This window comes from Lolium rigidum, chromosome 2 (assembly GCF_022539505.1).
Source record: "Lolium rigidum isolate FL_2022 chromosome 2, APGP_CSIRO_Lrig_0.1, whole genome shotgun sequence".
NCBI classification, from domain to species: Eukaryota; Viridiplantae; Streptophyta; class Magnoliopsida; order Poales; family Poaceae; genus Lolium; species Lolium rigidum.
The window spans coordinates 5540683-5611024 of record NC_061509.1 but is presented as its reverse complement, the minus strand read 5'-3'; the positions used below and the strand labels follow the sequence as shown (position 1 = coordinate 5611024).

Below are 70342 nucleotides of genomic sequence, written 5' to 3'. Positions count from 1 at the left end.
GGAGCATAGGTCCAGGTTCTTCTCTCTGGCTCTGGGTGTGGTGAGGTCTTGGGTTGTTCTATCCCCTCCTTGTGGTCATGGAGACAGACATGAGGGTGACATGCCCAGTGCTCGTCGATCTGGAGACAAGAGGCACATGAGTGAGCGTGCGGTGCTCACTGCGTTGGAAGCTCTCGTTCAGCGGAAGACATCAAGCGCCGGCGCCTTCAGCCGCCGCTTTTTTTTTTGGCCAAGGGGGCCTCTCCGCACCTCGGAGGATCCAGCTCCGGGGAGTATCTACTTCCTACAAGCCCAAGTGTTGAAGGGGAAGATCTTTGATCTTGGCGTGGTGATCCATCCTGCGACGAACCAAGTGGCGTAGTCCCCGGTGTCGCCGCCAGCGACCATGGCCCAAGATCTAGTCGACACGGTGGAGAAGAAGGACCCAATTGCTTTCTTTTTTATCTTTCTGGGTTCCTTTTTGTAAGATTTCTGGACTCTTGTGCTATTTTTTTCAAAGCCAAGGTTCTTTTTGTAATGTTCCCACCGATTAATGAAGCTTCCAGATCCTCCGTGGCCTTATGTGTTAAAAAAAAAAGAGTCGGCTTTATTGATCCTTCTCGAACCCTCCGCGCCCGTCGGATCCTTGGCGTAGCTCGCGAGGTGGAGACAAGCACGAGACGTACCCATCAAACAGACGGAACCGTCACGGCACGGTATTCCTTCCCCACCGTCCCGAGCGGCCATAAATAGCTGCCCCCTCATCGCTTACGATCCACCACCACCGCTCCAAGCAACGGACCCAAAAATCCCCCAACCAATCTCGTCCCCGATCGCCTCGACGCTCGTCGAATCATCCTCCCCCGCCGCATCAAGGTACCGCGCCTCCTTCCCTGCCCCCGCCCCGTCCAGATCTACGTTTTTGATGCGCTTCCCGTCTCATCGTTGGGTAGTTGGAGATGTAGTTCTGTCGGATTTGGTCGGGTTCTGCTCGTAGATGTTCGATCTCAAGTTGCGGTGGCCGGGATTTGGCGGTCGACCTGTTCGTAGTTGTTAGATCGGTGACGCTGTACCCGATTCGTAGGGATTTTACATGTAGATCTCCTGCTGTTTCCGCAAATTCGTCGAGTGCGTATGTGTTGTTTAGATCTGTTCGTGTAGGTTGACATCCTGATGCCGTGTGGTCTCATAGGTTGATCTATGCACGTTCCAGAGGCCAATTCTATAATCCCTGCTTGTTTTGTTAGCCCATGAGCCATAGTTTTGTTGTCAATTGATATATTGCTCTTGATTGGATCGTTATCATTGTAACATGGCTTCTTAAACCGGATGAGCTAGGTTTGTAGCTTGCATGTCTGTAGATTAGGTGATATATGCATGCTCGTCAGCTTGACATAGCTGATATATTCGGATTTTTTGTTGTTAGATATACAAATAGAAACCTGTTGTGTGTGGACTGTCTTCTTTATCATATTTATCCTGCTCTTGTTTGATGATTTTTTATAGCTTCACTCTCTATAGCTAGATGATTTTTCAGATTTTTGTGGTTAGATATGAATAGAAACCTGTTGATGTTGACTTTTTTTCATCAATTTATCCTGCTCTTGTTTGTTGATTCTACATAGCTTGATGCTTATTTAAATACCAATATTAGATGTTTGATTCTGTTCGTTGGTCTGTTTCTTGAGGCTTACCATTCTATTTGGTTATTATTCTCTGCAGATGCAGATCTTTGTGAAGACCCTCACCGGCAAGACCATCACCCTGGAGGTGGAGTCCTCAGATACCATCGACAATGTTAAGGCTAAAATCCAGGACAAGGAGGGCATCCCTCCGGACCAGCAGCGCCTCATCTTTGCTGGCAAGCAGCTAGAGGACGGCAGGACCCTTGCTGACTACAACATCCAGAAGGAGTCCACCCTTCACCTTGTCCTCCGTCTTCGGGGTGGCATGCAGATCTTCGTCAAGACCCTCACTGGCAAGACCATCACCCTTGAGGTGGAGTCCTCTGACACCATTGACAACGTCAAGGCCAAGATCCAGGACAAGGAGGGCATTCCCCCGGACCAGCAGCGCCTCATCTTTGCCGGCAAGCAGCTGGAGGATGGCAGGACCCTCGCCGACTACAACATCCAGAAGGAGTCCACCCTCCACCTTGTACTCCGCCTTCGGGGTGGCATGCAGATCTTTGTCAAGACGTTGACTGGCAAGACTATTACCCTGGAGGTGGAGTCCTCTGACACCATTGACAACGTGAAGGCCAAAATCCAGGACAAGGAGGGCATTCCCCCGGACCAGCAGCGCCTCATCTTCGCGGGAAAGCAGCTGGAGGATGGCCGTACCCTCGCCGACTACAACATCCAGAAGGAGTCCACCCTCCACCTTGTCCTCCGCCTGCGTGGTGGCATGCAGATCTTCGTCAAGACCCTCACTGGCAAGACCATCACCCTGGAGGTGGAGTCCTCTGATACCATTGACAACGTGAAGGCCAAGATCCAGGACAAGGAGGGCATTCCCCCAGACCAGCAGCGCCTCATCTTCGCTGGCAAGCAGCTGGAGGATGGCCGTACCCTCGCCGACTACAACATCCAGAAGGAGTCCACCCTCCACCTGGTGCTCCGCCTGCGTGGTGGTATGCAGATCTTTGTCAAGACCCTGACTGGGAAGACCATCACTCTGGAGGTTGAGAGCTCGGATACCATTGACAACGTGAAGGCCAAGATCCAGGACAAGGAGGGGATCCCCCCGGACCAGCAGCGCCTGATCTTTGCTGGCAAGCAGCTGGAGGATGGCCGTACCCTCGCCGACTACAACATCCAGAAGGAGTCCACCCTCCACCTGGTGCTCCGCCTGCGTGGTGGTATGCAGATCTTTGTCAAGACCCTGACTGGGAAGACCATCACTCTGGAGGTTGAGAGCTCGGATACCATTGACAACGTGAAGGCCAAGATCCAGGACAAGGAGGGGATCCCCCCGGACCAGCAGCGCCTGATCTTTGCTGGCAAGCAGCTGGAGGGTGGCCGCACCCTCGCCGACTACAACATCCAGAAGGAGTCCACCCTCCACCTGGTGCTCCGCCTTCGCGGTGGTCAGTAAGTGTCTTGTGTTGTCCGGTGGGCTGTCATTGTAGCCCTAGAAGTGAAGTGTCTGTCCCGTACTCTCGTTTGTGTCAAGTCTATTGTGCCTGGTTTAATGGACCATCAGCTCCCTATGTGTTGGTTTCGTGATAACAGTTTGCTGGTACAGCAGTTCGTGGTAAATTGATAATGAATAAATGAACTTTGGAGTAATCTGCCATGATCATTTTACTGTCGATTTGATATATTGTTTTAGTTTGTGAATGGTCGTTTCTGCCTCTTCTGAAATCCATATTCCCTGTTTCTTTTCAGTATCATGGGAAAATCGTTTTGGAACTGAGCTCTTATTTTATAAGAAATGTAGTGCTGACAGTGTGATGAACACTTTTGTCAGAGCTTCACGGCAGTAAAAAAAGAATTCGATCCTGATAAAAGGATTAGGCTCCCTTTCATTGTGTGGCAATGAAAAGAGGAATGTTTGTTAAAACTTCCGTTTAAAATGATGTGGTAAAAAGCAATGTGTGACTTAAGGACATGATGGATTGTGGATTTTGCTATCCATTTTTCATGTTGTAACGAAAATGCTCTTGGTTTGGCAGTCGGTTCTATTCCTCCAGAACTAAATTTCCGTTGGGTGGTAGAAAGCAATGTGCGGCTTGAAAGACATGATAGATTGTGGATTTCGCTATCCATTTTCGAACGCTTATTTCGTGCTCCTGAGAAATTCAAAACCATAAAACTGTAACACCCACGAATAGGGAGAGATCAGCAGCTAAACAACAAACATGCACAACTTATTCAGCTTGCAGCATCACACGCACCCTGAACGCAAGAATTCAGTCAGGTGGTCCAAGTTCTCGCTCAATGACCTGCTTTCCCCCATGGCTCGCTACCTTCCACCCTCATCGCCTTGCCCTTTTTGCCATCCATGGCCTCTCCACACTGTTGCGGATCTCCATCCCGATGCCCCACTCGGAGCCCGAGTACCGGCAGTTCGTTCAGGTGTCCGTTACTTGTGTACAGTTTGCAGGAAATTGTACCCACTTTTTCTGTTTGGTTGAGTGGGTTGAGTAAGTGTTTAATATTTGTGTTTGGTTCTGAGGAATGAAATATGGCTAGGGTGATATGGTCACCTAGCCTGCGCAGAAGAGCTTCACTCAAACACAGGTTGCTCTAGAAGTCTGGAGTCAGGGCTCAGGATACATATATACAAACCAGGAGAGAAGCAGACCAGCAGAACAACAACTGGAAAAAGAGACAAATAGAACGGCGATACACCAGAGAGAAGAAAAAAAAGCTACACCTCTCCTCCACCTGAGACACACAAAGGCTATAATAGTATAACGAGCGCTGCTATACGTACGATAAATTGTGTACGATACTTGTCCGATCTTACGTGGCTGCGACCAGCTAGAGACTTCGTCACGCGATGCAATGGAAACGTGGGCCTGGGCCGGAGCAGTCTCATGTTTTAGTAGGCCCCACCTGTTAAGTAAAACAACTTTTTTCTTTACTTTGTCCCTTTTGTTATTTTCCGACGAACAAAACCATCCCTAGTCGTGTCTTCCAAACCATCCCCTAAGGGATTAGGGGCGTGCCGGAAAAAACATTCCCAACCGTGTACTCCAAAGCACCTTTTTGTCCAGCGCGACCCGATACGGTGTCCGGCGCCTGAGCCCGTCCGCGCTACACAGGGACACTCCGGGGACGCCGGACACACCGAAAAGCGAGGCGGGGAGTGGCGGGACCGATGCGTCAGCGGAACATTGAATTTTAACCTAACCGTCACCCACCTCGCGACAGAAGTTATTGGCGCGCAGCGACGGTGCAGTTCCCGTAGAGGCGTAGCGAAGCGTCTCGTCGCGCCTAGCTCTGCGTGCCGGCGTTAATGAGTGCCACCGCTTCCCCGCCTCCCTTCGGCCAATAAAAAGGGTTGCCTCTCATCGTCCCTCTCACACACAAACTCTAGCGCCTCTCTCTCCAACCCTAGCCGCCACCATCTCAAGAGTCGACGCCATGGCTGGTAGAGGTGCAGGCCGAGCTCGCGATCGTGGTCGTGGCCGCGGCAGAGCTGCACGCTCGCCGTCGCCTGCGACGTCGTCGTCTTCATCGTCGGACATGCAGGACGAGGAGGGATGCTGATCGGGACAACAAGCGCCTCCGCCTCGAGTGGGCGCGCCAGTTCCCGGAGGACGTCGCCGCGATGGAGGCCTTCTACGAGAAGAAGGAAGGGGAGAAGGCGGCGGCGAAGGCGGCGAAGAAGGCGGATCGCGAGGAGCGGAAGGCGAAGTCGCCGGCGAGGAAGAAGGAGAGGAAGGAGAATGCCGCGAGGAAGGCGGAGGAGAAGAAAAACAGCACCGGCCCGTCGACGATCGTCCTCTCCCCCTCCTCCTTCTTCGAGTGGACATCCACTCCGGTGTCGTCGACGACTCCGGCTCGTCGGATTTCGATTGGGATTCCAAGTAGTTTAGGGTAGTTTCGAAATAAATGTGGTTGTAGCGTCGAAGTTTGCAATATATTTCGTATTTCTAGTTAATTTTTTTATGTTTTGTTTGATCTATTCCGTACGCAAATATGATCAAAATGTTGTTTCCGCCGCGCTACGCGCTGCATAATGGAGCGTCCGGCGAAGAAACTTTTTAGCGACGTGCTGCATAATAGATCAAACGCAGCGCGCGGTAAGCGTTTACAGCGCGATCGCAGCGATATGTAGCACGCCAAATTTTAGTGCTCCTATGCTCTAAGATCTGGAGTCAGGGCAGGATTTATGTTTGATTTAGGCTGGGCCAGAGACTTTCGGGCGTGGGTCAGTAATTAGCGTTCAGTTGGCCTAAAAAAACGTTTTGGAGGAACTATCGTACAGGAGTCGTACGTAAAACGTCGTGTGTGAGGCAATTCCGTAGTATAACACGTATCGCCGAGCAGAAAACATGATGGCGGCACGAACCATCAGCCCAGCCGCTCTCCATCAGAAGCACACAACAGCCAGTAAATACGCCCATGGGACCACGCAGCAGCCACCTAGAATCGAGCAGATGATCAGATGACGTCATTGCTGGTGAAGGAAGATATCAACTTGTAGAGGATCCCCGAGGTCGCAAGGTGCAGAAACAAAACCAGCTAATTGGGATAAGAGCATCTCCGGCCGCGTCTCCCAAAGCGTCCCCAAAGAGATTTGGAGCGCGCCGGGCCAAAAATGCGTTCCAGCCGCGTCCCCAAAGCCCATTTTTGTCCGGCGCCCCGAGCCCGTCCCCGTCCCACAGGGGATGCTACGGGCACGCCGGACACAACGAAAAGCGAGGCGAGCCGACGCGGGCCCGACGCGGGCCCGACGCGTCAGCGGCTCGGAAGCTCAGCCACCGCCTACGTAGCGACGGTGCAGTTGCCGGGAAGCGGAACCGTCGCATTGGCAACCACGTCGACGACGCGGCAACCGCCGGAATGGAGTCGGGACTCCTCGGAAGAGCAACCGCTGGTCTTTTCGACTTCTGCGCCGCCGATCATCCGCGCTCAATAAGACCCGTACGTCGGCGCTTTTGGATCTTCACCGGCGAGCATCCGACACCTCCGGCGACGATGAGCTACATCTCCGAGCTTCCGTCCGACACCTCCAGCCGAGGGAAAGCCCGCCGGATGGCGCCATTGGTGGGAGAAAGCTCCGACGCCCGGCGACGACGACGATTCCCTCCCGCCACTTGACAGCGCGGAGGAATGGCCGGGCGTGGAGGAGGACGCGGAGGAAGAAGGGTCGAGAGGAGGCGGCGGTGGCCCGTGCGAAGGCGGAGGCGGACGCGAAGGCCAATACCGCCAAGGCCAAGGCCAAGGCGCAGCCGGCGAGCACCGGCGACAACGAGGAGGACTCCGACGCGTCGGCCGACACCGCCTCTTCGGAAGAGGTGACGAGCAGGAAGCGCCACCGTGACGACGACGACGAGGCGGGGCCATCATCGAAGAAGAAGAAGTAGTTTAAAATAATTTGTATGTAATTTAATTATGTTTTTTCGAAGTTTTATATGTATTTTTTTTATGTTGAACCGATTTGAATATTAGTAAAGAGTTTTATTTTATCTATTTAAATTATTTTTAATGTTTGGGAGCGGCGTTTGGGGGACGCGACTGGGGAGCGACGTCCCCCAAAAGCGGCACGAACAAAACACGTCCCCCAAACGCTCGATCCGGCGCGGTTTGGGGGACGCGACTGGAGATGCTCTAAGTCCTGTCAAAACAAGAGACTCCGTTATGCTTCGTTTGTATCCTTACATGTTGTGTCCATTTTTATTTAAGGAGCAAAACTATTTCACTATTGCACTTCTGTGTCTAGGTTGATATCTGAACTCCTCTTTATTTCAAGATTATATCGTGAGTACTTCGCATTCTTGTAGGTTTACCGCTACAAAGAAGGTCATTATGTTTAACAAAATCCAGCACCCGATCTGACACAAATTACTCTAGCTTATGTTATGGTGCCAACATATAATTCAGTTAGCTCTAAAACCAGGCATTGTTGTAATATTTCGATAAATTGATCCAGAGTCAAAAGATTTCGATGAATTGATCCTGAGTGATCTTCAAGTTGAGTGATTTTTAGAACATTTAGGTTTTCAGTATTGATGCACAGTATGTAAATGCTTGATATGATAGTTAGAACATTCAAGTCGAGTGATTTTTAACATTCAGGTTTTCAAGGAGTTGTAGGCCTTGATTTTGCTTATGCAATGGATTGCTCTTTAGCAATAAGAACTTGTGATTTCAGTTTAGCACAATCACTAATAACCATGCAAAACATGGAGAAGGCAAATAATCAGTGGCTGCCTCAGTTCCCTTTCTACAACACTACCTGTCATCGTTTATGGAGGCAAACGAGAAGATGATGGACAACAAGGGTAAGGGTCTGCTCTACCCGAGCCAAAGTGTAAGACCTATCCCTAATGAGGAGTCCACTTGGCGACCACCTCCTGTTGGGTCGCTGTTGGCGAGCGTGGACGCGGGATGGGATGCCTTTAGCAAGAAGGCAGGGCTTGGCACCGTGGTGCGTGATGAAAAGGGAGGTGTTGTCAAATCGTCCTGGAGTCATATACAGTACTATGCGAGTGCGGAAGAAGCTGAAGCCAGGGCATGCTTAGAGGGACTGAAACATCTCATTGACATCCAGAGGTTCCCAGGCACCGTCGAGACCGACTGTCAGCGTGTTGTCCAGGAGGTTTACTCCCTAGTCCCTGACCGATCAGCTTCATGGAGCATCTACTCGGAAATCCAGGATTTATTACGTACTAATCCTATGCTGGGGCTGAAGAAGATTGGTAGAAGTAGTAATCAGGTGGCCCATGGCCTGGCACAACTAGGGAAGCGTGAGTCTAGTGGGGTATTAAGCGAGTCAGTTCCGATTTGCTTGCCGGCACTGATTGCTAATGATTGTAAAAACTGTGTTTTATGATCAATAAAGCTCACGTTTACCCTAAAAAAAAAACCATGCAAAACAGAAAATAAATTCAGAGTTCTTGTTTAGAGAAAAGACATGGCAACTGAAAATAAACATATTCATGGATGGTACAGAAGATTTCAAAGATATAGTGCGTGGCTACTGGCTAGTCAGTAGTCACTATAGTGCGTAACTGCGTTGTTTCTTACAAGATAGAATGATCTATTAGAAACAATGCATTGTTTACATATACTCCCTCCGTCCCAAAATGTAAGGCGTCTAAGCTTTGATCAAAAGTCAACATATTTTAAGTTTGACCAAATTTATAAGTAAAAATATAAACATTCACAATACCAAATCAATATCAATAGATTCACCAGAAAGTATAGTTTCTCAAAACATCCATTTAATGTTGAAGATATTTATATTTTTACGTATAAATTTGGTCGAACTTAAAAATTGTTGACTTTTGACCAAAGCTTAGGCGCCTTACATTTTGGGATGGAGGGAGTATCTATTTTGCAAGACAAAACACTAACCTATGTTCTCTGTTCTAAGCTTTAATGTATATGCTTTACTGATATTGCAGTAACATTTTGTGAGTCGGCAGTTGTAGAAACTATTTGTGCAGTGCCATGATCCTGTTTGTTAAAAGAATTTATGTTATAATTCAGATAAAAATGACAGTATTAAGTTGTCTTTCAGAAGAAAAACAAACTCAACATGTTTGAATTTCGAGCTGTTCAAGACAAGACAAACAAACTAAACACCCTTTGAGGGATCTTTTTCAGGGTAAGTAGCTAGCCGGTTATAGTTTAGTCAAGTTTAACTCATTCAAATGAGTATACCAATATGCGAGACAGATGTCATACAAAGCTTAAACAGCATATGAGGGTCCCTTTGCTGTCCCCATATTGAACAAAGTAGCTGTCATTCTGTAAGTGACTTGTTTAAAAAGCCTTGTCTCCTGTAATTGGATTACCATGGGTCTTCTTATTCAGTCCACATCCTCTTATCAAAGATTCAATTTGTACTTCATCCCTCACTTAGTTCGCTTTACATTTATATACTTTGTTGATGGGAGTAGTTTTGTTTCGCTGATGGGTGTTGTTTTGCCAGCATAAACATATACAAATGATTGAGACAAGGCATGCATTCCTTTGTTTACATCTTTTGATATTATATACGTATATCCCATTTCTTCTTATTATTACTAATACTTCCTCCGTCCATAAAAGGATGTCATAGATTTGTCTATATTTGGATGTATGTTCTTTGGCCTACAAATCTAAGACACTACATAAAAAGCTTGCTGACATGAAATTATTTGTCATATCGACCACCACGACAATGCAAAGCGCGTCTTACCTTCTAGTGTTAAGCCTAGTGAAGCAGTTAATCTTACGTCGATACCTGAAATGGGGACTCCTCGTAAACAGCACTGCATGCTTGACAATTATTCGAACAAAAGCATATTACACAGGTAAAGATTCCTCCTTCAAAATTCCCCCCATTTCCATTCTCCATGAGCGGTCTACAAGTGGGTATAGTTCTCTGTAAAACATTTTAGTTAGACATTTCAACAGCCTCAATTCAAGGACATGATTTAAAAGTTAAATGGTTTCAGCTGAATGCCCAAACGGAAGTATGGAACAACCAACATATAGCTCAATATAATATTCAATAGTGAGTCCAATGGTACTGAGTTCTAAATTACCTTAGGTCATGACTTACAACCAGTATCGTGTGGTCTTTCTTTAGGGCCTTCAGGAGATTCACAACATCAGCCCGAGCTTTCCAATCTGACAGTGAAGATACAAACTTTGTAACCACGTCTAAGACAAGCATATAGTAATTTAATATACTATTTGGCACCACATAGTAAATGTAAATCCTATCACGTCTGAGGTGTTGCCATCGATGATATGATGCACAAGCAGAATTACATTGAGTGGCTGCTCTCACTGATGAGCATCTAGATGGGCTCGGAAATGAACCAACACATAGGAAAGAAAATAATCTGCAAGTATTAGTTTATGAGCATTCAAGAACATACCAAGACCAGCAAGAGGCTCATCAAGCAACAATAAATCAGGAGTCTGAACCTAGAAGATTAGAAATAAGGGAAAAGATTATCCATCTTAACTTTTGAAAAAGGAAAACGATCAACTCGTGATAAATTTATGGAAATAATACCAGTTGAATTGCCAAAGCAAGTCGTCGCTTGAACCCACCACTGAGAGACTGTGGATTTTTATCCAATGAAATGGCACTCATACCAACCTAGCATAAAACAAAGTATCTTCAGGAAACAATTGTGTAGTGTCTCGAGCAACAAGTTCACTCCACAATGAAAAGAAATGATAATATTATTCAATTAGGTATAAACAAATGTATGAGAGATAATCAATACAGAGTTAATGGCATTTTGGAGTTTTGAAGTGAGTTGCTTCCTCAAAAGACTGTCTGCCTTTTGCCTCGGCCATCCAAAAGTAACTTCTTCAAGTATAGTATCTGATAAGAAGTACCTACAAGTATATATGTATATTATGTTATTTTGCTATGAAACTTCTCAAGCACTCAACAGATCATAGAAATTCATGTTAATTTCTAAAAAAAAAGTGAAAGTAGTAGTTCAATGTTCAAACCTCTCAGGAAACTGAAAAACAATACCGACTCTTTGAGAAGCTAATAATTCTGACGGACCCATCGGATTTCCACTATCATCATACTTCTGAATGCAAATTGAACCAGATGTAGGTTTTGATAGACCGGCCAAAAGCTGAGAAATAAAGCTATCAACTTAGGATGAACGATGCAGAGGAATTTAAAAAATGTCATGCAGTCGTCCAGTGCAAACCTGTAAGAGAGTAGTCTTTCCACTCCCACTCCGTCCAAATATCAAGCCAAAACTGCATGAATTGGTTTCTAATAAATACAAAAGTCATTCTTGAAACACAAGTATTTCATTACAAAACACATGCCTACCTTTTCTCCTGGAGAGAAAGACTAGTTTGATTCAACAAGTTTTGCTCGGTTCCAGGAGGTCGGTAGCTGACTTTTCTAACCTAAAAGAAATGAAGTTTAATATATGTCAATGCAATGTACGGATTGCAGGGAAGTTAGATGACCAGTAGTATTTCTGGCAGCAGCAGTTCCCCAATCGCGATGTTTAGCATTTTTTGAGTCGCAAACAACTTGTAATGAATTAATAATCGGCATCAGAATTTTAATCCAGCTGTCATTTATGTCCTGTTAATAAGTAGTAGTGTATATGTTTGCTCCAATCCAAATTGGCAAGGATTAAAGCAGTGGATCATATACTGTTGTACACAGAATTTTTATAAACACAATAGCAATTCAGGGTACTTCAGTAATGCATTATCCTTAGTGCGGAATGCTACCAACGTCGTACCTAGCTTTTGTGCAGAAAGGTTTAAAATCCCAATCTAGAAGATCCATATAAAGCCTTAGTCGGAACAAATGATACAAGCCCCAGATTTTCAGCAATATGTGTGGCAAGAGTTCAGAAAGGATTCCTCAATTTGGTGATGACTGAGAGTTAAACAAGTAAACTCACACATCCCAACCAGTCTATGAGATCCAAACCTAATGAACTTTACCTGCAGAAAACAAGTTCCCCGGCTTTATCAAGCCTAGCACTAATACTAAATTGTCATTTCCAGATTGAATTGGTGTCGTGTGCCTGTAGATAAACCGATTGTCCAAACAGAACTGGGGAAAATTCCTCATACCAAAAGAGAGGTAAAGAGAGACAAGTCTGCACCTCCAATTGGGAGTACCCAGCTGAAATCCGTTCTGCTCTACAGCTCCAAGAAAACCTCCTGCACATCATCGACACCCGCCAAAGCATAAGAGAAGGAAAAAAAATATGGGAGGGAGCACACGAGGTTCAGTTATAAGAATGACATGCCTGGTCATGCTGACCGGAGAAGACAACACCGCGGGAGGACACGCCGCGACTGCGGCCGCGGCGAGCATAGCTTCGCGGCGGTGTGGAGCTTCCGAGGAAGCAGAGAGCGGATCTGCGAAGGGTACGAGGGGACTGGAAGTGAGAGGAGAGCTCCGGCAGGTCGAGGACGAGGAGACGGCGTGGCTACGGTCGTCGGAGAGGCTGAGAAGCGTGGGGAAAAACCGGTGGGCGTGGAGGGCCGTCTTGGGCCCTACTATTATTTGGGCCAAAACTGGTGTAAAGTACTGTCCCGAATAAAAATCAGCCCATCCGAAAATGCAGAATCTTTTTTTTCCCTGAAACTCTGAAACTGATACCGAGGAGATCTCCAACAGGAGATTTTTTTAAAATAATACTCTTTTTCCTTTATTTTCAGAAATATTACTAGATTTTTATATTTTCCAAGAATAATACACCATTGGGGATTGGGGTAGTGTTCCCCGATTACGATTTATCGGACAAGGCTAGCTCGACTAGTCGAGATTCGGTGGGCTAGTATGTGCAATATAGCAGGCGGAAAACGTATCGGGAAAAGCTAACCCGATTAGTACTTATTGGGGAAGCCTTTCCCGACCGCCCCATATTCCATGTACTAATCAGAAAAAAATCCAATTAGTACCTATTGGGGAAGTCTTCCCCGATAACTCCTTTTTTTTTAGTAATACTGTCTAGCCTGCTCAGCGACGGGCTCATGGAATCTCGACTTCTCGGAAAACTGTTGGCCGATTTCTTCTTCTCGGGAACGCCTCCCCAACGGTGTATTATTTGTGAAATTCGTTAAAAATAAGTATTATTTCTGGAAATAAAGAAAATAGTATTATTAGAAAAAAAACGCCCCTCAACAGCTGACCCCAACATCATGCACTCGGATTTTTTTTTAATTTTTTGACCTGACAAAGAAAAACTACAAGACTGCACCATCTCCTTGCCGATCACTTGGCGATCATGCCACGATCGACCTGCAATGGCGTCTGTCGATTGGGTAGGTGCGAGGCATGACGAGATCATGCTCGATCCCGACCAACCGACGCAGACGCACAACACATATACGAGCATGTTTCTACTTTGATCCCCGAATCCAACAGGCAACAGCTTATCCACACGACATGCCTGCAACACTCCGGCAAAAGAAAAATATTAGAGAAGAGGCTAGGTGCTTAGCTATGCAGCTCATTTCTCTACTACTTAAAGAAACTGTTAGTCTTTTTAGCTTGCACCAATGAGTCCATAGCTCAGACAGTATCTTAATGCATCATAATGGAGGTTTTGTATGCTTCAGAAACTCAAAAAATATGGTGGTTTTGCAGGCGTCACTGGGCAGATCAGAGACCAATCCACAATAATGACAGGTGGTGGTGGTGGACACCTGGTATTTCTGCAATGATGAAATGGCTTCTTTGGACTAGAATAAATAAACGAACATAGTTCAGAAAAACTATGAGTGAAGAATAGTAGTGATGTTATTTTCCCCGGCCGAGCCAGCAAATGATGGTCTTATCTTCTGCTGTTCTGCAGCATGCAGAACTGGTAAGACAAGCAACCTTTTAGCAAGATGCTGCACTCTGCCGATTGGTTTGAACATTTCATGGCATAAGCACAGAAGCAAAGGAGATAGTATAAGTATTTTTAAGGAAATAAGACATCGTTATCTAAAAAGATAAAAATAAGCTATCAAGATCAAATGTTTGTACAAAGTAATCTTCAAACAACATATCTTGAATTAAGGGAGTGGGACAGATCACCATTCTCCAGCTCAGTAGGTCAGATGTGTCATCTCACTTGGATACGTCACGGCTGAAGATCTGCTATCTTCATTTCAAAAGGATGAAATTACGAATTCACGTACAACTTAAATGTCATAGCTGTAGGCGACATTTCAGCTGGTCCTGAGTTCAACGATGTGTTCTTAACTTCATACCTCAATGCTACCTAATACCAGCAAGCATTAGGGCCATGATGCACATGCCTAGACTTAAGCTGACAGACCTGAGCAAACATTGGGCCTGAAGCTTTAAAAAAATTAATGTAACAGTGGACAGTTCAACTTGTATGTAGTAAACAGACGGCCAGCCTTTTTCCAGAGCAAACTATGCAGAACATCATCCTATCAAGGGAAAACCACACTAGAAAAAAAAATCAACTTGTTGCGAAGAATGTGATATTGTCAGTTTGAGTTACATTTATTTTTATTTAGAACAATTGAGGGACAAGCAAATGATTAGTAGGCAGACAAAATCCAAGTACAGCTAGAACAGCAACAAGTTGAGAATTGAAAAAGGGGGAAAGAAAAAGAAGAGGTGGTGCAGCCAACTAACTTGTCACCATATTTAAGCGGTTCTCGTGCTACCCTCTCAGAAGATTTAGCTCCTTTCCTTCTCCTTCCTCTAAACAGAACTACTTGTTCTTCATCGTCATCACCATCATCAGGATCTAGATTTCTTTGCTTGATTCCTCTTCAGAGTGAAACTAGTTCTGAAGATTCAGAAACTAAGGTGCTTTACAAAGTTTGGCAACTGAAGCCCTTGCTCTGGAGGTAAGTTGCCCTCTGTTGTTCTCTACCTGTTATTCATTCATGTATCCATGTGATCCTAGGCCTTGAAGAACAATCTTTTGTTCAGCATTGCATGAGATCTAGGAATTTGCTTCAGGCTCCGGAAATGAAAAAGAAAAACAGCCAATTTATTGTACATTTGCCACTCGTGCAGGAGTTTTTTTTGTGTGAAAGGCCTCAGCAATGGCGGTAAAGATGAAGGGGATCTTTAAAGGTCTGAGGATAATCTCGCAAATGTTTGGTAATAATCCCACCTTTTTTTTTTGTTTTTCCTCCATTTTTCCATGGCATGCCTTGAGTTTTATTTATATATCTAAATAAAATATGTTATGACAACTTGAAATACAATTACATTGACATATTTTTGAGACATAAATACAGTTAAAATATTCTGCCTATGGCTACGAGAATCTCAGAAATTAATGATCTGTTGTTCTCATGCAGCTCATAAGGAGCATGAGATGGAAATTGGGTTCCCTACAGATGTAAAGCATGTGGCTCACATAGGTTTGGGCACCAGTGACACATCTCCAAGCTGGGTAGGCATAAAAATAACTTGGATTCCCGTTCAAATTATCTTCATGTAGACCAGATTAATTATGCCTTCATATTATGAGTCTCTTCTGTTATTTTAGTACTGTAACTCATTGGTCATGTGCATTGTTCATTTTAGATGAATGAGTTCAAGTCAATAGAAGATATGTCTGCAGGCTCTCTGAGCACAGCCGGGCAGTCAAGGCAAACTTCTTGGACTTCTACAGGTAATTACATCCTCTCATATAACCTAAGAAGGATAAATTCATATATGCCTAGACATTACCTATAATATATAAGACAACCATTGTTCCAAAATCTGGATGACTAATCATTAATGTGCATAAACGTGAGAATCTTTCTTGTCCCGTTCTTCTAATAATTAGTAGTGGCACACCACGACACAATTTTCCCATTGGTCGCCTGCATGTTTACAAGCTGCTGACCGGTAGTAGTATTTTATTTCTGCAGACTTTGAGCCAGCAAGATCCATGCTGCCCACTGAGATTAATTTCCCAGATAAACAAGATCAAGAGTCCTCCTCCTGCCCGCCAAGAGGCCCAAGGAAAGCAAGGCGGAAGAAGCCTAGAGAATCATCTCCTAACTCTGCAAGATCATCTTCCTCGAGGTCAAGAACCTCGTTTGCGACAGCGTACGACGATTTCAATGAGTCGCACAGAGGGTTCCGGGTCGTGTAAAAAAAATGATGTGTGACCACCTTGCATGTACATGTTTCGGTTTAGAGAGGGAGGGAGATTATTTATGATTTGCTTGATTCTTTGTCCATTTTAACGGTGGAGCCATAGTTGGAAATACAAAAAAAAAGTTGGAAGTAAATTCATGATATTTTCTCAATGACATCTCTTGTCACATTATCTTTCAAGCCATATAACTGTAAAAGAGACCGGTCGGCATGCCTGCCAAAGTAATATCAATGATCATGACATGGGTTGCTAAGACCAGACCCTATGAAATGTTTCTTCCACACCAGGACAAACATACTTTTGACATGATGAGATGCATAGAAGGCTCATCATGCCTTTAGTTAGCATTATGTATTGATAGAAAAGAACTTTAATTATGCTTTCTAAAAATTTGGAGCAGGATAAGAAAGAAGAAGAAGATCTCTTGTCCCCTCGAGGCGACGGACGGGGCAACCCCTAGCCACCACCGGCTGAGCCTCCCACCACCTCTCCATCCCCATCCCTCCTCCGCCACCACTAGGGCTTCGGCCGGGCAGCCTGCTCATTGCTGGTGGCAGGGGGTTCTTGTCTCCTTTTGTGCGGGTCTGCGACGTGGGAAGCTACCCCATGGAGGAGGTGGTGCGCATCGCGAATCACGGGTGGCGAGTCTTCCCTGGCGGTGCAACGCACCTGGGGTTGCAGTGGCACGATGGACGGCTGCTCGGTGGTGATCCCCGTGGTGCTGATCTGGCGGTGGAGGCGCGCCCTCGTTCATGGTCTCAACGCTGCCCTTCGGCTGCCGTCGGGTGATCGTGGTGTGGCGCTGAGACTGATCCGGCACGGCGGCATGCTGGTGGCAGTGCAGCAGGGCGACGCGGTGCGCGGTGGCTGCCTTGCGTTCAGCCCGATCTCCTCCTCCACAACGCTGCTCATTGTCTGGAAGGCATGACGGCCAGGTTCGCCTCGATCTTCTGGCCTTTTCTGGTGGGTCGGGCGGCCGAGATGGCCGGTTGCATGGGGGCTCAACCTGAATAACGGAACCAGTCCTAGGGTTCCTCTTGGAAAAGACGAAGATCTGCCTAATGCCTAATGTTGTCCTTCTTGATATTGGACGAAGTGTCGTGTTTTGGAAGGCTCCGCCGGGAACTCCCATGGACGCGTTATGCCTAGAGTTTGCTGGATGAGATGGATTTGGTCGTGCGCACCATATTTTTTCGATCGTTTGGTACAGGAGGGAGCGGCGCGGAACTCTTCTATATGTTGCCTTCATGGGACATGTTTTGTTCTATGATGAAGTCAGAGGCGAAGCATGTCATGGAAGTCGAGATCGGAGGACCAGTAGTGGTGATTTGAGCTTTTGTGTCGACGGGGAACTTGATTGGAGCTTCAGGATTCGTAGCAGCGGTATGTAAGGGAGGCTACAACACAGGTAAAGTTTAAAGTCTTACCATTCAGGGTGAAAATCCAAGGCATGCCCTTAATTGGTTGTGCCCAACAATGGTCGTGTTGAAGGCATTGCTTTGAGAGCGGGGACTATCTTCAGGGAAAAAACCCAAGATCTACGATGGGATGATGACGACGCTTGTGTATTGTTTTCTTGTTGGAGGCGTTGTTTTTGAAGAACTTGGACTTTAGCTGTTATCATGGTGGTGGTTGTAATGCTGTTGCGAGGACCGTAACACTGTAGCGGGACTTTTCCTCATTTTTAGATTCTTTTTTTGGTTGTGTGCATCCGTGATGCCATTAGGATACTGCGTTATTGGAGAGTCTAGATTAATTGGTATTTTCACGATATTAATATATCCCCTTTATAAAAAAAGAAGATAAGAGTCACCAAAATGAAACCTTAGAACATGATTCGGATTTATCTTTAGACCTTTGTGATGATGGGAAACATGGCTTCGAGGAGATAGTTCCTCTTCGTCAAACAAAAATAACGAAAGTTTATGAAAAGAAAAGAGAAAATCGCACCTCGAGTGGTGCCTAGAAGCGTAAGGCTGAACAAGAAAACCTAACTGCCCTTTTATTTAATCATGAATGGTAGTTTTTGGAATAGCGCCAGTCTTAAGAATTCTACAAAATATAACTTTGTGCGTGAAAATATCAAAGATCATAAACTGACTTCTTTGCTAATCTAGAGACTGGTAGAGATAACTTTTAGGTCCTTTTCTAAACCACATATGTGGAGGCCAGGACTTTTAGTGGTATTGTCTACCCCCAATTGGGAGGTTGGGGGAATTCTTATCGGTATTAATGCAACTTCATTAATTGTTCAGTATGTGGTTACTAGAGATATATGTGTTAAATTTTACATGGCTCTAAATCGAACAATTTTAGATGGGTCTTGGTAGCAGTGTATGGGGTTGCTCAAGATGAGCAAAAGCCAGAGTTCTTCGCCAAATTAGTTAGAATATGTGAGGACGAGCCTCTTTCGATGTTAGTAGGTGGTGATTTTAATATTTTAGGGTGAAAAGGAGAAAAAACAATGATAATTTTAATGCTTGATGGCCTATTATTTTCAACGCTATCATTGAGTCTTAACTTGAGAGATATAGCTCTTGCAGACAATACAATTGGGCTAATTGACGAGATAATCTGACTTATGAGAATCTGGATATAATCTTTGCTATCGTGGAATGAGAACCACAAATCCATTTGTTTCAGTGAGGGCTCTAACTAGATCGGGGTCTGATCACACACTACTTCTTATTGATTCGGGCGATCAAGCCTTCCCAAGTAATAAGTTTCAATTTTCTTTCGAACTAGCTTGATTGAAGCAAGATGGTTTCCTTGAGATGGTGGCTAACGAGTGGGCTTCCATCTCTATGGGCGATAATCCGACAGAAATATGGCAAAATAAAATTCATCATATAAGACAATATCTTGATGGTTGGGAGAAAACGTAAGTGTCTCTTATAAAAATTGAAAAAGAACATTGGCTTAGTATTATCGATATCCTTGATCATAAGGCGGAAATTACTCCTTTAGATGAGGAAGAGAAAAAGACAATGCACAATGCTCAAGATGAGGTTGCCAAATAGGGACTAAATGGGCCCAAAGGGTCAAGGTTAAATATAATAAAGAGGGTGGATATATTACCAGATATTTTCACCTAATTGCAAATAGCAAACACAGAAGAAAGAAAAAGATTCAACTTGAGCAAGATTAGGGGACAGTCATAGGTCAAGAATACCTAAAAAAAGTATTTATGAATATTATAAATTTTTATTTGATCCACCGGATATTAGTCCTTGTGTTATGGATGAGTTTTTAATAAATGATATAAAACAAATTTCAGCCGATGAAAATGCTATCTTAAAAGAGGATTTCACCGACAAAGAAGTTTTCAAGGCAATCTCGCAAATGGGAAAAAATAAAGCAGCGGGTCTAGATGGGTTTCCTGCTGAATTATTTCCAAATGTTTTGGTAAGTTATAAAGGCATATCTTATGGCGATGTTTACTAGCTTTCAAAGAAGAGAGTTACCTCTTTTCCATCTCAATTTTGGAACATCGGTCTGTTACCAGAAAAAGGAAACGCGGTTCAGATTCAGTAATAGGGTCCCATTTGCCTCCTAAATGTTAGTTTTAAGGTATTTACTAATGTTGGTACGAAATATACTGACATACATCATTGAGAATGTGGTTCAGCATACTCAAACCACATTTATGCCCAGGAGACATATTTTAGAGGGGTGGTTATTCTGCATGAGACCATCCATGAAATTTATAGGAAAATATGGACGACGTCTTATTTAAAATCTACTTTGTAAAGGCTTATGATAAAGTGAATTGGTCTTCTTTTGCAACAAGCAATGCGTGCGAAAGACTTTGATCCGAAATGGTGTGAATGGGTTCGACAATACATAGAAAGGGGGAGTGTGCGCATGTCATGACTTTCAAACAAAGAAGGATTGCGCCAGGAAGATCCTCTATCTTCTATTTTTTTAACATAGTTGCTCATATGCTTGCAATTCTTATTGCGAGGGCCAAAGAAGATGGTCAGGTTAGCGGTTGATCCCTTATCTAGTCGATGGGGGTATTTTCATTCTCCAATATGCACATAATATTATTCTACTTATGAAGCACGAACTAGACAAAGATTTGAATATGAATATAGTTCTTTGTATTTTCAAACAACTATCATGCCTCAAAATAATTTTTTACAAGAGTGAGATTTTTTCTTTTAGGAAAGCAGAAGAGGTAGAGAACGAGTACACGATTCTTTTTCAATGTGACATAGGATCTCTCCCATTTAGATATCCAGGGATACCAATTCATTTTCGCAAACAGAAAAAAGGTGAGTGGAAGCCGGTAGAAGATCGTTTTGAAAAAAAGAACTCAGTTGTTGGGTTGGTAAGGTACTTTCATATGGCGATCACCTTACTTTCATAAATTCAGTCCTCATGAGTTTTCCGATGTTCATGCTTTCGTTCTTAGAGACACCTACAGGGTTAATAAAGAGACTAGACCTTTTCAAATCCCGTTTCTCTTGAAAAATTTATGGTCATAAAAATAAGTATAGGTTTACAAAATGGGATGTTATTTGTAGACCTAAAGACCAGGGGGTTTAGGGGTATAAGTTTTAGAATTAAAGAATAAAAGTTTACTTAGCAAGTAGCTATATAAGCTTCTCCAAAATAAATATCTAAAAACTAAACTCTTTCTCAGGTTTCAACTAAACCAACAGACTCCCATTTTTGGAAAGGTCTAATGAACGTCAAGGATGCCTTTTTAAAAAGAGGTTCTCTTGTCATAGGAAATGGACATAATACTAGATGTTGAGAAGATACATGGTTAGGAGATTTGCCTCTAAAATATGAATGTCCAACCTTTTATAATATTTTCTAATCATAGTAATGTTACGATTGCAAATGTTATGGGATCGAATCCGTTAAACATAAGTTTTAGGTGAGTCTTATCGGGGGTGAGTCTTATCGGGCAATAAATGGGATAGATGGGTACACTTGGTGTTGAGAGTCATGATGGTCCAGCTGATCACCAACAATGAAGAAATTTTTCGGCGGTCTTTAACTACTTTTGGCTCTTTTGTTATAAAATCAATGTACCTTGGCTTGATTAATGGGCACACGATTTATCTGAAGAAGTATATTTGGAAAGTTAAGGCACCACTTAAAATCACAATTTTTATATGGTTCCTTCATAAGGAAGTGATTCTAACTACGGATAATCTCATCAAGCGGAATTGGCACGTATCTACTAATTTTTTTTGTGATCAAGCGGAGACAATACAACATCTATTCTTTTCATGCCACTTTGCAAGAATTCTTTGGAGGACTCTTTACATGACGTTTATTATACCTACTCCCGTCTAATGTCACAAACTTATTTGAGAATTGGTTAAATGGTGTGAAAAAAAGATAAAGGACATGTTAGAGTTGGTATGTGTGATTATTATGGGTTATATGGACTGTCTGATGATTTTATCTATAACGGAAGAAGATTTGCATCATTTCTGCAGTCCTTTGTTTACACATTGGATCCATATGTCATTCTTTTTCTAGCCGACGGAGCAGCGCCAAGACATAGATATTGGGTGCAACCATTTAATGATGGTAGCATAGATTTCTATGACTGGTGTGACTGGAGGTAAGAGAAGCGCATCACATGAAGAAGCTTTGGCGTTGTTTGATTTTAGTCCTTTTTAGGTGACTTATCCATGTGGACACTTTATGTGATCCATGAACGGTAATAAGTTGTAATAATTTAAGGTTATGCAATAAAGAGTCGTATGCATCAGTTGATGCAGAGGCCCAGGATTCTCCATTTCAGGAAAAAAAATGTACAAGCCCTTGGTAGTTCCTTCGGAGAACAACACTACTATTATGGGCTTCCACATTGGTCAGCCAACCTTGAGCAACATTTTGCAGGATCAATAGTTTTTTCTTCGAAAAAATGAAAAGCCCAAAACATCGACAAGCATTTCACTCTAGACATGAAACAGTGTTTCAGTGACCATCCTGACAATGGATTTTATAGGTTGTGTCATCCAATACTCTACACAGATACACCATGATCTTCCACGAAGATATCCGCACGGTATGCCTCCACTAGAACTCCTCACAAAAGTGCGCCAATATAGACCAACTTGGTAGTCCTCTACCTCATCAATAGACTAGTCTCCACTCATTAATGAAGGGTGAGGTGGCCCCACTGCCTCACTGGTATTCACTGATTTGGATGGACATGTGTAGGCACTAGCGGATCTAATTGTAGCTAGAGGGGTGCACAAGACACCAGGTAGAATTTTTTTTCTTTGTAAATGAGCATTTTTTTCACCATGTATGCACCCTGGAAAAGGTTATTTTTATCTGATGTGGCACCTCTGGGCACCCGGTTACCGAATGCTCTAGCTCCACCACTATGTGTAGGGATGACACCCGCAGGGTATGGATACCAGGTGGAGCCATCCCATACCTTTACCCGTCGCACTCGATCTTACCCGTCACTCGTACCCATAACCGTCAAGTATAAGTATTTCCCTTACCCGTCACCTTCTAGGGTAAATGGGTACTCACTAGAAAAAATAGCCGCGCTTACAACACATTAAATTGATCAAAAAATAGTTGTAATAACAACATGTAACCATAATTTATAAAAACAAACCATTATAAACATCAACACAAAATTATGAACAAGAACATATTATTAACAACAACATTCTCACAAAACAGAGACACTTACCATAAACAGGAACACATTGGGATGTGATCACGTAAAGATGATATGAATCAAAGCAATCCTAAATATGGGGTCTAATCCTCTCAAACCTACCAACGATTGTGAGACCATGAAGCGTGAGATTCAGAGAATCTACGTGAATGTGTGATTAGGGGAAAATTAAGTACTTTAGAATATTAAGATGATCCACTTGTGAAAGTTTGGACCGGTAAATGGGTATGTGGGTACCGTGCCCTCTCTACACAATGGGTATGATATTTTCCCATTTACATATCTATGGATAATGTTTTGTTCCATACCCATGGGTACCTATTGCCATCCCTACTGACATGTGGGCATGCATCAATTAACCGCCTCTAGATGAAAGCGCCCGAGCCTCACTATAAGAATGGAAATTTTCACATGAGTCTAAATACCCCTAGATACCAAATACAAATGAGTACAATATTCGTATTTTCATCCATGGGTAACCTGATGAGGTGTGGGTCAGGTAGGGATACAAATGTTGTGCCCAGGAATTACCCATGCCTCAACCGAATATACACATAATGAAATAAATAACTTTTTCCACAAGACTTTTGGATGCCAGAAATGTATCGCATATATATATATACTTTGGAGATGTACCACATACCTGATCTTAGGCCCAACATGTGTCATAAATTGCATTATGGTTGTTGTATTAATATATTGTTGAGTTTATTTGCTATTTTATGGGCTATTACTTTTACATGATGGGAAACCTGATGGATACCGGATAGTCATGGATATCTACCAGGTATGGGCATGGGCACGATTTTATACCCATGGTATCTTCCTGGATGGGCGATATACATCTTCATTGACATATATATGTGTTATATTGCTTGACCCATTCAAATTCAACCCATTGTCAACTATAAGTCTCATTCCCACATTGCTACCACGAGACCACACATGTTGGAAAGAGCCACCAAACTGACTATTGCCTCTAGTGGACGTAGAGCGACACTAGGTTGGTGATGATAAGCGACATCACATTATTTACAATTGTTGCCTATATACGATTGTGTATTATTTCTTCAAGGCATTTTCCTAACATATGAACTACATTTAGTAGCTTTGGCATCACATGTTGTGATATCTAGAGCCGCCATTACGGAGGAGCACCCCTCACCGACAACGACAAAGGAAGGGAGAGCCAATAATTGCGAGTTGGAAAGGACATCTCCCACCCAGAGGCGCTAGTAAGGCCTCCTAGCACGAAGCACACACATGCTGCCATCGACATTTTGGCTCCTGCCGCCACACCTCCAGTAGAGGACCCCACCCACTACCAGTTGTCGACAATAGCATATTGTATGCCACGCCAGCAGTGCCCGCCTCCATTGCACAAAGGTTATGTGACGAAAATAAGAGACTAGGGTTGTGCTGCTTGGGCTGCATGGTGCCAACATAGGGAGATACAATAAAGAGAGGCGAGTGGCTACGTGTGAAGGGATTGCGTGCCGTGTCATCCTATGGTGATGCGGGGGCCTAGGGTCGCTACAGACTCAACTAGATATGACTCCTGTGATTATGCAACTACTGCTTGTTCTGCTTGAACATGAGAAATGTATATGTTTTTAACATATATAACTCGGACATGTGTGTGGTTGCTGAACTATGTTGCGATGTGCTAGTACTATAATAAAATGTTTAAGATTAGCCAAAAAAACGATAAAAGCGACCAAACAGACACTAAAACAAATAAAAATAGGTGGACCAAACGGCTGTATGATTTTTTTCAAGAACATGCACAAGCTACGCGTGGCTTCATTCATTAAGATAGGAAAGAGGTTTCTGATTACAAGAACAAGCGCAGATCACATGTCGATCTGTCTCTCCACACCCGCACACACCTCCTGCCTAAGTTACGCCTCTCATAGGCCCACTGATCGCTCTACGATCCCACAACCTGGCGCTCTTCCATTGCTCAATTCGGCTGTAATCCGTATGCAAAGCTCCATGGGCAGAACCGCCACCTTGTCGAAAGTCTTAACATTCCTTTCTAGCCACAATTCCCTAGCCGGTAAGTATCACCAAGGCATTCACCTCTTTTCTACTAGGAGCCGGGGTGCCTTCTTCTAGCCGCTTCCACCAATCATGTATCATATCATGTGCAAATGGGGAATGATATACTGGTAAACACAACCTCGAAAAGAGAACATTTACTTTTTTCGATAAAGGGAATATATTAATATCAAAAGATACCAATTACACTCAGCCTCTGCAACAACGCACCACCCTAATGGCACTACGGATGCACACAGCCAAAAATGGAAAAGAAAACTAAGAAACAAAAGTCCCGCTACAGTATCTCAGGCCTAACAACAACAATACATCCACCACCAAGACAACACCTGAAATACAGACTCTCCAAAAGTGACGCCTCCAAGAAGGGAACACTGCTCCAACACCGTCGTCGTCCGATCAAAGATCTTAGGTTTTCACCCTGAAGATAATCCCCGCTCCCAAAACAATGCCTCCAACAAGATCATTGCCAGGCACAACCAGTTAAGGCCAGGCCTTGGGTTTTCACCTGAAAGGTAGGACTCTGAAGTTCACTTGCGCTATCGCCCCCACATTCATACTGCTGGTGTGAAGCCTGGAACATCAAGCAAGTCCCTCAACATCGCGGAGACTTGAACCTCCCTTAGCTAGTCCTCCCATCCTGCCTTCATGATATTCTCTTCTTATGACTTTCATCATGGATCCATAGTCACTTGATGTCAACACAGAAAAAGAGCTTCGCGCCGCTTCCTCCAGAACCAAACGGTCGGAATAAAAGCATGGGTGCACGACCGAATACCACCCGATCCAGCAAACTACAGGCAAAAGATGCGATGTTCCATTCGCCGACGGAGCCTTCCGGAACTCAACACTCCAGCTAGATGAACAGGATCAGCATCCAGTAGGTCTTCATCTACGCAGAAGAAGAACCCTAGGACCACCACCTTCAAACCCGAAGCAGACGAACAGGCCCCCACGCCGCCATCCGCGGACCAACGATGACGACGGAGAATTCGGTGGACGGCGGTAGCCGCAACCACACCATCCTCGCCCCGCAGATCGCCGCCCCTTCCTCGCGCCGCCAGCAGAAGCCAACGATAGATCTCGGCGGGTCCAAGATCCAACAGCCGCCGCCGCCCCCATCCATCGCCGGAGGCCGTGGAGGTGGAGCCGCCGCCGCACGTCTAGGGCCACCGCCCTAGACGCGGAGCACGTCGAAGTCGGTGGTCGCTCCTTCAGCCGCTACCGCCGGTCGCCGCCTCCAACAACCCCCCGTGCACTTTGGCGCCGGGGCCCGCCGCCACCGTGGCCAGCGCCTACGACAGCGACGGAGGGAGAGAGCGTAGAGGGAGGGGACGGCGGAAGGAGAGGGATCGGCCCCCCGGCGGCGCCCAGGAGGGGTTATGGGAGATGGGTTTCGCGTCCGAGAACGTTTACTAGACCGTCCACATATATTGATGTAGGTCAATCGGGCCAAGCGTGAAAATACACGATGATCACGAAGACATAGCGAGAATCTTATCATCTGCCTCACTGAAACCGATGGGCGTGACCATAAGGTGAAGTGGCAGGGAATATATGAATAATCTCAAACATGAAACATCAAGGTCAAGCAGACAAGAATCCTGTTCTGTACAGCACATATCGAAAAGAAGAGGCAAGCAAATCAGAAGGAACTTTTTTTTTTTTGAAGGATTCTTTTATCGGTATTGTTTTGGGAGGACCATTTGAGCCATCTCGAACTTAGTAGCAGGCTCTAACATGTCTATCGGGGCTTTATTAGCAGGCTGTGACCAGTTTAGGATTGCTTCTAATCTGCTGTTGTTACTCAGGCCGAAACACTAAATTGCTCAGATATCCTCATGCCATTGCTTTTGAATTAGGCTGTTTTCCCTGGGTCAATTTCACCCAAGTTGCAAAAATTAAATAGCACTAGCATGAAAACTTGCAGGGGGTCGGGGTTTTACTCCCCTTTTAGGAAAAGCAAATTAAACATGAAACTTTTTAGTTTCACAACAATTATGAAAACACAATCATGTGTGTTATACAGGGAACATAACTAATCAGACCTCATCAACTTAACCGGACCCTGAAGGCAATGCTATGTTGAGTCCGTGATCGGCATATCATGTGGCGCCACGTGTACTAGACCACAACCCCGTGGAGAACGGCGTTGCCTATGCACGTCGACCCACGGACCGGTGCACACGAGCACAAGCTATGAATATGCCTGTGGCACTTGGCGAGGCTACGTCAGCTCAGCTGCAGAAACACAGCAGAGCAGGGCACAGCAGAGGACGCCATTGCAGCCAGGGCAAGCACAAAGACAGCTCGAAAACTTCGCAGAGAGATAGCTGCCTCACCTAGCTCAAGGTTTCCATCGAAAGCAAAGCACCCCGTGCGCGTCACAACTCGTAGATCGAGACCTACAAATACCCAGCAGTCTCAAGCTCTTCCATATCATCCAGCAGTAGCCCAAGAAGCACTTGTACAATCTTGATCCTCTGACTATCTAGCCAGCGGCTGAGTATTGATCTTGGAGCTTGGCCATGTCGAAGGCAGCTGGTTACAGCCTTGGGTTCGCGTGCTTTGCACTGGTGGCGGCCATGGCCAGCGCCACGCAGTTCCAGGTCGGCGGTAACAACGGCTGGAGCTTGGCCGGCGCCAGCGCACAGTCGTACAACACTTGGGCCATGAAGAACAGGTTCAAGATCGGCGACACTCTAGGTAATAATTCAGATATGAAGAGATCTTCGTCAGGATTTCAGCCATGAGTCCATGACGACCCCGCATTTGGCCATGTCCCATGATCAAACCTCGCTTCTTCTGCTAATGGTGGCTTTTGGCTGTGGTTGTGCAGTGTTCGTGTACCCCAAGGACACGGACTCGGTGCTGGTGGTGCAACCGGCCGACTACAACGCCTGCAACACGTCGTCGTACGACAAGAAGTTCGCGGACGGCAACACCGTGTTCACCCTGGACCGCGCCGGCGCCTTCTTCTTCATCAGCGGCGTCGACGCCAACTGCCGCGCCAACGAGAAGCTCATCGTCATGGTCCTCGCGGGCCGCAATGGCAACTCCAGCGGCGGTGCCCCGCCTTCCTCGCCCGCCGCCGCGCCTCCGGCGTCGAGCACTGCGACCCCGCCGGCGGCAGCGTCTCCTGCGCCGTCTGCTTCCAGCCCGCCGCCCGCGACGGTGTCTCCTCCCGCGCCCGCTCCTAAGGCTCCCAGCCCCACCTCGGCCCCTCCCCCCGCTTCCGCCTCCGCCCCGGCGACACCGCCCAGCTCGGCACCGGCGGCCTCGTCCCCTCCGTCTGCTCCTCCGAGCTCCTCGCCACCGTCGCCCACACCGTCGGCTCCGGCCGGCGTCCCGTTGATGCCGCCACCAGCGACCGCTCCGGCCGGCGCCGATGGAGGATCGACGAACACGACCGGCGCGTCTCCTCCCACCGGCTCCACCAACCAGAACAGCGCCGGGTTCATGGTGACCGGCGCCGCCGCCTCGGCCGCGGCCTGCATCGTCGGCTACGCCATGCTTGCTCTCTGAGCTCTGAAGCGTGAGGGACGAAGGGCGATCCACTTGTGTAATTGAGATGTGTGTGTGTGTCGATTGATCTCTTTGTACGTATTCGTTTTCCATCGGATGAAATAAAGCGGAAATGGGATGATTCTTGAGAAAAGCGATGGAAGCCCGCACGGCGATGCCGTGCCGGCGATTCAGACGGACGGTGCCCCGTGCCCGCACCGCGCGAGGTCGACGGCGAACATGAATTGAACGGCAGGACGGGACGAGCTCCAAACACCAGGCAGCTTCACCTACATGAGTGACCTCAGCATTGACGTCGCCCATGTGGTGACCAATTCTTCCACAAAATTATGAAATAAATTTAAAACATAACTGAAACATGAATATTTTTGTGAAACAAACCGGAGTGACGTCAACAGTGATGTAATTAGTTTAACTATTATTAGTTTTATACTAAACAAATGTCAAAAGGCTCACCAATCTTAAAGCAGGAAGTGGACGGTAGATGTGCCACCGGTAGGTACCGTTGCCGGTAAAATCATTGTGTTCGGGACGAGCTCCTCATGGCTAAAATGGTGCAAGTAGCGGCCTACATGCCCGATGAGCCCTCTACCGTGTGATATCGCCATATCGGGAGGGTACCTTCTGTTTTTGGCCCGTATGTACCTCGGATACCTTCTGTTTTACAAACTTCAAAATATTTTATCTTCTAAACCTTAAGTTGAAATTCCGATCTGTTTTCACGTTTAGGTTTTTCACGAGGAGTCTTCAAAACAAGATTTTATTTCTATTTGTTTTTGCAACTTTTTTATGTATCTAGTCGCTCCTCATCCATGTAAGCCTTGCATGGTGATAATAGAGTATCATCTTTTACGTGATTAGACTGGATCACATACACACGCTTTAAACATGTAGATCATTGCTATGACAAAAACTTGTAAAAATTATCCGGTAACTACGTATAATGTGATTGGTAACAGTTAAGTAGTAAACTGGTTGGTAGGTACAGTACTATAACCTCACAATTAAGGTTTAATTTATTTTTCATCAAAACATACTCCAGTCTAAATGTGTACCCAGCAGTGAAAATGTGTCATCAATTATATTAACAATTTAAGAGAAAATTTATTTTAACTTTCCGGATTATGGAAATATTCCTTACATGCATGCAGACGTTGGACCCTTCACCCCTATACGAAAAGATAAGATAAGCTATTTCATAGGCTTCAGAGTTTAGAGAGGAGGAGAGGCAGAGGATGCTGGCCTATCCAAACGGATTTGACATGACCAAGTACAACGAGATGGTCAAGTGTGTCTTGGCTAAACAAGAGAAAGGAGAGCCACTGAGGCCAGATGGCAAGGGTTTAGGGTTTAGAGGCAACTCAAGTCTTTACCTAAAATGGTGTCTGGTTGGTTAATAATATCTTCTGCAAGTCAAGTGGCTGGTGTAGTTAAAATTAAGTATCTTGTGCAGTCCTAAAAGAAAAATAATTTGTTCCAAATCTGGTTTTAAAAATAGGATTTGTCCAAACTCCTTTCCCCCTAAACGGTCAAATCACTTCATATCAAAATATCTCAGAGACTGGATATTTTACCTCAACCTGTCTGTAAAGTTGCATAGAGTAGTATACAGCCTAGTTACCATGTTGTACTCGTAAGTTTTTCTTCAAAAGAAAAGGAACTAACTTTCCTCTCCAATTTCCATTTTAGCATCCAACAGTTTGTTACAAAGCTCAAATATAATTAAAATTTAAAAAGAAGACATAACCTGAAAAGTGAGGGGTAAAGTCCCCATATGTGCAGTTGTATGTGTTTTATGATGAACGTAGTAGGAGATCGAATATAAGGGACAAATTGAGCACTCTCAGGGCCGGCTCAAGGATTTGGAGGGCATCAGGGCAATCTTTATAAATAGGCCCTATTTAGGCTGAAATGGGCCTAAAATTTTTTCCTCTACCTTTTCCTACATGCACTATGCCAGAAATAATGGGCCCCCATTTTGGTTGGGCCCCGGGCCGTCACACTTCTTGTCCCGAGCCAGAGCCGGCCCTGAGCACTCTCTTCCTAGGCGCAGAAGTTCTATATCGACGTCATTTGAAATCATATCTACATTAACCTTTAAGATTTTGAAGAGCTGTGTAAGTGTTGTGTTCTTACAAGACCGGATGTTGATCTACTTTGACAAAGAAATGCGGTGAACGAATATGAATGGCACTAAGGGCCAATTAAAGAAATCAGCTGACACCAAAACAAAACCGCCAATGCTTGAGTGTGGATAAAGATCTGTTGATCTCTAGAACCTAATTAAACACCACGTACTAGCTCCTCTGCGTCTACCATGAGGACAAATAAGAGGATAGACATGTGCTGACTCTACCACGGAAACATTGTTGTCAAGAAGATCCATAATAACATGTGCCTACACACAACATTGATTCAATGTTCCCATGCCTCCTGGTTTCAACTTGGATACCAGAAGTAAGGAAAACTCACGACATCATAGAGCGAAGAGTGTGATTGGTGGCCACAACTAAGGCTAGGCTAAGTCCTCGCATGTATTATTTGATTATCTACGCACACAAAAAAGTGCATTCTCTTTGGTAGCTGGGAATATTGACTTGCATGGACCAACTATTCCATCCAAAAACTCGACCGATGGATGAGAAGAATGAGTGGTTTACTCTAGCTGCTTCAAGACTACCCATCACATGTGTGTGGGTGCGTGTCTCCCTCTTGCCAATATACATACCAAAAGGGAAATGTGTTTTTCTTGGTTTTAAATTGCATCAGCTTGGTATATGCGATTAAACCCACGTCCTTTTAACTCCGGTATCGTGATATCTTACCCAGATTCATATCAAATTGGGATACAAAGCGGGATCCCGCCAGATCCCACTTCTAGTTCGTTTAGAGTATTTTTGGTTCAAAATTTGAGAGTAAGTTTTAAACCATACATCTTCAAATGAAATAGAAATGAGATTTTGGCCTGACACCTCGATATCAATTCATGCAAAAGTTGAAGTTGATATATCTCATAAGGAACTCTCTGGCATCACAAATTCTTTTATAAAGAGTGATTTTAGAATTAAAGAGTATACAATGTTTTGTTTAATTTGAGTTGATCATACTTTACAATCAATCACGTGAACCAAGGTGCAAAAAGCTACAAACTGATTCAATCCTACATACGCCACTGATACCAGGGCCACCAGCCTATCACGTATTCACGTTCCTTGGATCCTAACGAAAACGAGCTAAGCCACAGCCACGCCGCCGATATACCGACTTTACCGGTAAAGCATCGATTCCAAACTCCAAAGGCACACGCTGACACACTCGCACGTAGGCGGCAATGGGGTGGCACGGCACAGGGCGCAGATCGCGAAAAAGGACACCACCGGCTGAAGCTGGGAAGGAATGGGGCAAAAGTCACCGGCATCGGCATGCATGTGCAGGCGCTCCCGCCTCTACATACGTAGCTTGAGGCGACCGCCAAAAGCAAGGCACCCCACAGCTTGTAAAGCCTCACGTACGCCGCATGCATATGTGCCTACAAATACGTACCTCCTGGCCGCCTCCAGAGATCCACCCACATACGAGCATCGAGAATACATTTGTAGCTACTTATCCATGTCGAGCCATAGATCTTGTGCCCTGGTTCTCGCCTGCGCCGCTCTCATGGCGGCGGTGGCCGGCGCCACGCAGTACAGCGTCGGCGGCGACAATGGCTGGGCCGTGCCCGGCGCCGGTGCTGAATCCTACAATACCTGGGCGGAGAAGACCGGCTTCCAGATCGGCGACCAGCTCCGTAAGTTCGCATGCTCTACCTTCCCTGCAGCTCCAAGCTAGCTTCCATTTCGACCGTGTCGTAAAATTTCGTGATGTGATTTTGACGTGCTGTTTGTGCGCGTGCAGTGTTCGTGTACCCCAAGGACAAGGACTCGGTGCTGCTGGTGCAGCCGGCCGACTACAACGCCTGCAACACCACCTCCTACGACAAGCAGTTCGACGACGGCAGCACCGTCTTCGACCTCGACCGCGCGGGCGCATTCTTCTTCATCAGCGGCGTCGACGCCAACTGCCGCGCCAACGAGAAGCTCATCGTCATGGTCTCCGCAGCCGCCGCCGCTGCAAAGGGCGCTCCAGCGCCGAGCCAGGGCTCGCCTACAACGACTACTCCACCGCCATCACCTCCCTCGAGCAGTGACGCCGGCGATGCCGCGCAGTCTCCGCCTTCTTCCCCCAAAACTCCAGCCACGCCAAACGCTCCGGCTGGCGCCAGTAACTCCACGGCGGCCAAGGGCACGCCTCCTGGAGCAGCCAACGGCGCCGGCCTCACGGTGGCAGGCCTCGCCGGCTCGTTCGTGGCATGGGTTGGATACGCCATGCTTGCTTTCTAGTGCTGTATTGCAAAAGTGATCCAGCACCGCCCGGTCTTTTACGTTTTAAAGGGCGAAATGAGCTTTGCACTGTAAAGGCAATGTGTCTTTCTCCTAGAATTCTTTTCCGTTTGGATCAATGACAAATGCAATATGACTGTTTCAAAATGAAATACTAGTAAACACACGATATTAACATTCCAGGCATTGAGAGAACAAACAATCGTGCACAGAAGAAAATCAAACAGCCTAATAGTTCGAAATAAGGGAGGCCTACAGCTCGGCCATTTCCAGTTCAAAGAAAATAGCGGCCTCGGATCTTAGAAAAGGGACAATCCTATAATATCTTCACATAAATATGCACCGGACATTTTCTCAAGCAAAACATAGCTCCCAATTAAACTGACAGTCAACAATTCTGAACTACAGTTAACGCTAACCCTGGTAAGGACAGCACCAGAATATGAAACCAATATGAAATACAGTTAACGCTAACCCTGGTAAGGACAACACCAGAATGAAACAACAATATACTGCTATCTGTTTCATAACAAAATAAGCAACATGAGTAGATATGTGTTCTTCTGTTGCATATATGCAGCAGGACGTCTGAATTTACCAGTGCGTCCCATTTTCATGCCAGATGGAGCAAGTGCCCTGAGAGCGGATTGAGCACGCAGTAGCCTTGGTCTTGTTTCCTCAAGTGGCACGCAGCTTAATGTGCAAGGTAGTGATTCCAAACTCGTGGAAGTACAAGTAGGAAATATATCAGAATCCTGGAAATAGACACCCAAACAGGCGAAGCAACTTTTTTTTTTTTTTTTGAGATATACCTTGCAACATCTTGCAAAGCGAGCATAGCTGCATATGGTGATGCCTCGTCACAATCAGCCTTGAAGTTCATTCCACTTGCATGAATTAGGGAACAATCAGTTTTATTTTCAAATCATCAAATGCGGACAAATCACTATATGGAATGGAAGTACAGACTAATATACCATTAATGCGGACAAGGGTCTCCCTCCCAGACAAGTCAGTAACATGCTGCAGACAGACCCTAAGACCGGTAAGAATCTGAACAGCTCATGAGAGCACCGACCACACCGACTATAACAAAAACAGTACATACGATTAATGTGTCATTGAATTATCCGAAGATATGAGCAACTCCGAATACATGCTCCCCTTCACGGGTAGCAGGTCCAAGAGTAACATTCTCGTTGCAACATAATAGCTTAAACACGGGCCTGCAGGTATTTCGATCGTACAAGCATGCAACCATTTCTGACGCTTCAGAGATAGGTTCTTGCCAGAAATCAACTTTTAGCACTTAAGAACTTGATGCTACATATGGAAAAACGAAAGGAAGCATCTATGTGAGGGTTTGCATTATGTACAGACAGACTACATGTCGAAGTAGGCCAGTAGTTTGCTGCAGCTGATGATCTTAGTTTAGCACCACAACATATGCAAGAGAAGCAGCGTCAATCAGTTGCTGAGTTGCGTCCCGTGTGAGCTGCTATCGATTTGTTATACTCTCCTTGGATCCTCTTCAGCCTCACGAGTCACGACCACATCACTCATTGTCATCCTTTGTTCAGGCGAGTCACTCGAGCAGAGCAAACCCAACTCCAACAACGGCACAAGAAAGCCTTCCAGGCTAAAGTTTGAAGGCACTTGCAGTAGCTGATCATCCACAACATGGACAAGCTCTGCAGGAAATGCCTCAACAACCCACCGCCTCAGGCTTAGATCTCCTACAAAAATTGAATCTGTGGGTCTCTTTCTAGTGAAGACTTCCAAGAGCATGATTCCGAAGCTAAACACATCGCTCTTCCGTGATGCTTTTCCACCAGCTCCATACTCTGCTCAAGATAAGGTAGAAACATTATAGCATGACTGCTGAACCTTAAATAATTAATGGTTCGACAATAATTCGATAGAGCAAGCAAGAGCACAAATAGTAGCTAGTAGTTGCAGTACCTGGTGCCATGTACCCAACAGTACCAGGCATACTTTCAGAGATTGTGGAGCTGCTCTCACCTAGCAGCATCCTTGCAATGCCAAAGTCTGCCACATGAGCTGTCATGTCCTCATCGAACAACACGTTGCTAGGCTTCAAATCACAGTGCAGGATAATCTCGTAGTGCTCATGGTGCAGATACTCCATTGCTAGTGATACATCGAGCATGCATGACACGTAGTCTCTCAAGGAATCCCAATTGTGTTGTACCTTGAGAGCAGTGTAGGAGCCTCTCTAAGCTGCCATTGGGCATGTACTGAAGCACCAGCGCCCTGAAGTCCAAGTTAGAGCAGGTATTCAGTATCCTAATTAGGTTCCGGTGCCGCGCCATGCGTAGTGCACCACACTCTCTATCAAAGCTTCTAATGGCCAGTTCCAGTTGCATGTCTAGAACTTTTACAGCAACAATCAAACCGCTGCTTAGTTGGCCCTTGAAAACTTCTCCAAAGCTCCCTGATCCCAGTAGGTTACTCTCACTAAAATTATCGGTAGCACGAACAAGCTCATGATAGGAGACCAACTGATGGCCGATAATGTCAACCATGTCAGAAGGAACTGTCATCCCATGCTGCTTTATTACTTTCTTCCTGGTAAATGCATACATGCTGAAGGCTACAACTACCACGATAATAACAGGGAGCAGAAATTTCAGCATATGAACATTGGTTCTATGAGTGTAACTTGGACATGGTGCAAATCCAAAATGTGAAGCACCACAAAAGCCTGAGTTCCCAATCAAGGATTGCTGGCTGATGTTTGAGAAAACACCTCCATCAGGTATCTGACCTTGTAGCTTATTGAAAGACAGGTTCAAGTTGGTCAGGGCGGTGAAATTGACTAGGTACTTTGGGATTGTACCGGAGAGAATGTTATGGGATAAGTCCAAAGTTTGCAAGCTAGTTAGCTTGGCAAAGGATTCTGGAAGTGAACCATAGAATGAATTGTGTGATAGGTTCAAGTAGGAAATCATTTGGAGTTGTCCAATCGAATCTGGGATGCTACCAACTAAGAAGTTGCTAGATATATCTATGTTGTTAATTTGTTTCAAATAGGAAATATAAATTGGTAGTGTGCCCTTCAAGAAGTTTCGAGACAGGTCTAGCTGGACAAGGCTATCGAGATGAAATAAACTTGGCGGTATTGTTGATGATAGTTGGTTATCAGACAATATCACGTATTCTAACTTAATGAGGTTTCCAAGGCCCTCTGGTATGGAATCAGAGAATTTGTTGCGTTGGAGGTATAGGGTTTCTAGTTTCTTGAGCATTGCAATTTGTGATGGAATAGGGCCAGAAAAGTTATTTTCTTCTAGGGAAAGCAATTGAAGACTCTCCATCATCATGACGGATTCTGGAATTGCACCATGCAGTTGGTTTCCTCCAAGATCTAGCCAATTGAGGACAGTTAAATTGGAAATTGTAGCGGGAAGTTCTCCAACTAAGTTGTTGTCAAATGCTTCGAAAGTTTGTAGCTTACTAGATAGATTACCCACAAAGGCAGGGAGGACCCCGGTGAAATTATTCGATGCTATTCCAAGAAACTGGAGCTCTTTACAGGTGGAAAATAATATGGACAAGAAGCTGAGATCGCCCTGGAGGTGATTTTGTGCAACATTAAAATGCACCAAAGAGTGCTCAATGTTACCCATTGTTGCTGGTACTGATCCAGTGAGCATGTTGTCATCCAGCAGCAGATATTCGAATTCTGAGAGGTTACCTAGAGAATGAGGAATGGGTCCTGTTAGTTGATTGCTTGAGATATGTAGAATCGAGAGTTGGCGTAGCTGTCCAAACTCTGCTGGGATGGCTCCAGTTAGCTTGCAGAATGATAGCTCTAAGAGATATAGCCAAGTGAGGTTGCTAAGAGCAACCGGAATTGGGCCAATAAGATTATTCCCTCCTAAGGAAATGTAGTGAAGCTGAGTCAACTTACCCAACCATGCTGGCACGACACCTTGAAACGAATTACCACCCAGGGATAGAACTTCAAGGTACTCACAAGATGCAAGTCCCAAAGGAATCTGACCGGTGAAACTGTTCTCCCCGATGCTAAGTTTTCGTAACTGTGGGAGGTTAAAACTGTCGTTACCTGGCAAAGAACCAGTTAAGTTGTGGTTGTGGAGGAGTCCAAGACCATACAGTTCAGACATGTTGAAGATGGCCGGAGGCACTAGGCCAGTGAGATGGTTGAATTCCAGGTTAAGAAATTCAAGCATTCGCAACGAGGAAATGGAACATGGTATCTGTCCTACCAGGTTGTTGTTGCCGATGTTCACAACAGCTAACATAGGGGTGTTATTGAATAGATTGATGGGTATCGTACCAGTCAGGTAATTCATGTAGAGATTTATGTCACGAAGATTATGCAGGTTCTGCAGCTCTACTGGAACTGGACCAGAGAGATGGTTAAACCTTAGGAAGAGAACCTGGAGCTTTGTGAGGTTTCCTAGGGTTGGGGGGATCCCACCTGACAGGCTATTTTGGCCAAGATCAAGATATTCGAGGCGACGTAACCTTCCCAAATCATGTGGGATTGACCCTGTTAGATTGGCATTAGTGAGGTTGAGGACTGAGAGGAAAGATAGATTACCGAGTTGAGGAGTGAGGAATCCATGGAGGGGCATGTTCGGCAGCTGCACAGCCGTGACACGCTGCCTGCGCCAGCTGCACGAGATGCCAAGCCAGTGGCAGAAGGATGTGCTAGTGGTCCAGTTGCCAGCAAGGATGCCCAGAGGATCAGAGAGCTGGCCTTTGAAGGACAGCAACGCAGCGAGATCAGAGTCGCTACCATAGTTGTTGGCCGGATTCAGAGAGGAAGCAAGTACGGAGGACAAGGTGATCAAGAACAAAATGGGTATGCATGGAAATACAACTGCCATATCGGGGACAGAGATGCACTGGTGAGAATGGAGCAGCCTTCTTATCTTTCGTAATGCAAGGATTTGTGTCAACAACAGCTTTTGGTAGGCCTCAATTGTCATCTAGTTCTTTGCACATCAAAGACCTTAGTGCTGGTTAATTAATCGTTTGTGCATCAGTGCCTTCAGTGGACAGTCCAATATTGCAGCTGTGGAACAACATGACAAAATGCTCTATGTTTGATAATGACAGCAACGTTAACAACACGAGCTTGGATACTAGTAATTAAGTTGGAAAGCCAAGCCATAACAAAATATCAATTTTCAACAGATTGTTACATGCACTAGATGATGTGCGAATCGAATTCGGAGTGGTGAAAAATACATACCCTTCTACAGGTATATTGTAGAAATGATTAAGTTGCGGCAGTCCTACATTAACTTTGAGGCGATAGTGGAGTGTAGTGACTTGGAGTGACAGGCCCTACCACTAATCCACCATAGCTTCTTTGGGCTTGAATTTCTAAAAGTGTTTGTCTGTCTTTGACTGGAACTTCACTACACCTACGTGCAGGGACAACACTGTAGGTCATACTTTGCATGAATAATTGGGAAAATCTTCACTCCGTCGTCCAGTCAATGGTCGCACCACCGAAGGTTGCCGTCCGGAGGGAATAATGGAGAAGGGCTGTCGCCATCCATGTGGAGGGAGGAGAAAACAGGAACTGATGGCAGACGATGGTGGCGGCTACGTAGCTCCCTTCTTGGAGGCATCATCTTGGAGAGCTTGCACTCAGCAGCTAGCGTGTGTTTCTACTATGGTTGGGACGGAGGATGTCGAGGAAATGGCCCTGAGTGGATGATGTTTGTGCGTCGAGGCGGCGGCCTTGGAAACCATGGTGGGTAGAAGTTTCATGGGGCGGATCAATTTCTTGCATGGATTGGGTGACAATCTTTTGTTGCTAGTGTGGCTAGATTGTCGGCTCCGTCAGAGTTTAGACTTTATGTTAAGGCAGCGGCCCCGGATGTTAGTGGCTTAGTACGGCGGTCCTGGATGTTGGTGCGGCGGCCTTGGTCTACGAGTGCTTTGCCCAGTGCAGCTTGGGTTGCGGGTGGTTGAGTCATGCGGCATCGTGGCCAGGGGCGGAGCTCTTTGAGCTAACCCTGATGCACATGCATCAGGGTCCAAGATTCTTTTGTCTAGTATTTGGAAGATCAATGACTTAAGTGCATCAGGTTAGCTAGAGAAAGGTGCATCAGGGAAAGAAAAATTCAGCTAGCAAAGGCTGCAGACTTGAAGATGCATCAGGGAAACTTTGGCTCCAGCTCCGCCCCTGATCGTGGCTCGAGTCCAGTACGTTGGATAGCGGTTCCGGAAGGAGGTCTACTGGACGTGGCGAAGCAGCTAGATGTCGGCGCGGCGGCCCCGAAAATTTTGAAATGTTGAGGGTGTCGTCCTCGTGTCGTGCGGACGACGGGTTGCCCTTGATGCTGGTCATTGGTGTCGCTTTGGCACAACTCCATAGAGGGTTGACTTCTTCATCTATGTTGGAGCTTCCTGTGTTGCTCTTCCCATAGCTTCACTGTGCCTTCTCTTCGGAGGTGGTGAGAGGTCCCATGTTTTTGGCGGAGTGGTGTTTTGAGCTTGGCTATGATTGTTCTCAGGTCTAGAGTGGGCTTGGCCATGTGGTGAGTATGGGTGTGGCTCTGTGTTAGCTTGTTGTATGGTTTTTGCCCGATTTTTCCTAATTAATCAGACACCTTCTTTTTAATCAAGGCAAAACTTTTTTCCTTCGTTTAAAAAATAAACTACAACAACATCACAGACTTTTCCCAAGCAAGTTGGGTAGGCTAATTACACATCAACACCCACACATAGAAAAATAAACATTAACGAAAAAGGCGTTCACAGTTGTATTGATGTTCAAAGTGATTGATGTTCTAATTATCACTATTTGCACCAGCAATTCAGACTTGGTGATATCAAAAGTGATGCATCCTGGAGTTATATCAATAGTTGCACATATAAGACCATCCTTGTAGATAGTGGCGGACGCAGGAAAAATTGGAGGGGGGCACACCTCAAATTTTTTTTTGCACCATCCAAATTGTGAAAAACGTTTGCGAAATGAACAGTATATAAGACGTCAACATTGAAGTTCAATACATATATCAAATGTGCACAAGTGCCAAACTATAACTATGGTCTAAGGCCAGAGATTTAACAAATTTATTTAACAAATCATGGACAGAGATACTCCCTCCGTCCATTAATAGATGTCGGAAGGTTCGTCCAAATTCGAATGTATCTATGCACTAAAGAGTGTCTAGGTACATTCAAATTTAGATAAACTTTGGACATCTAAAAATAGACAGAGGTAGTATAACAAATTGATTTAACAAACTATGGACATAAACATTTAGATTGACACTATGGACAGAAATTTAACAAAATATAGTCACATATTCTTGATGCTTCCCCAAAGAGCCAAACAGTGATGCTGCTACCTGCTGCTGGAGCCTGGATGCTGTACGGTGGTGGAGGGTTGGTGTCTTCCTGGCTGCGGCGGCGGACAGTCGCTGGCCGACCGCCGCGAATCCGGTGACGGCAAGATGAAGGAGGCAGGGACCAGGGCCAGGGGAGAGGAAGAGGAGCCAGCCAGCCAGCCAGGAGAGGGACGGAGTCTGGAGAGCGGAGGGTGGAGCCGCGGCCCGCGGAGGCCGGAGGCAACAACGCAAGGGGCGGAGCGCCGGAGCCGCGGAGGCCGGAGGCCGCGCCGCCGCAGAGCACGTAGGTAGGTTTTTTTTTTTGACAGGGAAAAGAGAACTTTATTAATCTATTGCAGCGCGATCGCTGGCAACAGCAGTAGAAACAAATTCTGGTACATCATGCCATAGCATAACTCCACCCGCACCTAGGCTAGCACCTTTAGTGGCTAAAACATGGGCCACTGAATTACAACCCCTTTTGCAGTACAAAACTTTGTAATCTAAAAAACTGGTAAGAAGTAGGAACTTTGCTTCCCCGAAGAGCACTTCATGGCGAGCCAAGTCCAGATCAGTAGTTTGGAGAGCAGCTTTAAGCAAGGTTGCATCCGTCTCAATGATAATCCGTCCAATGCCTAACTCAGCCGCAAACTCGATGGCCTTCAGGCAGGCCATTGTTTCAGCCTGAAGAGCGTCATGAACATGAGGAAGATGGCCCATACCTGCACCACAAACATCTCCGTGGAAGTCCCTAATACAAAAGCCCCAGCCTTCTCCGCGCATCGGCGCTCGTCTCCGATCCAGATCGAGATCTGGCGCCGACGCCGCCGAGTTCCACGCCACCCCGCTCGCCGGCCTCCACCTGCTACGGCGACGAGGAAGTCCCGGACTCCGCCAAGGCCACCTCCCCAAGCAGCGACGCGCCCGAGGGGCTGGGCGGCCCCCACGCGTTTTCCCCTTCTGCCTCGCTGGCCGCCATTAATGGCCCGACGCTGCGCTCCATCATCGTCTCTACCTCAACCTACCCAAGTACTGCGGCCATTCAAGGCGCGTCCCCTCCCCGCGCGGTGCCCCTGCCCCTCGACGAGATGGGATGGGTCATTGTTCCGGACCGGCGCCGTCCACGACGCGATGGGCATTCAAGCGCCCCGTCCCCCACCACGCGCACCGCCCAGGCTGCGACTGCCGCGCTCCGCTTCAAGAGGCGCACCGAGGGCCTCTGCGCCCGTTGCCTGGCTCCAGCTCACCACCACCTCTCCTCCGACTGCAGGGACAAGATAAGGTGCCTCTCCTGCAACCTTTCTGGGCACAAGGAGCGCCACTGCCTGCAGCGCCAAGCTCTTCGGGCTGCCAAGAAGCATCGTCCCCGTCCACTACCAAGGCCACCTTCGTCCTCACCATCTGCCCCCGGTGCAAGGTCTTGGGCAGCGGTTGTCGCCGCTCCCGCTCCGGTCCAAGCCCCGCCTCCTCAGCTGCCGCTGCTCCCTCCGCCGCCTCCTATGGCCACGTCGGGGATTGGCGCCGCGGCTACGCGCCCGGAGGAGGACACGGTCGTCATCGCCACCTCGTTCGAGCTCGACAGGGACATGAAGGACTGGGAGGAGACCGCGGCCATTGCTTGGGTCATCAGCGGCAACAGGAAGGTCCAGGCGCTCGCCATCGACCGCGCTGTGCGGAAGAAATTCAGGCTCAGCCACAATGAGGTCGCCGTCTGTCCGCACCAACCGGTGCAGTTCCTTCTCAAGTTCGTCCGCAAGGCGCATTGCACCGAGGTGCTGCAGCACGGGCGCGTCAAGGCTGATGGGGCGCTCCTCCAGTTCCGGCCATGGCGGCCCCTGGAGCACGCGTTCGGTGCCTCCATGTCCTACCGGGTGCGTCTATGCCTGGAGGGCGTCCCGGCTTACGGATACACTCCCTACGTCGCCGAAAGAATCATCGCGCGGCGTTGCTCCTTCGACCGGCTCGCCGACAGCATCGCCCTCCTCACCACGGCCCGCTCGCTCGACTGCTGGGCATGGACGGCAAACCCTAGTGCCATCCCCAAGGTGGTGTGGCTGACCTTCACCAGCTGCGGCAGCGGCGCCCTCGCCTCGGAGGTTTTCGTCCATGAGGTCCGGCCCACCGGCAGCAAGCGCGGCGCCACCTTCCGGGTGCTCGTCCACCTCGATCAGATGGAAGACTACTCCACGGCGCCTCTGGACTTCTTCGGCTCTAGCACGGCCGCCGCTGCTTTCAAGCCCACGCCCATCTCCTTCGATTGGCACAACCTCACTGTCGATGGGATGCCGCCCGTCCCTCTGCAAAATGAAGACGACGAGGAGACACTCCGCGCGGCGGCCCTTGCTCGCCGTGAGCGCCGCGGCAACGCCAACGACCATCCCAGGTACTACAACAACCACCATGATGACAGGGATGACGACCGCGACGGAGATGACGCTGTGCGGCGTGTTGCCCGCCCTCAGGGCGAGCGACGGGTCACCTCTGGCTCGGTGTGACGGGCGCGCACGCGATCACCGCGTCGCCGCGATGCCTACGATGATGGCCATGGACGGCGCCATGATGTGGTCATGGAGGAGGCCACGCCCGCCCTCGAGCTGCCACGGGAAGCGCCATCGCCGCCCGGCCTCTCCGTCGCCGAGCTGCGGGCTCTCCTGGCCGATCAGGCCATGCTCCTCCGCGATGAGCTGCGCGCCTACGTCAACGACCATGCTCGGCCTGTTCTTGCTGAAGCCGCGGCGCTGCACGACTGGAACGCCCACGCCATCGCCATCCTGGAGAAGCTGGAGGCCTCCCAGCAGCAGCCGGTCACCGCGGCCTCCTCCACGCCTACCTCGCCCACGCACACCACGTCTCCGCCGCCGGACAAGCTCGCCACGCCCGTTCAAGATTCTTTCGGCCCTGCCGATGGACAGGCCGTGGTCGGCCACCCCGACGACGCCCTGGACGGCACGGTGGCTCGCCTAGAGCTGCTGCAGCTGGGGGCGGGCAATGAAGCCTGGCACGACTCCACCCCTGATCACGATCAAGATCTCCTGGACAGCAGCCCTGCAGTTTGTCAGGTTCGTCCCCGCTCGCCGGCGTCGATCGCCATGAACTGCTGCCCTGCCAACGCATCCACAGATTTGGTCGGTTTCATCGGCGACATCTCTCTACCAATACAGCCGCCGCTTGCAGCCACGCCACCATCCAACAAGAAGAGGATCCGCGACAAGCCTCTGGCCTCTCCTAGGCGTAGTGGACGTCTTGCCATCAAGAGGAAGAACCGCATCGTCTCAGACGGCTCCGTCGCGGTGCAGGAGCTGATCGCCAGGGCCATCGGCATCCTCCCTCCTTCGGCCTCCTTCGACGCTGTTACCTAGGAAGCCTACCAGCAGGTGTTCCACCAGGCTCCTCTGGCCTCCTCGGCGATCAAGGCCCTCGAAGCCTTGGTGAAGCACGTGAAGAACCTGAGAAGAAGAAGGGGCCTGCTGCTGTTGCGCCTGCGACGGTTGCTTAGGCAACCACCACCGTGTCCGTCGCCCCTGATGTTTAGAGACACCGTCTCTACAAGATCCGTTGGGCAGCTGCCCCGTTTGAGGACCTGTATCGCCTCCCCTAGCTGCCGCTGCGTCGGCCCGTTTAATTCCAAGACTCTGTCAATTTGTAAGCCATCTGTTTGGCAATGTTTGAACTTCACTGCTACCTCTGCTGCTCCTATGAAAGCCTCGACTTTCGCCTACGATCATCGCAGCTACACCCACGTGACCTTCGATTCTTCATAATGTCGTGCAAAAAACGCCAACATCCTCAACTGGAACCCCCGCGGACTTAACAGTATTGCCCGCCGCGACGCCGTCTGAGACCTGCTTCGTGACACCCACGCCTCCATTGTCTGCTTGCAAGAAACAAAACTGGCCGTTATCGACGCCCCGCTCATCTCCGCCATGTTAGGTCACAATTTCACTGCCAACTTTGCCTACCGTCCATCCATTGGCACTTCCGGAGGAATACTTCTTGCGGTATCTGATGCCCATTTCTCGCTTTCAAATGTCCACATCACGGCGAACTCCGTGTCGGCTTCTGTTACTGCTCTCTCTGACGGCTCCGCTTGGTCGATCACGTGCGTCTACGGGCCTCAGGGAGAAAGCGATAAACTGCTATTCATTGATGAGCTTCGGGAGCTAAAACCTCTGATGCTTGATGCTTGGCTGTTGTTGGGGGACTTCAACCTCATTACCAAGGTTTCGGACAAGAACAATCTCAACATCAACCGGTGCCTCATTGGCAAGTTCCGGGCCGCATGTGACTTTCTCCTTCTCAAAGACATGAGGATGAGTGGAAGACGGTTTACCTGGTCCAACGCTCAGCAAGACCCTGTGCTCACCAAGATTGACCACGTTTTCTACACTGATGGGTGGGACGACCTTTTCCCCGATGCCTACCTCCAGGCGATCTCCTCTGCCTGCTCTAACCACGCCCCCTTTTCCTGCAAGGGTCTGTTGCCTGCGCCAGAAAGCCTTCCTTCAAATTTGAAGAATTCTGGCTCCGTATTCAGGGCTTCAACGAGACAGTTTCCGAGGCCTGGAACAAGACCATCTTGGCCATCGACCCCATTCGCCGGGTTCACATCAAACTCTCGCGCACGGCCAAGGCCCTCCGGAAATGGCACAGGCTTAACATTGGGGACCTCAGATTGCAAATCGCAACTGCTAAGGAGATCATCTTACGTTTTGACCAAGCCGAGGAGCAGCGGCCTCTTTCCGATGAGGAACGAGACATGCGTCAACAGATAAAGAGTTCCTACCTCGGTCTCCTCTCCATCCAGAAAGTAAAGATCCGACAGAGGTCCAGGCTCACTTGGATCAAGTTGGGGGACGCCAATTGATACGTCTCAAACGTATCTATAATTTCTTATGTTCCATGCTACTTTTATGACAATACTCACATGTTTTATACACACTTTACATCATTTATATGCATTTTCCGGCACTAACCTATTGACGAGATGCCGAAGAGCCGATTCTTGTTTTCTGCTGTTTTTGGTTTCAGAAATCCTACAAAGGAAATATTCTCGGAATTGGACGAAATCAACGCCCGTGGTCTTATTTTTCCACGGAGCCTCCAGAAGACCGAAGAGCATACGAAGTGGGGCCACGAGGCGGCCAAACCATAGGGCGGCGCGGCCAGGGAGGGGCCCGCGCCGGCCTATGGTGTGGGCCCCTCATCAGCCCTCCGACTCTGCCCTTCCGCCTACTTATACTCTCCGTCGCGAAAACCCTATTACCGAGAGCCACGATACGGAAAAAGTTCCAGAGACGCCGCCGCTGCCAATCCCATCTCGGGGGATTCAGGAGATCGCCTCCGGCACCCTGCCGGAGAGGGGAATCATCACCCGGAGGACTCTACATCACCATGATCGCCTCCGGACTGATGTGTGAGTAGTTCATCCTTGGACTGTGGGTCCATAGCAGTAGCTAGATGGTTGTCTTCTCCTCATTGTGCTATCATGTTAGATCTTGTGAGCTGCCTATCATGATCAAGATCGTCTATTTGTAATGCTACATGTTGTGTTTGTTGGGATCCGATGAATATGGAATACTATGTCAAGTTAATTATCAATCTATCATATATGTGTTGTTTATGTTCTTGCATGCTCTCCGTTGCTAGTAGAGGCTCGGCCAAGTTGATACTTGTAACTCCAAGAGGGAGTATTTATGCTCGATAGTGGGTTCATGCCTCCATTGAATGCGGGACGGTGACGGAAAGTTCTAAGGTTGTGGATGTGCTTGTTGCCACTAGGGATAAAACATCAATGCTTTGTCTAAGGATATTTGTGTTGATTACATTACGCACCATACTTAATGCAATTGTCTGTTGTTTGCAACTTAATACTTGGAAGGGGTGCGGATGCTTACCCGAAGGTGGACTTTTTAGGCATAGATGCATGCTTGGATAGCGGTCTATGTACTTTGTCGTAATGCCCTGATTAAATCTCATAGTAGTCATCGTGATATGTATGTGCATTGTTATGCCCTCTCTATTTGTCAATTGCCCAACTGTAATTTGTTCACCCAACATGCTATTTCTTATCGAAGAGACACCACTAGTGAGCTGTGGACCCCGGTCCATTCTTTTACATCTGAAATACAATCTATCGCAAACTCTGTTCTTTACTTGTTCTTCGCAAACAAACATCATTTTCCACACCATACGTTTAATCCTTTGTTTACAGACAAGCCGGTGAGATTGACAACCTCACCTGTTAAGTTGGGGCAAAGTATTTTGATTGTGTTGTGCGGGTTCCACGTTGGCGCCGAAATCCCTGGTGTTGCGCCGCACTACACTCCGTCACCAACAACCTTCACGTGGCCCTTGACTCCCTACTGGTTCGATAACCTTGGTTTCTTGCGAGGGAAAACTTGTCGTTGTACGCATCACACCTTCCTCTTGGGGTTCCCAACGGACGTGTGCTTCACGCGTTATCAAGCTCTTTTTCTGGCGCCGTTGCCGGGGACCTGAAGAAAAGTTACACCACAGAGATTTCTAACTCTCACGTCAACTGCACGCCAGCAGCTCTTTTTCTGGTGCCGTTGCCGGGGAGATCAAGATACGCTGCAAGGGGAGTCTCCCACATCCAATCTCTTTACTTTGTTTTTGTCTTGCTTTCTTTATTTTATTTTATTTACTGCTTTGTTTGTTCTCTATACCAAAAATACAAAAAAATTAGTTACTAGCTTTACTTTATTTACTGTCTTGTTTGCGTTCTCTATATCAAAAACACAAAAAATTAGTTACTTGCATTTACTTTATTTAGTTTGCTTTACTTATTTTTATTACTGCTAAAATGAATACTCCTGAGAACACTAAGTTGTGTGACTTCACTAGCACAAATAATAATGATTTCCTATGCACACCTATTGCTCCACCTGCTACTACGACGAGAATTTTATGAAATTAAACCTGCTTTACTAAATCTTGTTATGAGAGAGCAATTTTCCGGTGTTAGTTACGATGATGCTTGCTGCCCATCTTAATAATTTTGTTGAACTTTGTGAAATGCAAAAGTACAAGGATGTAGATGGTGATATTATAAAATTGAAATTGTTTCCTTTCTCCTTAAGAGGAAGAGCTAAAGATTGGTTGCTATCTTTGCCTAAAAATAGTATTGATTCATGGACTAAATGTAAGGATGCTTTCATTGGTAGATATTATCCTCCTGCTAAAATTATATCTTTGAGAAGTAGCATAATGAATTTTAAGCAATTGGATAATGAACATGTTGCTCAAGCATGGGAAAGAATAAAATCTTTGGTAAAGAATTGCCCTACCCATGGACTAACTACTTGGATGATCATCCAAACCTTTTATGCATGATTGAATTTTTCTTCGCGGAACCTATTGGATTCAGCTGCTGGAGGTACTTTTATGTCCATCACCTTAGGCGCCGCAACAAAGCTTCTTGATGATATGATGATCAACTACTCTAAATGGCACACTGAAAGGACTCCGCAAGGTAAGAAGGTAAATTCTGTTGAAAAAACCTCCTTCTTGAGTGATAAGATTGATGCTATTATGTCTATGCTTGTGAATGGTAGATCTAATGTTGATCCTAATAATGTTCCTTTAGCTTCATTGGTTTCTCAAGAAGAGCATGTTGATGCGAACTTCATTAAAAATAATAATTTCAACAACAATACTTATAGGAATAATTCTGGTAACAACTATAGGCCATATCCTTCTAATAATGGTAATGGTTATGGTAATTCTTATGGTAATTCTTACAACAATAATAGGAGTGTACCCCCTGGTCTTGAAGCCATGCTTAAAGAATTTATTAGTACACAAACTGCTTTTAACAAATCTGTTGAAGAAAAGCTTGGTAAAATTGATATTCTTGCTTCTAAGGTTGATAATCTTGCTGCGGATGTTGATCTTTTAAAATTGAAAGTTATGCCTAAAGAAGATAAAGATATTAAGTCATTTGCTACAGCAAACGCCATCCAAGTTCGAATTAATGAAAATATTAGATTGATGGCTGAATTGCATGCTAGGTGGGAAAAAGAAGAAAAACTAGCTAAAGAGAATAATGTAGCTAAAGTTTGGACTATTAACACCACTAGTAATGTTGATGCTTCACATGTTGCTAAACCTCCTACTATCAATGGTAAAATAATTGGTGTTGGCAATGTTTCTACTCCTAGTGCAAAGCGTGCAAAATTGCCTGAAACTGCTAAAACTGCTGAAACTGTTTGTGATAAAACTGCTGAAATTTTTCAAAATATTGGGGATAATGATCCCATTGCTGTAGATCATAATGTTAGATTTTGATGATTGTCATATCTCTGAAGTTATTAAGTTCTTACAAAAACTTGCTAGAAGTCCTAATGCTAGTGCTATAAATTTGGCCTTTACAAAACATATTACAAATGCTCTCATAAAAGCTAGAGAAGAGAAATTAAAACTTGAAACTTCTATTCCTAGGAAGTTGGAAGATGGTTGGGAGCCCATTATTAAGATGAGGGTCAATGATTTTGATTGTAATGCTTTATGTGATCTTGGTGCAAGTATTTCTGTTATGCCTAAGAAAATCTATGATATGCTTGACTTGCCACCATTGAAAAATTGTTATTTGGAAGTTAATCTCGCTGATAATTCTATAAAGAAACCTTTGGGGAGGATTAATAATGTTCGCATTACGGTTAACAATAACCTTGTCCCCGTTGATTTTGTTGTCTTGGATATTGAATGCAATGCATCTTGTCCCATTATTTTGGGAAGACCTTTTCTTGAGCTTGTTGGTGCTATCATTGATATGAAGGAAGAGAATATTAAGTATCAATTTCCTCTCAAGAAAGGTATGGCACACTTCCCTAGAAAGAGAATGAAGTTACCTTATGATTCTATTATTAGAACAAATTATGATGTTGAAGCTTCATCTCTTGATAATACTTGATTCACACTTTCTGCGCCTAGCTGAAAGGCGTTAAAGAAAAGCGCTTATGGGAGACAACCCATTATTTTACTTCTGCACTTTTGTTTTATATTTGAGTCTTGGAAGTTATTACCACTGTAGCAACCTCTCCTTATCTTTATTTTATTGCATTGCTGTGCCAAGTAAAGTCTTTGATAGTAAGGTTGATACTAGAATTGGATTACTGCGCAGAAACAGATTTCTTGCTGTCACGAAATTGAGTAGCCCCATCTGTAGGTAACTCAGAAAAATCTGCCAATTTACGTGCGTGATCCTCAGATATGTACGCAACTTTAATTCAATTTGAGATTTTTCATCTGAGCAAGTTAAGTGCCCCTGAAAAATTCGTCTTTACGGACTGTTCTGTTTTGACAGATTCTGCCTTTTTTTCGCATTGCCTGTTTTGCTATGTTGGATGGATTTCTTTGTTCCATTAACTTTCAGTAGCTTTGTGCAATGTCCAGAAGTGTTAAGAATGATTATGTCACCTCTGAATATGTGAATTTTCGATTATGCACTAACCCTCTAATGAGTTTGTTTTGAGTTTGGTGTGGAGGAAGTTTTCAAGGATCAAGAGAGGAGGATGATACAATATGATCAAGAAGAGTGAAAACTCTAAGCTTGGGGATGCCCCCGTGGTTCATCCCTGCATATTTCAAGAAGACTCAAGCATCTAAGCTTGGGGATGCCCAAGGCATCCCCTTCTTCATCGACAACTTATCAGGTCACCTCTAGTGAAACTATATTTTTATTCCGTCACATCTTATGTGCTTTACTTGGAGCGTCTGTATGTTTTTATTTTTGTTTGTGTTTGAATAAAATCGGATCCTAGCATTCTTTGTTTAGGAGAAAGACACGCTCCGCTGTTTCATATGAACACTGGTGTTCTTAGCTTTACTTTTAATGTTCATGGCGAAGGTTGAAACTGCTTCGTTCATTGTTATATGGTTGGAAACAGAAAATGCTTCATGTGGTAATTGGTACAATGTCTTGAATAATTTGATACTTGGCAATTGTTGTGCTCCAATAGATCATGTTTAAGCTCTTGCATCATGTACTTTGTACCCATTAATGAAGAACTACCATAGAGCTTGTTGAAATTTGGTTTGCATGATTGGTCTCTCTAAAGTCTAGATATTTTCTGGTGAAGTGTTTGAACAACAAGGAGATAGTGTAGAGTCTTATAATGCTTGAAATATGTTCTTATGTAAGTTTGCTGTAACGGTTCATACTTGAGTTTGCTTCAAACAACCTTGCTAGCCAAAGCCTTGTATTGAGAGGGATTACTTCTCGTGCATCCAAATCCTTGAGCCAAAAACTATGCCATTTGTGTCCACCATACCTACCTACTACATGGTATTTCTCTGCCATTCCAAAGTAAATTACTTGAGTGCTACCTTTAAAATTCTATTCCTTGTCTTTGCAATATATAGCTCATGGGAAAATAGCCTTAAAAACTATTGTGGTATTGAATATGTTACTTATGTATCTTATTTCTTATCAGTTGCTTGTTGAGTGATAACCATGTTTCTGGGGACGCCATCAACTATTACACCTTTGTTGAATATCATGTGAGTTGCTATGCATGTTCGTCTTGTCTGAAGTAAGGGTGATTTATCATGACCAAATGGTTTGAGTATGCATATTGTTAGAGAAGAACATTGGGCCGCTAACTAAAGCCATGAATCATGGTGGAAGTTTCAGTTTGGACATTAATCCTCAATCTCTTATGAGAATATTACTTGTTGTTGAATGCTTATGCATTAAAGAGGAGTCCATTATATGTTGTCTATGTTGTCCCGGTATGGATGTCCTAAGTTGAGATCTATCAAAAACGAGAAATCAAATGCGATCTATCTCCTTGGACCTTTGTACAGGCGGCATAGAGGTACCCCTTTGTGACACTTGGTTGAAACATATGTTATGCAATGATAATCCATGTAAATCCAAGCTAATTAGGACAAGGTGCGAGCACTATTGGTACTCTATGCATGAGGCTTGCAACTTATAGGATATCTTATGCATAACACATATGAATTATTACTACCGTTGACAAAATTGTTTCTATGTTTTCAAAATGAAAAGCTCTAGCACAAAAATAGTAATCCATGCTTCCATCTGCGAAGGGCCTTTCTTTTACTTTATGTTGAGTCAGTTTACCTACTTCTTTCTATCTTAGAAGCAAACACTTGTGTCAACTCGTGTGCATTGATTCCTACATACTTGCTTATTTGCATTCATCATATTACTTTGTGTTGACAATCATCCATGAGATATACATCCATGAGATATACATGTTGAAGTTGAAAGCAACTGCTGAAACTTATATCTTCCTTTGTGTTGCTTCAAAGCTTTCTACTAAGAATTTATTGCTTTATGAGTTAACTCCTATGCAAGTCTTATAGATGCTTGTTTTGAAAGTACTATTCATGAAAAGTCTTTGTTATATGATTCAGTTGTTTAATCATTGTATTTACCATTGCTTCGAATCACTTCATTCATCCCATATGCTTTACAATAGTATTGATCAAGATTATGATAGCATGTCACTTCAGAAGTTATCCTTGTTATCGTTTACCTACTCGAGGGCGAGTAGGAACTAAGCTTGGGGATGCTTGATACGTCTCAAACGTATCTATAATTTCTTATGTTCCATGCTACTTTTATGACAATACTCACATGTTTTATACACACTTTACATCATTTATATGCATTTTCCGGCACTAACCTATTGACGAGATGCTTCGAAGAGCCGATTCTTTGTTTTCGTTGTTTTTGGTTTCAGAAATCCTAGAAAGGAAATATTCTCGGAATTGGACGAAATCAACGCCCAGGGTCTTATTTTTCCACGGAGCCTCCAGAAGACCGAAGAGCATACGAAGTGGGGCCACGAGGCGGCCAAACCATAGGGCGGCGCGGCCAGGGAGGGGCCCGCGCCGGCCTAAGGTGTGGGCCCCTCGTCAGCCCTCCGACTCTGCCCTTCCGCCTACTTATACTCTTCGTCGCGAAAACCCTATTACCGAGAGCCACGATACGTAAAAAGTTCCAGAGACACCGCCGCCGCCAATCCCATCTCGGGGGATTCAGGAGATCGCCTCCGGCACCCTGCCGGAGAGGGGAATCATCACCCGGAGGACTCTATATCACCATGATCGCCTCCGGACTGATGTGTGAGTAGTTCATCCTTGGACTATGGGTCCATAGCAGTAGCTAGATGGTTGTCTTATCCTCATTGTGCTATCATGTTAGATCTTGTGAGCTGCCTATCATGATCAAGATCATCTATTTGTAATGCTACATGTTGTGTTTGTTGGGATCCGATGAATATGGAATACTATGTAAAGTTGATTATCAATCTATCATATATGTGTTGTTTATGTTCTTGCATGCTCTCCGTTGCTAGTAGAGGCTCTGGCCAAGTTGATACTTTGAACTCCAAGAGGGAGTATTTATGCTCGATAGTGGGTTCATGCCTCCATTGAATGCGGGACGGTGACGAGAAAGTTCTAAGGTTGTGGATGTGCTTGTTGCCACTAGGGATAAAACATCAATGCTTTGTCTAAGGATATTTGTGTTGATTACATTACGCACCATACTTAATGCAATTGTCTGTTGTTTGCAACTTAATACTGGAAGGGGTGCGGATGCTTACCTGAAGGTGGATGTCGTTGCCTAATCGACGGTACCTCGGAGGAGGGATCCTCACGAGGGGGAGAAGAAGTAGGGGCCATAGGGCGGAGTGCACACGGGACGGTGGTACGCGAGTTACCCAGCTTCGGAACACCTGCACGATGACATGGCCTACTGCTGCTTGTCTGGAATTATCTGGGCGCTTTCGCGTTGTTACAATGAGTTGTGGTTGTGCCTCTAGGGCTCCCGGGATCCGGCTTATAAAGGCGCACGGATCTAGGGTTTACATGGAGAGTCCTAGCCGGAATACAAGTTGCCTAACTACGGTACAATGTCTTGCCATGTACGTCAAGGATCCGCCTTCCTCCAAGTACGTGCTGGATTCGGATACTTCATGGGCCGTCACGGATCCGGCCTCCTTCGTAGGTCGGTAGAGATCCGGCTTCCTGTTCCTGGGCTGGACTTCATCCTTCGGGATCTACAGCAACTGGGCCGCCCGATGGGCCACATGCCTCACCACCATCTATGGGCCACCCGGGCTTGCCGGATCTAGGCCATGCCGTTGATATACCCATAAAGTATATCCACAACAGTAGCCCCGAAGTTCTCCGAGATTCATCATTCCTCCGACTTCATTCAGCTCGGATCCGAAGAGAATCTTGAAGAGCTTCAAAAACTTCTACTTGATTCCGGGTTCATTCACTCGGAACTCCTTCGTCTTCAGATTAGGTATCGCAACGGAGATTCCGTTTTTCCCGCGCACAACCTCCTTTTTTCCCGCGCTAAATTTTCGCAGATGCAAATCTTTAGCCGGAATTTTCGGGAGCGCATGGTTAAATTAACTCCACGTCATTTTACCGCATTTGACCTAAGACACGTGTCATTCATCCAACGGTGCGACCGTTCCGTTTCCACCGTTGGATCCGAATCCCGAATCTCCGCACGTGGCCTATAAATACCCCCGCGGCTCGGTAAATCCTCATTCTTTCACCGCGTCTCACCACTTCATCTTCTTCCTCGCGCCGCGCCGCCCGATAGATCTCAACTCCGGCGAGCCTTCCGCGCGGGAGCTTCACGCGCCGCCGCCTCAAGCCTCTCCTCCAACCAAGATCGATGCGGTTGACTGAGAAATCAACTCCGCCGCTGATTCGTGGTCATCGGAGGCTCGAAGCCGCCAGTTTGTTGATCTCCACTTCACTGGAGCTTCGCCGGACCGTCGCGCCATTGACGGTACGTGCATCGGACTTGTAGAAGAAGAAGTAGCCGTAGTATAGAATTTCCGGTTACTCAAATTAGTTCGCATGGGTGCAGCCGGAAGCATGCCTCACGGTTCTCCTCACTGCACTGGTAGTTCTCCGAGTAACCCGGAACCCAGTGCCGTGGAACCAATTTGCCCGGATCCCATTGCGTTCCTACCACCATATGTTTCCGACATCCGGCTAGCTCAACCGTTTTCCGCATCTTCCAGCACCACTCCAGGCCGGATCCCTTCCCTCAAAGAACTCAAAGAAGAACTTGAAGGTCAAGCAAGGATGGCAACCAAGGTGCAGGAGGCGGAAAACAAGAGGGCTTCAAAAGCTCGGATCCGCGAAGGAGAAAGGGGTCAATGGTGGCCCTGTGAAACCACTGATGTGGAGCTCAGAGAGCTTCAGAACGAGGGCATGATCTCCGCCTACTGGAGCTTCATTCGTGACACCGACGTCCCCAAGCCCGGAGCCGATGAAGTGGTCATGACCAAGGCTTGGGTGGAGCGCGGATTGTCGCTCCCCTGTTCAAAGTTTTTTTCTCTCCGTCCTCAGCACATATGGGCTCCAACCGCACAACATCTGCCCAAACTCATACCTCCTCCTCTCCAACTTCGTCACACTTTGCGAAGGGCACCTCGGAATCCGTCCGGATATCAAGTTGTGGCAGTTCTTCTTCCGAGTGAAGAAAGAAACAAAGGAAAAAGTAATGGTGAACTGTGGGAGCATGACGTTCATGCTCCGACCTGGACGCATGTATCCGCTTCACGACTCGCACGAATCCGTCCGGTACTGGAACGTTGGATGGTTATATGAAAAGAACATCTCAGTTCCGAACGTCCACGACGGCCTGCCCAAGTTCGTCAACGAACCTCCGGAAGAACTTGCGAGCTGGAGCTTTGTTCCCTCACTCGCCCAAACTCCGATCTTGGAGAAGGCTGCGCGGAGAATATCTTGGCTAGTCCATGATGGGCTAACCGGAGCTCAGCTTACACTTAGCTGGTTCACCCGGCGGATCCAGCCTCTGCGGCATAACGCGCGATTGATTTGCGCATACACCGGGCGGACGACCTGCTCCGGGCTACCCGCCACGACCTTCCGGCTGACTCTCTGAAAAGGAGAATCAAGACGCTCGTGAAGATAGGCCGGGGCCAGCCGGTCCCGGAATTGATCAAGGACATCTACATCAAAGACCAGTGTCCTCCGGTAAACTCAATTTCCTTTGTTACTCCAATCTTCACAAGTTTTCAAATATTGATCTTATGCTTATATGCTTATTTCTCCAGCTCGATACTCTGGCGGAGGAAAATCTTCGCACCATACTTCGTGTTCCTGTCAGCGATGACGGGGCGGAGGAGGATCCGGACGACGAAGAAGAGGAAGAGGAACAGGCACCCCGTAAGGCAGCCCCTCGACCTTCGAAGCGTTCCCGCGCCAAAGCTTCCGGTTCAGAAGCCGGAGCCAGCGGCGAGGCCTCCGCCAAGAAGCCAAAGACTGTGAAGCCCCCTCCGCTAAACTCGAAGAGAGCGGAGCAAGCGCGTTTGAAGATGCTGGCAACAGCTGGCAAACGCTCGCGCCCCATCATCCCCGGAGCCCCGTAAGTTTCCGAATATGGTACATCTCTACTTGGATAAAAATTGTTTATGACGTGAACCCCTTTGCTTGCATGCAGGAATCCAAGCACCGCCGCCACCAAGACCACCAACCAAGAGCCCATCACATGGTATATGAAAAAGTCTCCGGCTGTAGGTCCACCCACTCCAGCTCCGCCAAGCACGTCTCATACTGCTCCCCAAGCATCCCCTTCCCAAGCTGATCGTTCTCCCCCTCCTGCCACCAATACTCCACCGGAAATCGTTCCGATCAGCAGCGAAAAGGTGGGCGGAGAAGATCCTCAAGACAAAGGACCTGCTCAAGATGAAACAGGAGCACAAGGTCAAGGAGAAATTGAGGTTACTTCTTCCGAAAAAACCGGAGCTGGTACTGGCGACGTTGTTGTGTTTCCGAAGAATTTTGGAGATCCGACTGACCTCACCTCCACCCCCAAGGCATACGCAACTAAGTTTTTCAACAAACTTACTGAGGCGGAAAAATGGGATCTTGAACAAGACTTGCTCAACGCCATGTTGGACAATGCTCGGGGAAATCCGATGTCGCCACCGCGGAGATTCAGGACTTCAAGAAGAATGTCGGTCATTTCCTCGACAAACTCGTCTGCAAGCAAAAGGTACTCCCCAGTAGCCCCCAAGCATGTAAGCGGAAACGTAGATATACGTTAGCGCTTAAATGCTTAGACGAATATCACTTCTGGAAAGGTTTTAAGTCGATGCAGTAGCCCCCAAGCATTATGGCGGAAAAGTTCCGGCAATAATGCTTTAAAGGAATCCACTGAAGCAGGCGGAATTCTTACTCCGGCTCTGTTTAACTTTACAGGAACAGCAGGCGCTGCATTATGAGCTGCATAAAAACATTGCCCTTCAGCGCCGCGTTACCTTGAGTCAGGCGGAAAGTATCCGGACCCTGAAAGATGCGAATGCAGATCTGACCAAACAACTGGCAGAAGCCCAAGGTTGGTTTTCGCCCTGTGCTTATCACTGAATTCGTATTACGATTTTAACTTGTGTTATTATAGGTGCATCCTCGTCCCTTGCTACAGCCTCTTCGGAGCTTGTGACATAGGCATCCCAAATGGGCCTGCCGAGTATAGTACCCGGGGTTTATTGAAGGCCCACTACCCGAAGGATAAGAAGATTCGGAAGCCCAAGATGTGTTAAAGGAAAAGATAGAGTTGTAATAGGAAGCGTTATTTGTAATCTGGCGGGATGAGTTAGAAACCGTCCCGGACTCTGTAACTTGTACAAAACGAAACCCTCGGCTCCACCTCTTATATAAAGGGGGAGTCGAGGGACGAAGAGATCATCGAATCATTGTCTGCAAACCCTAGTTTTCATATTCGTCGAGTACTTTTCGACTGAAACCTTCGAGATCTACTTGCCCTCTACTTCTAACTAAACCCTAGCCTACAATCCATAGGCATTGACAAGTTAATCCCTTGTCAATTGGCGCCGTCCGTGGGAATTAGAGGCGTAAGGAGCTGATCTCGATGGCACGTTCAAGATCTTCGACATCGTCAACCGGAAGCAACACTATGGATCGAGGTAAACAGATCGCTGCTGGTCTTGTTGATTTTGTTCCTCACCCACCCTCCCGTTTGGATGCATATGCGTATCTGGCGGAGCCCTTGGAGATGACGTTCGGAAGGTTCCACTTTCGCGTCGAGAAGGAAGGGTCGTATCGTATCGAAATTCCGATTTCGTCGGGATCGTCGGCGGTCGATTCTGATTTTTCAAGCTATGCATCGTCAACTGAGTCAGAAGAAGAAACTTCGGCAACACGTTACGTCAGCATCAGAGCAAGAGAGAAACTCGCCAAGATCTTCATCAACGCATCGTTTGAGTCATCTGCGGACTCATATATAAGCGATGGCTCAAGCGATGTCGACAGTTACGACTTCATCGACAAATCTCTCACAGTGGGCAAGGTCTTCATCAATCTCAACAATGATGTCACCAAACCCAACATAGATCTGAGTACAAAACATCATCAGATTTATGCTATAGAAAATCAAGAGGAAACATCCGAGGCTTTCGACGAGTTGGGAAATCCTTTTGTCGATCCCTCAGATTTAAGGAGAGGTATGGGCACTAAATATGTCGGGCCCACACCACGCGTCAGAGTTCAAAATCCACAGGCAGCCTGGGATAGAGCGGCAAAAGCCATAGATGGTTCAGAACCAATGACGACGACAGCTACAGCTCAAGAACTGCAAGCTTATCAATATATGCTCGCACGAACTGCCCGAGAAATAGAAAAACGAGACGGCTGAGTTGAACGGGAGAAAGGAGGCAGCTTACGCATCCAGCGAGGAGAAGGGCAGATCTAAGTGGACAATCTAGAGTTTCGGGTGATAGCCACGGAGAGGCTCGGAACGAGAGGAAGATCAAGGTTACAACACATACCCGAAGCGGAAAGAGAGCACTTGATTCAAAACCTCGACATGTCTTTTATGACAATAGATACAAGAGGAAATATTATCCCTAAGACACCAGAAGCTGGGTATATGGCGACACAAGCTTACATCCTTGCATCCAGACCACCCCCAGGAGATCCAAGGGAAACATTATACAATATGGCGTTAGCAGGGGTTGGAGCTATGGGGACAGCGTTCGTAGCAACGCCTCCCGAGGAAGCGACAAGGCAAAATAGTCCACGACCTGCGGCGGTAACGGCGGCAGCTCCGGAAGGGCCAAGTAGAGCAAGAGATACAGGAGCACAAGCAAGGGTCGATAGAGCGAGGCAAAGCAGAAGGGATCATCGGCAGTCCCCGGAGCTTAATGACGAAGATATGTGCGGTCTACCGTGCTTCACGAGAAGAGTCCGAAAAACTCGAGTCCCCTCAGGATTCAAGTTACCCGATCACTTCAAAAAGTTCGACGGCCTGCAAGATCCGGAGGACTGGTGAATAGATTACCTCGAGACGGTGAAGCTAACTGGAGGAACTAGAGCAACAACGATGCAAAGTATTCAGGTGCACTTAAGTGGAGCCGCACGATCTTAGATCAAAAAACTACCGCCAGGATCCATCGACAGTGGGAAAGTTTCGAGGACGTATTCGTCAAGAACTTCGAGGTCCACATGCAAGAAACCTGCGTCGTTAGAAGAGCTGAGGGCGTGTCGACAAAAACCGAGATGAGTCAATGAGAAAATACATCCAAAGGTGGAACATCATAAAAAACTCGGCGAGAAAATATATCCGACGAGAGAGCAATAGATGCGTTTGTCGCAGGAATCAGGCGTGGAGATTTTGTCGAGGACTTGGGAAGGACCAATCCAAAAATAGTATCCGCGTTGATGGAAATAGCAAATAGATGGGCAGACGGAGAAGACGCTGTCCACAATAAACGACACAGGTCGCCAGAAGAAGACCGTGGTCGAAATTATCAGTCGAGGCGACGATTTCCTCGGCAATATCCGAATTATGACGCCCCAGGGCAAATTTCGGCAGGATTTCGGGCAAATACAGGAGGAAGCAACAGAGACGATTATCAAAGAAGCAATGAACAGAGAAGCGACAATAGAGACGACTCCCGCAACAGGCAAAATAGTGGGCCGAGGTTTCCAAGACCTTTCGTGTCCCCCGAAGAAATGTTAAATGGACCGTGCCAGATGCATTTTTTCCTCGATAGCAATGGGAAAAGACAGTCAGGACACCTGCAGAAAGATTGTCGAAATTTTCAAGCAATGTTCGGATGTGCAGAAAACGCTCACGCACGAGCAGCACGAGAGAAACCCTCGGGAGCCTAGGAGCGAAGTTCATCTACCGCCACCTCCCGCGATTACGGAAGGCAATCAACACCGGCTCGGAATAGCGGCAGCACCTGTGCCACCACCCTATGTTGATCCTAACTCCAACGGAGCAGTGTCGATGATTCGGAAGGGAAGGCCATCCAATAGAGCTCAAAAAGTAATCTCACGACGGGTGTTTATGGCAGAGAAAATGCCTCCACCAACGAGTTGAGTACCTCAATTGGTCGGGGCAAGACATCGGTTTCACCATAGCGGACCACCCGCAACAGGTTCCTCGACCGGGGCAGATCAGCACTTATGCGCCGGCGAGTTATCGCGAGGATTTGACGTTTCTCGAGTATTCATAGATGGTGGCAGCAGCTTAAACCTTATGTATGCGGATACATTGAGGAAGATGAACATATCCTTAGCAAACCTGAAGCCCACGGATACAAGGTTCCACGGCATCACACCAGAGAAACCAAGTTACCCATTGGGGAAGATCAACCTCGACGTTCAGTTTGGAACCCGAGAAAATTATAGAATCGAGAAACTGGAGTTCGAAGTCGTGGATTTTCCATCGCAATACCACGCCTTGTTGGGACGACCAGCATATGCTAGATTTATGGCAGTACCACACTATACATACCTGTTATGGAGATTGCCTGGACCCAAGGGACCAATTACGGTCAAAGGGAGTTTTGCCTTAGCTGATAAGTGTGACAAGGATTTCCATCGGTTATCAGAAACCTTCGGGATGCAAGCTGAATACTTGGCGTCGAAAAGCATGACTGATTACGACGTGCGCCGGACGTTGGAAGGCCAAACAAAGAATCAACTTTCAACAAGAGAAAAATTCTAAGGAGGTGCAGATTCACCCGACAGATCCAAAAAAGACGACATCCATTGCAAACAACATGGATATTGCATAGGAAAGCGCGCTCGTCGAGTTCCTCCGTGAGAACTGGAAAATCTTCGCATGGTGTCCAGCTGACATGCCAGGAGTACCCAGGGAACTTGCCGAGCACCACCTAAATTTGGATCCAACAGCGAAACCAATCAGACAACCTTTGCGGCGTTTTTCGGAACCAAACCGCAAATCCATGCTATCAGAAATAAATCGACTAGAGGAAGCTGGTTTTATCAGAGAGATATCTACAGAAGCCACATGGGTAGCTAACCCAGTGATGGTGCCGAAGAAAAACACGACAGTCCTTCGCATGTGCGTCGACTTCACGTGTCTAAACAAACATTGCCCTAAGGATCACTTTCCCCTCCCAAGGATCGATCAAATCATCGACTCCACGGCAGGTTGTGAACGTCTTTCCTTTTTGGATGCATACTCTGGTTATAACCAGATCAGATTAAAAGAAGATGATGAAGCCAAAACAGCGTTTATTACACCTTACGGCGTGTTTTGCTACAAAACAATGCCCTTCGGTCTAAAAAATGCGGGAGCAACATATCAGAGGATGATGCAGAGGTGTTTAGCAACACAGATCGGGAAAAATGTGCAAGTATATATCGATGATGTCGTCATAACATCAAAAAAGGGGACAACGTTGATCGAGGATCTCAAAGAAACTTTTGACAATCTCGACAAATTCTGCCTCAAGCTGAACCCGACGAAGTGTTCTTTTGGCGTCCCAGCAGGAGAACTTCGGGATTTCTAGTTTCAGCAAGAGGGATTGAAGCAAATCCCGACAAAATACAAGCCATAGTAACAATGAGGAAGCCAACGAAGTTGAAAGAAATACGACTGACTAGCCGGGCGAGTCGCGGCTTTGAGCGGATTCGTCGCCGGGTTAGGAGAAAAGGCGTTACCATGTTATGCGCTGATCAAACAAGGAGATAAATTCCGGTGGAACGAAGAAGCCGATAGAGCTTTCGAGGATCTGAAGCGAAAAATATCGACACCACCAATCCTGGTGGCTCCAAAGGAAAAGGAACCTCTCCTGCTGTATATTGCAGCCACACCCCAAGTGGTTAGCACGGTGTTAGTTGTCGAAAGAGAAGAAGAAGGGAAAATCCATGGAGTACAGCGACCGGTATACTTCGTGAGCGAAGTCTTGTCTCCCTCAAAACAAAGGTACCCTCGGTACCAAAAGCTAGCATATGGAGTGTTCACGACGACACGAAAATTGCGCCACTATTTTTCGGCACACCCGATCATAGTGGTCAATGAAGCTCCTTTGTCAAATATACTGAACAACCCAGAAGCTACGGGTCGTGTCTCCCTTTGGGGAATAGAACTTTCCCCTCGGGACATCACATATGAAAAAAGAAAAGCAATAAAGTCGCAAATACTACCGGACTTCATCGCAGAGTGGATGGAGTTGCAAAATACAGGACCCCCAGATTTATCGAGAACCTGGACTATGAACTTTGATGGGTCCAAGAGACTAGAAGGGGCTGGCGCAGGAGTAGTACTCATATCACCCGAAGGCGACAAGTTGAAGTACATCCTTCGGATGACGTTCCCTAACGCGTCTAACAATGAAGCAGAATATGAGGCTCTCATACACGGGATGAAGATGGCGAAAGCCTGCGGAGCAACTCGATTAAAAATCTTTGGCGATTCACAGTTGGTAGCTCAGCAAGTTATGAACCAATGTGACGCGGTCAATGATAGCATGATGGCATACAAGGAGGTGTACAATGAGCTCGAGAAGTTGTTCGATGGATGCGAAGTAAATCATATTAGTAGATTGAGCAACGACGAAGCCGACGTTACGGCAAACATCGGGTCGCGAGTGCCTTGCAGGTCCCACCAGGTGTATTTTGGGAAGAGATAACGAGAGAGATCCACTCGAGTCGACAAAATCAAAAAAGAAGGAGAAGAAACCCTCGGGGGCTACCAAGGAGAAGCAAGAGGAAGAAGAAGAAGAGCAAGACCTGGTCATGGTAATACAAATACCGTGGATGCAGCCATACATATCATATATACTCAGGAAAGAAATACCCGACGATCCAGTCGAGGCAAGGCGAGTAATTCGACGATCCAAAGCTTTCACGAGTGGTTAAGGGAGAATTATATAAGAGAAGTATCTCGGGCGTCTTGCAAAGGTGCGTCACACCGAAGAAGGAAGAATAATTCCGAAGGATGTACACGAAGGAATATGTGGCCACCACGCAAGTAGTCGAGCTATCGCAGCCAAGGTTTTTCGGGCAGGATTCTACTCGGTTAACGGCAATTGAGGATGCTAAGGACATAGTACGAACTTGCGACGCGTGTCAAAGGTTTGCCGCAAAACCTCACTCTCCGACAGCAGAGCTAGCACCAATACCTTTGTCGTGGCCCTTTGCACAATGGGGACTCGATATGGTGGGCAAGTTACATAAATCATGGCCGGGAGGAAAGGAGTACATGCTAGTAGTCGTCGACAAATTTACAAAGTGGATAGAAGCGAAGCCGATAAATTCACCGGACGGAGCATCTGCAGTAAAATTCATACAAGGCCTCGTCTTCAGATTTGGAGTGCCCCACAGCATAGTCACAGACAACGGCAGCAATTTCACATCCAATGAATTCAAAGACTATTGCAAAGAGGTGGGTATCAAGCTGAACTTCGCGTCAGTTGCACATCCTCAAACCAATGGGCAAGTCGAGAAAGCCAATGGCATCATCCGCAATGGCATCAAGAAACGTCTCGTTGGGACCTTTAGAAAAAGCTCGACATACCTGGCCCGAAGAACTACCAAGTGTGCTCGTGGAGCATCCGAACAACACCAAATACGGCGACACAAGAAACCCCGTTTTTTCTGGTCCATGGCGCGGAGGCAGTACTTCCAATAGAAATAGAGCACGACTCTCCTAGAGTCACAGCATATGATGAAGAAGCTTCAAGGATAGCATTGGAAGACGATGTAGACGCACTTGATGAAGCTCGAGACGAGGTATTATCAAGGGTTACAAAATATCAACAGGACTTGAAAAATTACCACAGTCGACGTTTGCGGCCAAGGTCTTTTCAAGTGGGGGACTTAGTTCTTCGGCTCACGCAAAAAAGTCATGAAAAACTCGAGTCACCATGGCTTGGTCCCTACATCGTCACGGAAGTAATCGGAGGAGGAGCATACAGGATAAAAGACAAGAAGACAGGGGTGGAGGAGCCAAACCCCTGGAACGTGGCGCAGCTTAGGCGGTTCTACGCCTAGAGTCGAAATATAGTCCTTGTAAAACTTCAATGTACCTGAAACGCCCACGAGTTTTCGGACGCACTCTTTTCCTTTTTCGGGGCACCGAGTGGGGCCGGGAAAGGTTTTTAATGAGGCGGGCTCGTGGTGCTGCAATATAATAAAGATAGTGGAGATACACTTCTTATTCTTCGACACGCTCGGGGGCTCAAACGCCCAAGTCTCAAAAAACATACAATATAGATTCACTGAAATATTTCGCCTTGGTACATTAATACCTCGCCAAATATAACAAAATCGGAAGACAGCAATAAAAAATATAGTATACACATCAAAACAACGTAAGTGCCTTGGTTTAAAAACCTCGCCATGTAAATATAGAACTTCGACATCAAAGATACTCAAGGGAAAAATAAAGATGTTCTATTCCAAGCAGAAAAAACAGATTTCAAGGAAGGAAAAATAGCGCAATCTTCGCCTAGTCAGGCTCGGGGGCTTCAACAACATAGAAGACCTCAGCAACATACAATAAGTTACTTCGGAAATACAAAAAAGAGAGAGGAGACACAAGGTTTTCTAACAATGATACAAGTCAATTAAATCCCAAGATAGTATCTACCGACAAACCCCTGGTCGTTTTGTGTTCAGCATACGAACCCTTGGTAAAGAACTCGGAATCCATCCGAAGAAGTTCATCAATCATCGACTCAGCCACAGGAGCTACCATGGCATCGATTGAGTCAATATCGTTTTTCCGACGCGTTTTCTTGGCCAGGCAACCAGCAACAATCTTCGTCAGGTCCAACTTTGGATAACAAATGTTTATCATAATCATGGCAAACCTAGCTCCAGCAGTGAGTTGAGCCCGCACAAAGTTATGGATGCGAGGAGCATCTCTGAATACCTCCAATAATTCGGGAAGAGTTTTTGGAACCTCGTTTCTCGGAAACAGATTCCTATAGACAAGGGTTAATGTCGACGTGCAAAAGCTGAGAAAATCGCGCACCTGGCAAGCACGATCTTGGAACCTAACAATTTGTTGGGTTCGTTCAGGAGTGGCCCAGAACAAACACCCATGATTAAGGGAGAGGTTAACAAGAAGATTTGTCCTCTCATTCACCCTCTGATCTTCGGCAGCAGAATCAAGAACTGAGCCTGTTAAAAGCAACAGGGCAAGAAATTGGAAGAAAGGCACAGCAAGATTAAGGAGAGGCATCAAAAGAAGGCAAAAACGTACCTAGCATATCTGTGCTAGCCTCAAGCATCAGCTCAAGCATACTATTTTCTCGGGTTGTGGCTCCCTTTGCTTCCAGTACAGCAGCATCCCTAGCAGCCACAGCTTCTTCGGCTTGATGGAGAGCAAGTTTTTCTCCTTCAGAGGCTTTTCGAGATTGTTCCATCATGACCAAAGTTTGTTTCTTCATAGACTGAAGTTGTTGTCGAAGTTCTTGTAAATCTTCCGACAAATGCCCGCTTGATGAACTCTTGACGAGACTAGGGTCGACTAATATTTTCTTCGAGAAGGAAGAGGCAGGTGAAGCAGCGGCAGAGCGAGGAGGAGTCGAGTAGTTATCAAATATTAACTCGGAAAAGAAAGGCCCCAGGATCAATGAAAAGCACGAAGGAAAATTTCATTTACTTGCTAGAATATTTACATGGGTATTACAAAAGAAAGTTCTCCAGGAAGACTAAGTGAGTAATTGTCGCCAAGGCTAAAATGGCGACAAGAGCAAAAGAAACGGAAAAGGAAACAAAGAGGCATGCCACTAGACCTCCGGCCTCGAGGAGCTAGGAGTCGAAGTTGGCTTGATCCCGAGATACGCCAAGATTTTCTTCGTATTGGGCTTGGCCGCCTTCATCAGTGACTTCCACCTCGACTGTTCTATCTGATCGGTGTCGCCAACCTTCATCCAGGTCGAGAGTCTGCCGGCTGTCGGCAACCGAGCAACAGGTATTTTCAACAGCCACCTTCATATTTTCATGGCGCATCTTCAGCCCAAGATCTTCCGATGGATTGAAAAGCTTGGCAAGGTCAAGGAAAGTCGAAGGTTCCTCTTTCTTCGGAAAGAAGTAGGGGAACAACGCCGACAAACCCGCACTGGCATTGGCCACGCCTTCACGAATTTCGCGCCCATGCAATTCCAAAAGAGAGAGTGCGTCAAGGAGAGGATCGTTGACGGGATTTTCCAGATCAAAATCCTGATCTGTTTGGGCTGCCACGCGAAACAAAATATTAGTCGAAAACCAAGATACAGGAAATGCAACAAAATAGAAGAAATTGAGGATATTACTCAGCGTACGTCGACATTGCGACTTCAAACGCTTGATGACCCCTTTCTCACGTGCAGCTTGTGCAGTTTTTTGCTCGTGTAAGGCAGATTCAGCATCTTTGAGCCTTTGCTGCATTTCTTCGACACTAGCGGCCTTTGCTTTGGCATCATCAGCTTCAGCTCTAGCTTCGCTAGCGGCAAGCTCAGCCTTCTTACGAGCTGCCTCACTTTGCTCGAGTTTTCGAGCAAGTGTCTCGGCACGTTGGTTAGCCTCTGCAAGTTTTTCTGTTGAGATGTGGAAAAGAAAGATCAAAAATAGCGACAAGCTACAGGAGTAAAAAACCAGGGAAAAACAGCAAGTACAAAAGTCGTTACCTTCAGCTCTGCTGGCATACTCGCGATACCCAATAAATTGGGACCCGATGCGGATAAGATCCTTGATCATAGGCTGTCAAAGAAGAAGAAAAGAAGTGGAAAAACTTCGGCATTACAAAAAGTAAGGGTCCATAAAAGCAAAATAGAGGAAAGATAGATCTCGATAAACTTACATCATCCAAGAGCTGCGACGAAGAGCTGCTCAATTGAGGAGGAGGCTCAACGATCATTTCAACCCTTGCCCTTTTTGGCGAAGGGACAAGGGGGCTCGATGGTGGAGTAGTGGTGACGACGTTTTGTTGGGGAGGCGATGTTTCATCTCCTTCAACTAGCGTGTCTGAAACAAGCACAGTACGTGACGTGCTGGTCCGAGGAGCTACGTCAGTAACTGGTACTTCTTCTTCCTCATCACTGGTGAACAAAAATCGACAGTATAAAAAGCAAGACAAGATAAATCTTTCGAGTACATCAAAAAGGGGACGAGAGATAAAAGTCGACTTACGAGCTGATGAGGGATTCAACATAAGGATCATAAGCTGCCTTCGGATGAGAAGGAACAACTTCTTCAGCCTTAGAAATGCCAGAATCTTCGGCATCAGTCCTTTTCCTTTTGTTCCTTGGAGAAACAGCAGGAGGAAGGGATTCAGTCGATTCACTGGCCTCAGACTCACCTTCTTTCTCATGAGAAGCCGCAGATTTGTGAGAACCCGCGACTTCACTTTCAGGAACAGAAGAGCCTTGAGCATCTTCGGCAACTATACCCATTTCTTCGACTTCTCCATCCTCAGGAAGAGGAGGAAGGGAAGCCATAGTAGGGTGATTCTATAAAAAATAGCGACAAAGGGAAAAATAGCGAGATATTAATACAATGAGATGCAGGGAAAATTCAGAACAAGATAAAAATTCGAGAAGACAAAATACCTCGGGGAGAGGATTGGTGGAGTTGTAGGGTGCCACGCGACAGGAGGAAGGAATAGGATCCTTCTTACTCAGAGAGGTAATTCTTCGAATAAGCTTCTCCAAGTCCTTCAAAGAAAGATCACCGGAGAGCCTATTGGCGTCATTGGCACCAGAGTACGTCCAAAGGGGATTTTTGCGAGCCTGAAGAGGCTGCACTCTAATTCTAAGAAAATAGGCTGTGATTTGGACACCAGATAACTCTTTGCCTCGAGTATTTTGGAGCTGATGAATACGAGACATAAGAGCTTCGTCGCTTTCTTCTCTTCTTCGGAAGCTTCGGCGTCCCGGGAGTGGCGGCGTTGAATCTTCGCGTTTCCGTCGAAGGGAACTATGTTGTGTTCCACGGAGTTGGCGCTTTCTTCGTGTATATAGAGCCACCTCTTGCGCCATCCTTGGACGGAGTCGGGAAATTTGACGTCGAAATAATCGACATCGGTGCGGACACAGATAACTACGCCACCTATGTTGTAGGTGGCGTTGTGCGCGCCATTGCGGCGAAGGCAGAAAATGCGCTTCCAAAGAGCCCAATTGGGAGTGACTCCAAGGAAGCATTCACAAAGAGTGATAAAAATAGAAATATGGAGGATCGAATTGGGAGTCAGCTGGTGCAACTGAATCCCGTAAACAAAGAGAAGACCGCGGAGGAAATCATGGATTGGGGGAGAGAGGCCACGGATGAGATGATCAACAAAACTAACCCGATACTCCATTGGAGGGTTGGGATAGCTTTCTTCGCTGGGAAAGCGGATGGCGTCTTCCTTCTTCATAAGGCCAAGCCTTTTCATCAGGTTGGCGTCTTGATTGGAGATTTTAGATCTCTCCCACTCAAGATCTTCAGCAGCCATCGCGGACTCTGGAGTGCTGTGGCGAGTCAGGCGCGCGCGCGGTGGCATCAACGGCAATGGGCAGAGCAATGTATGCGAGTGCGGGAAATCAGAGAGAGTTGGGCGCAGGGAAAGTTTTGTGAAGAGGAACAGGTGAGCGGCGCAAGCGAGGGGATGAACGGAGGTTGAAGACAGGTTTATATAAGAATTGGGTGAAGCAGTGTGCCGTTGGATGAGGAAATCGTGTGGTGAGAATAGATCTTCTAGACACAAGGGCAAAAAAGTATTTTTACTGGGATAGGCGTTACAGTACGTGCGCCACAAAAAGCGGAGGACGTGTGTCCCCCACTTGCACGACGTGTCAACATGGTGGAAACAATGGACCCACAAAACAGAAAAATCTCGGATATTGATGGAGTTGAAGAAAATTTGCCAAGGGAAAATGTGTCGACAAGAAAAATAAAAGGAGAATGGCGACAGGATGACTTATTTACGTACTTCGGGAGCCTTTGGTCAGAAACAAGTTTTTGCCCAAATGCTCGGGGGCTACTTCGAATAAAGTAAAGTTTCGACTATGGCAAATATAGAAAATGTTGAGCCTACAACCAAGCACAAGCTCTTGGCTGTAGCCTCGGGGGCTACTCCCATCGGGAGCGCTGTTCGCGCACCCGAGAGATATAAAAAAAAAAAAAAAAAAGAAGAAAGAGAGAAGAAGAAGAAGAGGACAGAATATCGGGAGATAATGGCAATATAGTGACAAGGTGGACTAAAATGTTGAGCCTACAACCAAGCACAAGTTCTTGGCTGTAGCCTCGGGGGCTACTCCCATCGGGAACGCTGTTCGCGTGCCCGATGAAATTAACAAAGGAAAAATAGAACGAGCAAGAGAGTATATTTCGAGTTATAAATAACTCTACATATACTCCCATCGGGAGAGCAATATAAGTCATATTTGACTCGATAAAATGTGCCATTCCAACAGCCGGAAAAGCACTCGACAATATATTCTCGAACGCCAAAGTTGCGATCAATTTCTGAATGCCGCAAATTTGCGAAGGTAAGACCCCGTAACTATTCTGCTGGGCGTGGCATCGCCAAAGACTGCGCTCTGCTACTTTTATCCGTATCAACGAGATACGAAGAAAAATCCTAACGGACGCGTTAGGTACTCGATAAATTCGACCGGGACTCGACGGAATGGTAAGACCTTAAGCGGCACCTCGTCGAAGTTTACACCAGTATCCCGAGATCATGTCTAGGGACGTGATTTTGAAGTAGGTTGTTGCGGATTGCCACTAGAGCGAGTTAACTAGTACCTGATCCGTCAGATGAACTAGCCCCAACTACCAATATCCCTGTACAATATAGAATTTTATGAGAAAAAGTATGAAAGTTAAAGCTTTTGAGTAAAAATAAACAGTAGAGATTTTCCCTGACTCTACGATTCAAGCAAAATCTTGGGGGCTACTGACATAGGCATCCCAAATGGGCCTGCCGAGTATAGTACCCGGGGTTTATTGAAGGCCCACTACCCGAAGGATAAGAAGATTCGGAAGCCCAAGATGTGTTAAAGGAAAAGATAGAGTTGTAATAGGAAGCGTTATTTGTAATCCGGCGGGATGAGTTAGAAACCGTCCCGGACTCTGTAACTTGTACAAAACGAAACCCTCGGCTCCACCTCTTATATAAAGGGGGAGTCGAGGGACGAAGAGATCATCGAATCATTGTCTGCAAACCCTAGTTTTCATATTCGTCGAGTACTTTTCGGCTGAAACCTTCGAGATCTACTTGCCCTCTACTTCTAACTAAACCCTAGCCTACAATCCATAGGCATTGACAAGTTAATCCCTTGTCAGCTTGAGAACCTGCGCTCCTCGTACCAAGCATTGGAGACGAAGCTAAAGGAGGCGGAACTGAAAAAGGAGCAAGCCGAGAAACAGCTGGCGGAGAAAAATTCCGAGCACGCCAGGGAAAAGGGCGAATTTATATTGAAGAGAAATGCTGACAGCGAGACCATCAAGAGGCAACAAAAAGAACTCACTGGGCTCCAAAAATATATGGAAACCGCGGAACACCATTGGGACGTGCTTAGTGAGAACGTTTTGGGTACTACTCCAGAACCTGCCGGAAGACTCTTTCTCCGACCTTTCTCGTGTGCTCAAACTGTTAACTTATATCTGATTATCTCATGCAGAACCTCTTGGGTATCCGGAAAAACGTCGGAATTTGTTCCCCCGGGACGATCTCCTTCAACTTGCAGGCGATGATTGCAAAGACCTCATTTCCGCCTCCCGGAAGATATGCTACAACTTGTCCATCAAAAGGAGTCGTACTTGCAAAGTGCGCAAGCTTATTCAAAAGATGGACGTTCTTCCGGAGCTGGTGACG

General features: G+C 46.4%; 5 protein-coding genes and 1 pseudogene across 6 annotated transcripts; 4 read left to right on the top strand and 2 right to left on the bottom strand.

Moving 5' to 3' along the window:
- The first annotated feature begins 750 nt into the window (after positions 1–750).
- LOC124691212 (polyubiquitin-like) lies at positions 751–3299 on the top strand. 2 transcript variants are annotated; one of them, XM_047224472.1, is made up of 3 exons: positions 751–855; positions 1702–2433; positions 2662–3299. In XM_047224472.1, the coding sequence occupies exons 2-3, from the start codon at positions 1702–1704 to the stop codon at positions 3073–3075; spliced, it is 1146 nt and encodes a 381-aa protein (XP_047080428.1). In that variant the 5' UTR covers positions 751–855; the 3' UTR covers positions 3076–3299. The 2 variants fall into 2 exon arrangements, with proteins under 2 accessions (XP_047080428.1, XP_047080427.1); XM_047224471.1 differs by having other exon boundaries at positions 1702–3299.
- Positions 3300–9205: 5906 nt separating this feature from the next.
- Positions 9206–12619, bottom strand: LOC124691214 (ABC transporter I family member 11, chloroplastic-like). Its single transcript, XM_047224473.1, has 10 exons — positions 12410–12619; positions 12263–12320; positions 11464–11543; positions 11336–11387; positions 11124–11257; positions 10889–11003; positions 10672–10758; positions 10532–10580; positions 10193–10277; positions 9206–10029 (listed from the first exon to the last, which is right to left on the bottom strand). Exons 1-10 carry the CDS (start codon positions 12475–12477, stop codon positions 9951–9953), a joined length of 807 nt encoding a protein of 268 aa, XP_047080429.1. The 5' UTR covers positions 12478–12619; the 3' UTR covers positions 9206–9950.
- Positions 12620–14711: 2092 nt separating this feature from the next.
- Positions 14712–16240, top strand: LOC124685880 (CRIB domain-containing protein RIC10-like). The gene is made up of 6 exons (XM_047219907.1): positions 14712–14745; positions 14841–14981; positions 15154–15240; positions 15444–15538; positions 15673–15760; positions 16005–16240. Exons 3-6 carry the CDS (start codon positions 15183–15185, stop codon positions 16229–16231), a joined length of 468 nt encoding a protein of 155 aa, XP_047075863.1. The 5' UTR covers positions 14712–14745; positions 14841–14981; positions 15154–15182; the 3' UTR covers positions 16232–16240.
- Positions 16241–27458: 11218 nt separating this feature from the next.
- LOC124685879 (early nodulin-like protein 2) lies at positions 27459–28600 on the top strand. Its single transcript, XM_047219906.1, has 2 exons — positions 27459–27674; positions 27808–28600. The coding sequence occupies exons 1-2, from the start codon at positions 27497–27499 to the stop codon at positions 28491–28493; spliced, it is 864 nt and encodes a 287-aa protein (XP_047075862.1). The 5' UTR covers positions 27459–27496; the 3' UTR covers positions 28494–28600.
- Positions 28601–32102: 3502 nt separating this feature from the next.
- Positions 32103–32872, top strand: LOC124685878 (early nodulin-like protein 2). The gene is made up of 2 exons (XM_047219905.1): positions 32103–32280; positions 32388–32872. Exons 1-2 carry the CDS (start codon positions 32103–32105, stop codon positions 32870–32872), a joined length of 663 nt encoding a protein of 220 aa, XP_047075861.1.
- A 1128-nt stretch (positions 32873–34000) lies between these two features.
- Positions 34001–37752, bottom strand: LOC124685877 (annotated as a pseudogene).
- Between the last annotated feature and the right edge of the window lie 32590 nt (positions 37753–70342).

What these genes read in the sequence shown, in the direction of transcription:
- LOC124685878 (XM_047219905.1), top strand. Translation starts at nt 32,103, where the DNA reads ATGTCGAGCCATAGATCTTGTGCCCTGGTTCTCGCCTGCGCCGCTCTC. An exon ending in CCAGATCGGCGACCAGCTCC is followed by an intron (nt 32,281 to 32,387) that starts GTAAGTTCGCAT and finishes GTGCGCGTGCAG; the next exon opens with TGTTCGTGTACCCCAAGGAC.
- LOC124691212 (XM_047224471.1), top strand. Translation starts at nt 1,702, where the DNA reads ATGCAGATCTTTGTGAAGACCCTCACCGGCAAGACCATCACCCTGGAG.
- LOC124685880 (XM_047219907.1), top strand. Translation starts at nt 15,183, where the DNA reads ATGGCGGTAAAGATGAAGGGGATCTTTAAAGGTCTGAGGATAATCTCG. An exon ending in GTGACACATCTCCAAGCTGG is followed by an intron (nt 15,539 to 15,672) that starts GTAGGCATAAAA and finishes TGTTCATTTTAG; the next exon opens with ATGAATGAGTTCAAGTCAAT. An exon ending in AACTTCTTGGACTTCTACAG is followed by an intron (nt 15,761 to 16,004) that starts GTAATTACATCC and finishes TTATTTCTGCAG; the next exon opens with ACTTTGAGCCAGCAAGATCC.
- LOC124685879 (XM_047219906.1), top strand. Translation starts at nt 27,497, where the DNA reads ATGTCGAAGGCAGCTGGTTACAGCCTTGGGTTCGCGTGCTTTGCACTG. An exon ending in CAAGATCGGCGACACTCTAG is followed by an intron (nt 27,675 to 27,807) that starts GTAATAATTCAG and finishes GTGGTTGTGCAG; the next exon opens with TGTTCGTGTACCCCAAGGAC.
- LOC124691214 (XM_047224473.1), bottom strand. Translation starts at nt 12,477, where the DNA reads ATGCTCGCCGCGGCCGCAGTCGCGGCGTGTCCTCCCGCGGTGTTGTCT. An exon ending in CTGGGTACTCCCAATTGGAG is followed by an intron (nt 11,544 to 12,262) that starts GTGCAGACTTGT and finishes CATTTCTTTTAG; the next exon opens with GTTAGAAAAGTCAGCTACCG. An exon ending in GTTGTAAGTCATGACCTAAG is followed by an intron (nt 10,030 to 10,192) that starts GTAATTTAGAAC and finishes AATGTTTTACAG; the next exon opens with AGAACTATACCCACTTGTAG.